Here is a 69,495-nt window from a genome sequence, read left to right as displayed (position 1 = left end):
ACATAAAACTATGTACAAATAATGGGAAGACTATTCTCCCAACTCATCACCCTATAAGCCTACAGTCCTGGATATCTTCCTTTCGGTCAACCTTGCTAACCTTCTGGATCTTATCTCCTCCCTCTGCTCCCATTATACCTGCTTTCCAATCCTGCCTGGTCTCCATACTTTTGCTCACTCTTGCTCCTCCCATCATCACTCAAACTCTAGCTTCAGACCTTTTCCTTTCCAGCCAATATCTATGGTGTATTCTTCAACCCCCTCAAGCCATCACCAATACTCTCATCTTCTTACCCTCCTACCATACTGGTCAACAAAATTGCTGAGATAAGTCATCCCATGGTTAAAAGTGCAATTCTATCTAAAGTTTATATTAATAAATAGGGTTTATGACTTTTGTGTTAGAACAGGACATTTTAAATGGAATAACTGCTATTAAAGTTTCATTCTCTTCCACAAGTTTTATTTCCTCAGCAGCTGAAGTCTTACATGATATAGTAGATTGATAGGATCAAAGAACCACGAATATTGACTCCTCTATGAATCTCTAGTATTCAGTTTTGACTGTGGGATCATTCTACTTTGCTGTCTTAGTACAAGCCATAAGCAGCCACCTCTTTTGGGTTGCTCAATCTTATACCTAATCCCATATCCAGCCCTGCCAACCCTCAGTCCCACACCATTCTTTACTTCCTTCCCCGTTTGGAGAAACAGGTTCTGAGCCATGAACTAATACCTTGAACGCCAGTTGCCTTTCCACACACTTATCTGTCCCCCAGTTTGAAAGAAAGAGTTACTCTTTCTTCTCTACAAAAGTTTCTCTTTCTAGGCTGGGGCTGTAGCTCAGTGGCAAAGTGTTTGCTTAGCATGTGTGTGGCACTGGGTTCCATCCTTAGCACCACATAAAAATAAAATAAAGGCAACTCTGTCCATCTACAAGTATATATAAAAAGTTTCTCTTTCTTCTCTACAAGGTTAATTTCTTGATCAATGCTCTGGATCCCTTATACCCCCTCTATGATATATTTTAAAGTTCCTCTTCTTATTAAAGAAGCACTTAAAGGTTATAAACTCTCTTCTTTTTCGAAAGGAATCCTATGTAGACACCAAAATTCTTTCAAGTTGCTGTTCTACTATCTCATTCTTCAAGAATTTTTTCATGAAAAAATACTAAATCAAGATTTCCACTTCTTCATCTTCCATTCATTCCCAAAATGTACTACAATCTGCCTTCCTCCCCACAAAACTCCATTGAGACTTTTCTCACTAACATATTCCTATTATTAACTCAATATTTTTCAGATTCTTACTCTTGCCTCCATAGAATTTATTACTACTGACTGCTGCCTCTTTGAAATGTTGTTTCACTTCCTAACCTGCAAGATATTTTGCTAAGCTAATCTATTTTGTTAACCAAATTCCTCTGAGTTGCTTTCCCCAAACTGTGTATACAAACACACATCCCAGAGAAGCCACATGAAAGTAGTGGGTTTTTTGTTTTATATTTATAATTTTTAGTTATAGTTTATTTGTATTAAAGTGTCTATATGTATAACACTGGGCATAGTGGCACACAGCTGTAATCCCAGGGACTCGAGGCTACAGCTGAAGGATCTAAAGTTCGAGGCCAATCTCAGCAATATAGCGAAACCCTCAGCAACTTAGTGAAACCCTGTCTTAAAATTAAAAGGTCTGGGGATGTAGCTCAGTGGCACCCAGCTCCTGGGTTCAATCCCCAGTATCAAATATAAAAATTTAAAAAAGATATCTATATCTATCTCCCTAAATAAACTGTAAGACTCCAAGGGAAAGTCTTGTTCACTTCTTATGTGCCCAGCAACCTAGCAGTTTCTGACATATATATATAGGTGTCCAATAATACTTATAAAATGAATGAATGAATGGGAAGCCAGCCCTGCAAAACTTAATGTAAATTAAGCTGTATTAGCTAGACAGAGGTTTACCACCAGGTTCCAAGAGAAGGAGAAGAACCTGATCACGTCTCAACATCTTAGACTACTGCCATTTCAGTTAAGGTCCCTAAGGAAAGAAAACTCATATTTAGGGCACAGGAAAGCTCTTTGAAAAAGCAAAAGAGCCTACTGGGGCTATTGAAGGTATAAATTATTGTCACTGGCTATCTTGCATTAGGGTTCCAGGAGCCAGCCTATCTGTCCACCATTAGGGCTCTGAGACTTCAGGAAAAACTTGACCTAGCCATAAACTTAAAAGACAAAAATTGAAGAATCCAAGCTTGATTAAAGATTAAACTAGGGAAGGAGAATATGGAAAAGGCAATAGGTGCCAGGTCTGGCCATGAAGGTGGCAAAAAGACATCTCTGAAACAGCCAAGAAGCAGGCCAAAGAGATGGATGTAAAAAGCTTTCAAGCAGAAACATAAATGAGAAGCAAACGAAATTTGAGGAGCTAAAGTTGAAGGCTGCGGGGAAGAGTCCCCTAGCCATACGTTGAATTATGAAATCTGGCAAAAAGTAAGCTGTTCCTTATGCCTGAGATGATGGTGATACTAATTCCATTCCTTTCTAATGACTATGACTCCCTTGCCATAACATCTTTTGTCACTTATTGCTAGATGAGTGTTGTCTGGGAATCTGTTGTTAAATTTTAAAATAAACTTATGTAAAAAACAAAAAATCATAGTGTTCATTTAGCCATTCCTCAGCAACTCTAAATTTAAAGTAAACCCAGCCTAGAACCCTGCAAGAGTCTGCTCTTTGGTCTTTGTTCTACTCTGAATTCTGTATCACTTAAAATTAACTCATTTACCAGACGAATTCACAGCTGATTTCTATAAGACCTACAAAGAAGAATTAATACCAATACTTCTCAAATTATTCCATGAAATAGAAAAGGAGAGAACTCTTCCAAATTCATTCTACAAAGCTAGTATCATCTCGATACTAAAACCAGACAGAGACACATCAAGGAAAGAAAATTTCAGACCAATATCCCTGATGAATATAGATGCAAAAATTCTCAATAAAATTCTGGCAAAAACATATTTTAAAAAAACATTTTATACATATGTTATTTCTGACAAAAACATATTTTAAAAAACAGTGCACCATGATTGAGTGGGGTTCATTTCAGGGATGCAAGGATGGTTCAACATATGCAAATCAATAAATTCAATTCATCACATCAATAAACTTAGAAGTAAGAATCATATGATTATATCAATTGATGCAGAGAAAGCATTTGACAAAGTACAGCACTCTTTCATGTTCAAAACACTAGAAAAACTAGGTATAGTAGGAACATACCTCAACATTGTAAAAGCTATCTTGTTAAATCCAAGGCCAACATTATTCTAAATGGAGAAAAACTGGAAGCATTCCCTCTAAAAACTGGAACAAGACAAGGATGCCCTCTTTCAACACTTCTATTCACATAGTCCTTAAAACTCCAGCCAGAGTAATTAGACAGATGAAAGTAATTAAAGGGATAAAAATAGGAAAAGAATAACTCAACTAACATTATTTGCTGATGACATGATTCTGTACTCAGAGGATCCAAAAAAACTCCATCAGAAAACTTCTAGAATTAATAAATGAATTCAGCAAATTAACAGGATATAAAATCAATACCGATAAATCAAATGCATTTTTATACATTGGTGGTGAATCCTCTGAAAGAGAAACTAGGAAAACTACCCCATTCACATTAGCCACAAATAAATAAATAAATAAAATACTTGGGAATCAATTTAACAAAAGAGGTGAAAGACCTCTATAATGAAAACTACAGAACACTAAAGAAAGAAATTGGAGAACATCTTAGAAGATGGTAAGATCTCCCAAGCTCTTGGATAGGCAAAATTAATATTGTCAAAATGGCCACACTACCCAAAGCACTATACAGATTCAATGTGATTCCAATTAAAATCCCAATGTCATTCTTTATATAAATATAAAAAGCAATCATGAAAATCATTTGGAAAAATAAGAGACCCAGAATAGCTAAAACAATCCTTAACAAGAAGAGTGAAGCAGGAGGTATTATAATACCAGACCTTAAACTATACTACAAGGCTATAGTAACAAAAATGGCATAGTATTGGCACCAAAAGAGGCATGTAGACCAATGGTACAGATTAGAAGACACAGAGAAAAACCCACATAAATACAGTTATCTCATACTAGACAAAGGCATCAAAAACATACATTGGAGAAAAGATAGCCTCTTCAACAAATGTTATTGGGAAATATGGAAAGCCATATGCAGCAAAATGATACTAAGCCCCTATCTCTCACCATGCACAAAACTCAACTCAAAGTGGATCAAGGACCTAGGAATTAGACCAGAGACCTGCACCTAATAGAGGAAAAAGTAGGCCCAAATTTCCTTCATGTCAGATTAGGCCCCGACTTCCTTAACAAGACTCCTAAAGCTCAAGAAATAAAATCAAGAATCAATAAATAGGATAGATTCAAACTAAAAAGCTTCTTCTCAGCAAAAGAAACAATGAGGTGAAGAAAAAGCCTGCATTTTGGGAGCAAATTTTTGCCACATGCACATCAGATAGAGCACTAATCTCTATGATATATAAAGAACTCAAAAAACTTAACACCAAAAAGCAAACATCCCAATCAATAAATGGGTTAAAGAGCTGAACAGACACTTCTCAGAAGAAGATATACAATCAATCAACAAATATATGAAAAAATGTTCAGCATCTCTAGTAATTAGAGAAATGCAAATCAAAACTACTCTAAGGTTTCGTCCCATGCCAGTTATCAAGAATGGCAGTTATCAAGAATACAGACAACAATAAGTGTTAGTGAGGATGTAGGGGGAAAAGGCACACTCATACATTGCCGTTAAGACTGAAAATAGGTGCAACTAATCTGGAAAGTTGTATGGAGATTCCTTAGAAAACTTAGAATGTAACCACCATTTGACTCAGCTGTCCCATTCCTCCGTCTGTACCCAAAGGACTTAAAACAGCATATTTTAGTAACACAGCCACATCAATGTCTATAGCAGCTCAATTCACAGTAGCTAAATTGTGGAACCAACCTAGATGCTCTTCAATAAATGAATGGTACATATGAACATAATAATGAACTTTGGTACATAATGTACTTTGGTACATATACCCAGTAGAATATTGCTCAGCATTAAAAGAGAATAAAATTATGGCATTTGCAGGTAAATGGATGGAGTTGGAGAATATCATCTAAGCGAAGTAAGCCAATCCCCAAAAAGCAAAGGCTGAATGTTCTCTCTGATAAGTGGATGCTGATCCATAATGGGGGAAGGCATGGAAAAAATAGAGAAACTTTGATTGGGCAAAGGGGAGGGAGGGGAAAGGAGGGGGTATGGTGGCAGGAAAGATGGTGGAATGTGATGGATATTATTACCCTAGGTACATGTATGACTACACATGTGGTGCAATGCTACATCATGTGCAATCAGAGAAATGAAAAGTTGTGCTGCAATTGTGTACAATGAATCAAAATGCATTCTTCTGTCATATATACCTAATTAAAATAAATAAAATTAAAAACAAACAAACCAAAAGCTGAATGTTCTCTCTGATAACTGGATGCTAATCCATAATGGGTGGGGGGAATGGAGAAAAAGTGACAAGCCAAAGTGGGGGAAGAGGCATGGGAGCAGGAAAGATGGTGAGATGAGATGGACATCATTACCCTAGGTACATGTGTAACTGCACATATGATGCAATGCTACATTGTGTGAAACCAGAGAAATGAAAAGTTGTGCTGCAATTGTGTACAATGATTCAAAATGCATTCTGCTGTTATATATATACCTAATTAGAATAAATAAATTATTTTAAAAAAGAAATTAACTCATTTGAAGAAAAAAACGCAGGTAAAAACTAGCCTTTTCCTAGATAGTGAAGGTGTCATAGACAAGCTACAAAACACCTAGAAAATTAAGCCAGAGGACCGAGAGAAATTCCAAGACTAAGTAAAGAACTCTCAGAAGAGGTCTTTGTAGATATTCTGAAATCCTAAAGAGAGCTCTCATAGTCAGATTTTGGTGGGAAAAATCATTCTAGGGGCTAGAAAATCCAGATTGGAAGGGCAGGAGGAAGACTCTGGAAGAGTTGGCATGAAATCCCCTCCAGTGGCCTCCCTTCCACCCTCTGCCTTGTAGTGCATTTAGCTCACACAGATCTGTGGGGAAGGCCACTCCCACAAGCACTCCCTAGGAGTATCCTAAGGATCCTAAACCTACGGTCTAGAACCCAACACAAGGTATGCCCAGAAGCAAGGCTCAGTGATTATTAATGAATGAGAACAAGAACTAAGGATGTTTCTGGCACCATCTGAGAAATAAAAGTCTGGAAACTGGAAGGTCAAACTGTTTTCTTAACCTTTGGCTTCCAAATGGCAGACTTCTGATTTTAATTTCTACATTTCCCTGTGAGGATTAACATTGAGACACTGAGTTTATTCTACTATCAAAAAGGAAAAAGGAAGAACCCTCACACTAGCTTGGGGTCAGGCTAATCCTTAAAATTGATAACAAGCTGACTATAGACATTAGGTGGACCAGATGGGTGTGGTGACAAATGTCTGTAATCCCAGTGATGTGGAAGGCTGAGGCGGGAGCACTGCAAGTTGAAGGCCAGCCTCAGCAATTTAGCAAGACCCTGAGCAACTTACTGAGACCTGGTCTCAAAAATTAAAAAAAAAAAAAAATGTTTAAGTGCTGAGGATATGGCTCAGTGGTTAAGCCCCCCACCCCCGGGGTTCAATCCTCAGTATCAAGAAAAAAAAAAAGTATAACATTGACTGGACTTAGTGGTACCCATAAATTAAGTTCTTTTCCTCCTCTGCCCAAAGCCCTGCTTGGTGATTAACTTACTCAGTCTCTCTTCTTCCATCAGGCTCTTCCTCTGAGATGTCAGCATCACAGGTTTCATACTGTACAGGAATGTCTGTTGCCAGTGCCAAAGGCAGAAGACTAAGACCATCCAGCCAGTTGGCCTCTTCTAGGGCCACTTCAGTACCAACAATACCTAGACAGCGCTGTAACTCAGGCAGTGTCACTGGTCGCAGCCATGTGGCCAATTGCTCCTTTACTTGCTGCCCACCCCATCGGGCCAGCACAAAAGGACAGGCTGAGCATGGAAGCCTTTGATGGATCTTCTTCTGGGGATGGCAGTCAACATGGGAGGCACTATCTAACAGAGAACTGTCTGGGGGAAAAGCCTTTGTTATGGCATCTAACAGGTCCAGGTGGAGTTGGGCTTTCACCCAGGGTGCCCAGCAGTAGAGCTGCTCCAAGAAGGGTAACAAATCAAGGTGACCAACTAGCAACTCACGATATGGAGGCAGCAGTTCCAGTACCCCATGCAGGTAGCACCAAGCTGCAGGGCTACAGTCCTGCAACACAGCTGAGAAGAGACCTTGGAGCTCAGCTAGCAGGAGCTTCAGCACCGTAGGCTGCTCTGAATCCGTCACTGCCTTCGAGAATTGCCTCTGTTTCTTCTGACCAGCCCAGTGCTGTCCTTTGCTGGTAAGGCCACATACATAGTGCCAAGACTCTTGGGAATCTGATATTACCTCATCAGGAGAGACACCTACCTTCTTCTCTTCCAGGACCAAGAGGAGTTGTGCATTCAACTGCTGTCGAAGTGATCGTGCCCACAGCTCCGGTGGCAACTGCCAGTTCCAGGCTCTCTGCTGTTGACCCTTACCTGAATAGCCCAGCCAGGAGAGGGGCAGGAAAAGGGACCTGAGGCTCTTGGCAGAATCAATGGAGCTGGGGGCAAAGGGAGGAAGGGACCTAGGACCCTAAGATGGAGCTGCAGAAGGTCATTCCTAAGCCTCAGTCCCTCCATACAGCTTCCCCAAAGACTGGTAAGAAGCAAACCCAGGTCAGAGGTGGGAGCCCTCCCTGTACAAGTTTCTCCCCACCTCCAAGTGCCTTGTCCCCCTCACCTGGTATAGGAGGTGAAGGAAAGGAAGAGTGCCAAATCTGCTGATGAGGTTTCATTGGGGAGCACCTGCTGCAGAAATGGATGATCTTAGACTTGGGTCCCTGGCATGGGATCACCCTAACCACAGCCACTCCCACACAGATTGGCGCACACACGTGCAATCCCTTGAAGAGGCAAACTGATGATAGAGCTTTCAGAGAACTTCAATCACAGCAAGGAACCTTCTTGCAGAGTGAAGGCTGGTAATCTCCTGAAAGGAGGAAATAGTCCTCACTTTGAGGCATCAAAGCCCTAATTCACCAGATATCTTTGCCCACAGGCTGAGAATATGCTGAGGACGGAAAGCCAAGGAGCAGTGAACTGCTCCGTCAGGATGCGGTAGGGAAACCCATAGGAAGAAGGAGCAAGAAGTGGGCTAAAAGACCAAGGCGGAGGAAGTCGGACTCCTGGGAATGTGTGGGAGGGGGTCCTACTGGGTACAGGGGCAACAGCTCTGTTCTTGGAGAACCAAGATAAACGGTTCCCACAGCCAGGGTCCCACCCGCAGCTCTTTCCGCTCGCAGCTGTTAGAACCGTTAGAGGACCGCGAGAGGCCAGAGCCAGAAGGAAGAACCTGGGAGAAGGTGGACTGAGCCCAGGGGCTGAACCAGGGCGGCACCTGGGCCAAACCTGCCCGTGGCTGCTTGCCTGAGGACCTGCTTGGCTTTGAAATAGAATGACTCGATTGATTGGGGGACTAAAATTCCTGAGTGTGTGGAGCGCAGGTGTAATCCATGTGGCCATTTTATTGAACATCTAAATTAGTGTCAGGTCCCAGTAAGGTATGCCTTGGGACTTCCTCCCTTCATCCCCTCAACTACATAACATCTGCTCTATCCCACCTCCCAAAGAGAAACACTACTAAGCAAAACCTTTGATCTTAAAGTGCTCCAAATTTAGTTGGGGGCTGGGAATATAGCAGTGGCTGATTTTAAAAATTCAACTAAATGATTAAAAAAAAATTCCTGGTTCTCTGGCTAGTGGACAATACATTGTAGGACTTCTCAGCCTGTGGTTCTTTTTCTCTGGAGAACCTTCACTAATATACAAGTTTTCTGTGGCTATGTATCAAATTATCACAAAACAAGCAGCTTAATAAAATATCGCTGGCTGTGGTGGTGCAGGCCTGTAATCTCAGCAATTTAGAGCCTGGGCTCAAGAATTCAAATTCAAAGCCAGCCTCAGGAATTTAGGGAGACCCTGTCTCAAAGTTTTAAAAAATAATAAAAAGGACTAGGGATGTAGCTCAGTGGTAGAGTTTTCCTAGGCTCAATCTCCAGTACCACAAACAAGACAAAACATAAAAACAAAAACAAGACCCATGTAGTATCTCACAGATCTCTAGCATGACTTGACTGGGTTCTCTGATTTATCATAAATCTGAAATCAAGATACTGACTGGGCTGAGTTTTCACATGGATGATCTGAGGAAAGAATCCACTTCCAAGCTCATTCTTCTTAATTTGGACTCATTTTTTTACAGTTCTAAGACTAAAGTCCCTGTGTCTTTATTGGCTATTAGCCAGGGGAAGCTCTCAGGTCCCAGACGCCACCTTCCTTCCTACTACACAGTCCCTCCATCTTCAAGACAGCAACGGAGCCTCAAAAACCTTTTGATGTTTCACATTTTTCTGATATCCTTTTCTACAGTCAGTCAAGGAACCTGCTATTAAAAGGCTGGTATGCTTAGGTCAGCACACTCAGAAAATCTCCCTTCTTATAGTCAACTATACCATAAAATGTAACCTAATCACAGGAGTAAAATATGTCATATTCACAGTTCCAGGGAACATGCAGGGTGTGTACACTGGAGGCAAGAAATTTGAGGGACCATCTTAAAATTCTATACATATGCTATAATAAAAAGATCCAAAATACATCAGCTTAAATATGATGCTTACTTTTTTTCTATCATGTAACTGTTCAAGGGTAAGTACTCCAGGGCTATTATTTGTTCTGCCTTCTCCAAGAAAATAGTCCTTGTCTTCAAGGTCCAAGAGAATATACCACTATGTCTGCTGGGGCCCATCCCAACCAGTGAGATGAAGGGAAAGAGAAAAAAGGCATATTCTTTTCTAAAAGGGCTTAGCCAGGCAATTGCACCCATCACTCAATCACATGGCCATACTTAGCTGCAAGTAAAGCTACCAAATCTAATCTTTGTTTTCAGTGGTATATGCCCAAGTAAAATTTGGTGCTTCTATTAGTAAAGAAAGAAGGGGGAAGTGGATACTGGGAAATAACCATTAGCTTTTATGCCACTAGTAGAACAGTAAAAGCATGAATACTCTTCCTTCTACATGTTCTCAGGGCTTACTTCCTCAAGTCTCTGCTTAAATACTACCATATTAATGAGTTCTTCACTTACAACCCAGTGGAAACACTTTTCTCTATATCCTTATCTCCTTATCCTGAATTGTTTTTCCCCAGAGCACCTATTATCATCACATATAAATACTTATTTGCCTTCTGTCTATTTGCTCTGACTAGAAGCATAAGCTCTATAGTGGCAGAGATTGATTGCTCCTTGTTCTCTCCCCAATATCTAGTGCTAGGCACCATAAGTAGGCAATAAAAATATTTATGGAAAAATGCATAAATGCATAACAATCTTCATTAGTGATTAAGATAGACTATGGGGTCAGATTGCCTGAATTAAAATCCTATTTTCATACAGATAACCAATAAATATATGAAAAAATATCCCACATCTTTAGCCATCAGGAAAATGCAAATCAAAACTACACTGCAGTTCTATTTCACCCCAGTTAGAATAACTATCATTAAGAAACAAAAAACAAATACATAAACACATGTATGCTGGCAGGAATGTGGGAGGAAAAGCAACTCTATTGGTGAGAATGTAAATTAGCAGATCTACTATGGAAAATCATATGAAGGTTCCTAAAAGACTAAAAATAGAGCTACCATAAATCCAGTTATACTATTTGTTGGTATATACCTGAAGGAATTGGACTCAGCATACAAAAGAGATGCCTGTACACCCATGTTTATCACTGCACTATTCACAATAGCCAACTTATAGAATCTGCCTAGATAACTGTCAGTGGGTGAATGGATATGAAAATGTGTATATACACAATGGAATATTATTCAGTCATAAAGAGGAACAAAATCATGTCACATGCAGGGAAAAAGATGGAACTTGTGTTAGTAAGCTTTTCATCACATTGACCAAAATACCCGACAAAAACAACATAGAGGGCTAGGGGCTATAGCTCAGTGGTAGAGCACTTCCCTAGCATATGTGAGGCACTGGGTTCGATCCTCAGCACCACATAAGAATAAATAAAGGTATTGTGTCCATCTACAACTAAAAAATTACTTTTAAAAAAAACAACTTAGAGGAGGAAAAGTTTATTTTGGTCTTATGGTTTCAGAGATTCAGCTGGCCAAGTCCATTGCTCTGGGCCCAAGATAAGGCAGAACAGCATGGAAGTAGGTATGATGGAGAAGTTTCTCAGCTCATGGCAGCCAGGAAGCAAAGCAAATGGGAAGCCAGAGGACAAGATGTAACCCAGGACACACCCCCAGTGACCTATTTCCTCTAGTTATGCTATACCTACCTACAGTAATCACCGAGTAGTTCATTAAGATTATTAATGGGTTAATTCACAGATGAGGTTAGAGCTCTCATAATCTAATCATTTCACCTCTGAACATTCCTGCATTAAGGATCATGCTTTCAAAACATGAGCTTTTCAGGGGACATTTCTAGATCTAAACCATAACAGAACTAGAGATGATCATATTAAGCAAAATAAGTCAATCTCAGACAAGTATCACAGTTTTTCTCGTACACGGACTCTTACAAACAAAAACACATGAAAGTGAAAGAGGTATTTTTAGGGAAGGGAAAGAGGACTGAAGTAGGAGGAGAAGGATGGTAGTAGGGAGGGTGGTTATAATTAAAGCAAATGTATGTGTGAAATGTCACAAGGAAACACATTAATTTATTTAATATGTGCTAATAATTTTTAAAAATTATTATAGAAAACTGAAAAATTCTCATGCAGTTTTATGTCTTGGAAATGAAGATAATAGTAGTGTCTATCTTAAAGTTTCACTGTAAGAATTATATGTTTTAATGTATATAAAATGCTTAGAATAGGCCTTGGTTGATAGACATTGATATTTTTTATATGTTTGGTTGTTGTTCATTTTGACAAAATGCTAAACAAGACAAAATAGGAGGGTTCAATTAGGGGATGAATGAGAGCACAGATAAGCCTCCTTAGGAAGGGCAAGGAAGAACCAAATCACAATAAGCCATAAAACTTAAGGCCTTAAACAATAGATGCTTTCCAGACAGACAAGGACAGAAGGGAACTCTTAGTAACCTTTGCTGAACCCAAGACTACCTAAATTTCTAATTGTTTCTTTTTTCTTTTGTCAATTCATTTTTCTATTCTGTGCAGACTATTTCAAATCTCCATTCTCTCATTTTCCATTTTCTTCTGCTTTATTCTCAGATGATAACTTTACCTCTTATAATAAAAATGATGCTGTATCAGTCAGGGTTCTACAGAGAAATAAGGTATTTGTATATATACAGAGATTTATTTAAGGAACTGGCTCACATGACTATGGGGGCTAGTGAACTCAAATTTGGTTGGGAAGGTCAGCATCCTGGACACTCAGAAGATAATTCTGCAGTTTTTAGGCAAAACTTCTTTTCTAGAAAACTTGAGTTTTGCTCTTAAGGCCTCAATGAGAATGGATAAGGCCAAACCACATCAAGGGTAATCTTTATTTAAATCAATTAATTGTAGAAACTGTAGATGTTAGCCACATCTATAAATAATTGCAAAGCAACACCTAGATTAATGCCAAATAACTATAGCCTAGCCAAGTTTCCACATAAAACTAGCCATCAAACAAGCTATTTAAAAGGAACTCTCAATCTTTCAATACCAAATCAAAAAACTACTTAAATTTGCTCTTAATTATTCCTTCCTCCTTCCTGTCACGAACTAGAGGTACTTCTATGTAAAACCAAATTATATGCCTATGCCTCTATTCACTCAACATATATTTACTAAGCATCAATTAGGTCAGGCACTATTAGGTGTTTGGTGATATCAGTGTAAAAAATAATAATGACAAATATTCCTAACTTACAGAGTTTATGTTCTAGTATGGAAGGCAGGTAATAAACAACAAACAAAATGAGTAACTATATAGTCTGTGAGAAGTGATAAATGCAATAGAAAAAAATACAGACCAGTTTAAGGAGGTCAGGAATGTCTGAGGGGAGTGTGGATTTCAATTTTAAATAGAAACATCAGAGCAAACTTTAACAAAAAGGTGACATCTGAACAAAGAAATGAAAAAAGGACAGCCTTTCCCCTTTTATCTGATTAATTTATCCTTTGGATCTCAGCTTCAAAATTGCCTCCTGAGAAAAGCTCTCCCTCATCCCACAAACAACACAAGTTTGTAATATCATGTTTCCATTACAATATACATTTCTTCTTAACATTTATCATGGTTATGACTACTATGCTAAGTTTCAAGAGAACAACCACGTCATTTATGTCATTCACTTATCTGCAGGGTTTACCTAGTAAATGCAGTCATTCAATACGTGAAATATTTGAATATATGGATATGAGACACATCCAGAAAAAGAGAATCATGAAGTAGTATGATGTATAAGCACCAAATGAAGTGATCCTTTTATAACCAAGGATAAGAGAATCAAAAACTGAGGAAAAAGGGTTGAAGATGAGGCCAGAGACATCACCTACGAACAGATCAGAGAAAGCCTCAGTTGTGATGCTAAGGAGTATGAATGTCACAAAAGTCATCAAGTAGATCAGTATGATGATAACTTACATTTTAAATAATCACTCTTTGCTAGTGTTGAAAATTAATTGGTAGGTATCTACTGATAGCAATCATCTTCTTCATTAGAAACAAAATCCCCAGTTTTTAGCTGGGCAAATGACTGATAAGAATAAAGATTACATTTCCCAGCCTCTCATATAAACAAGAGATGACTACATGACAAATTTATGATGTACTACTTCCAAGTATATGCCTTTAAAAGGAGGGGGACATGCCTCTTTACCACCATTCCCTACCCCATTCTGTTCCTTGGAATGCTTATGTGATAAAATTCCATCTTGGGTCCCAAGGATAAGGGTCATACATCACACACAACCATCAGAAAGCTGTTAAGTAGCCTTATTCTCAGGTGATTGCAAAGTCATCATTTCAGCTTTGGACAACATTTTCATTTGAAAGAGAAAGTTTTGTCAGTCACTGTTATTTGAGTCTTTGTTACATTTAACTGAGATAAATCCTAACTAGTCAAAAGGTATCCAGACTCAAAGCAAAAAGTTATTAGAAGACTACTGCTATAATCTGTAATAAGAGCTGATGAATGTTTAAGGCATGATAATTGGGTTGGAAAGAAAGAAAAGTGTTCAAGAAACAATTAAGCAGAATTCTAGGATATAGAAATCAAGTAGAAACTAGAACAAATGAATCGCTTTAGATGGAGCTGTGCAGGTGTTGGCTTGACTGTGCAAGAATAAAAGATACCATTCAAAGAGTTTTTTTCATGAAAAACATCTGTTAAGTTAAATTTGCAGGTCCACTTCTGTCTCTTCTGATAAAGTCTTTTTCTTGATTTTGTTAATAGTAAATGAGCTAGAAGAAGACTGAGAAATGTTCATTCAACATGAATTTATTGAGCACAAATTATGTGCCAGGCTCTCTGATGAAGATATAATGTGACTAATATAGACATGGATTCCGTCCACATGAAGGATATAAACTGCTAAAAGTGCTACACACCCAAAGCATAAGAATTATGGAAGCTGAAGTCTGGGAAGAGTTCATTCAATAAAGAGGATTTGAACCAAGTTCTCAAGAATGAGTAGTACTTAAGTAGATCAAGGGGAAAAAATATTGCAAACCAGGAAACAATAAGTACAAAGCCTCTGAGATGCTATAATACAGGACAGGCTAGATGAACTGAAGGCCAGCATGACTAGAATAAACAGGGAGAAAGTAAAATGTGATTCAAGTCAATTCAACAAGTAGGATTGATAATCCAATATTTGATAGTCACTGATAAACTTGGTGGCAAGCAGGGGCTGGATCATGCAAGGACTTCTGTGTCATAACTAGAATCCCAGTTTTTATTTTAATAATGGTTTTAAGCATCATTTTGTGCTCTGGTTGATGAGCACAGAATAGGTTGAAGAAGCACAAAAGCAGGCATGGGGACAAGCAACAACAGCCACAATCCCAGTGGGAGATTATGGTGAAGATGCAGAGAAACAGGCAGAATCAAGGGATTTTTACAAATGTAAACTGAAAGGAGTTGGCAGTTGAGTGATGGGATAAGAAAGAAGGATGTGCTTAAGTTTCTAGCTTCTAAAACTGGATGAGTACCAGGCACTGAAGGAAAGTTTATAAGGAAACATGTTGAATTTGGGATGTTTCTGAGACACTTAAGTAGAGATGTCAAGTAGCCTGAAGATCTGAGGGTCATCAGTAACTAAAGGTCAGAGTGGGGATGAAACTATCCTAAAAAAAATTAGACTGAGAAAGAATAGAATCTACAGAAAATTTTAGGTTTAAATGCTAGAACAATGGTGAGCCTTCTAAGGAGGCTAAGAAGCTATGGTCAAAGAGGTAGTAGTAAAATCATCAAAGTGGAAACACAGGCACCAATGGAAGTACGAATGATAATGAACTAGCACAGCACTAAACTGCCAGACCCGGTAACACATGCCTGAAATTCCAGTTACTCAGGAGCCTAAAACAATAAGGTGGCAAGTTCAAGGCTAGCTGGAACAAATTAGTGAGACTCTCAAAATAAAAAAATAAAAAAGGGCTGGTGATGATGCAGTCCAGTGATAGCCCCTGAGTTCAATCCCCAGTATAGAAAGAAAGAAAGAAAGAAAGAAAGAAAGAAAGAAAGAAAGAAAGAAAGAAAGAAAAAAAAGAAAGAAAGAGGCACTAAAATACCACTGAGAAGAAAGCTGAGGACTAGGAAATAACTACTGATCCAGGTCATCACCAAGGTGACCTTAATAAGAACTATTTCAATAGAGTAAGAGTTGTAGAATTCAAAATGAACTGAGTTGAGGAATGGGAATGACAGTGACCTTAAGATGAAAAGTGAATGTATTCAACAGTTTTTGAGAGGTTTAGGTTTAAAAGTAGAAAGATAAGACGGTGAGTGGAGAGAAAACGAAGTAGGATGGTTTAACAGGGGAGTTTCAGCAGATTTAAACACTGATAAAAATATGGGATATAGTTCAGTTGGTAGAGTGCTTGCCTCAAGTGCATAAAGCTCTGGGTTCAATCCTCAGCACCCCCCCCCAAAAAAATAGAATATAGTAAAGGAGGAAGTTAGAGACCCTCAAAAAAGAAAAGACCAGCATTCAGAGCACAAGAATAGGCACTGACATTAGATGAAAGGAATTCTTGCTCTGTTTAGACAGAAGGGTAAGAGACTGGTGCAGATATATATGGGCTAATAAATGGTGGAATGTTGAGGAAGTTACCAACAGACAGCTTCTAATTTTCTGAAGTAATAGGGTGAAGAGCAGAAAGAGAAAAGAATGATGGGGCACTGTCTAAAAATATTGGTTGAAATAGTCATTGCAGGCAGCAAGAAGCAGCAGAAAAATCTAGTGGGATTATAGGAGCTGAGATGAAAAGCAAAGAAATTCAACCAAAATGCAAGAAAACCACTCGAGTTTAAGCTGGCTGGAAATCTAAAGGAAAGTAATAATGGAAAAAAACAATGGCCTAAATGCTACAGAGAAATCAAACAATGAGAGTAGAGGCAATGTTTCAATAAACAAAGTAGAAGGAATATGGTCAATGAATAAGATGCAATAGTGTTCTGAAGATGTAGTAATCAAGATACAACTAAGGGAGGCATGGCTTAGAGTGGAAATCATTAAATTGGATCAAGGAATTAAAAGACCTAAATACCAAATGGATTGCCTATGTAAACATTAAAGTATCACGGAGTGGATAGGAAGATCAAAGACTAGCAATTTAGAAGAAAATAGCAGGAGTAGTAGATAATGAGTGGTAGAACAAGCAATAACAAAGAGTATTGTAAGAATGAACACCTTCAAAGATAAGAGTAAGATTTTTGCCAAGGAGGGGGCAGTTAAGTTCTGAAGACAATGACAGGAACACTAACTCTGTCTCTGACGTTTGGGATAATGTAAAATATAGGTCAAAGTTTATTCCTGTATATTGTGCTTGAAACATTACATTGTTCTCACTCTGCCAATGGCTATCACTTTATGGCAAGACCCAAGGAAGATCAGTTGACTATGGAAGATGGAGTCACAGAAAAAAGGTTTTTCTCCTAATGTATTTATAAACAGAGAGGAAAAAGCCAAGATAGAAAAAACTGAAAATTTAAGTAAGGGATTGATGGGTCAGGTTGAGGCACACCTGTTTTTCCATATCTTGAGACAAACTAGGTTCAAATGAGATTGCAGATAAAAGCTCTGGCAGTTCAAAAACACAGGGAGAAACAGATTTGTTTTCCTAGTCTTTCTTCAGCAATTACTAATTATGTCACATGGAAAGGAAACATAATTCACAATGGAGGTTCACTATAACAATACACACAAATGTTGATGTGGAATTCTCCCACCGGCAACACAGTATCCTGTCTCCATTCTGATACTGGGAGTTGAGAGCTTCACAAGCTGTTTTCCCTACATTTATGCTTCCCAAGGACAGAATTTTATTGGGTAGACATGAAATCACTTGGCAATGAATTTCCTGATCAGCAACTTTTACCTTCCGAATTAACTTTTCTATATAAAAAATAGCTCAAAAGGGCAAAAGAAAAAGCTAAAAAAGCCTCTTTCTCAAGTAACTGTGTATAAGATGAACTTCTGATACATTCCGAATTCTTGCTTCTCCTGTATTAAATGGAGATACCTTCTGCAGTTTTCTTGTTAAAATTAAACATCATGTCTACTAACTTCAGAACCAGTACAAATAGGTATGCAATAGATATGATTTTTGAGAGGCAGCCTAATGTAGTAAAAAAAAAAAAAAAATGGACTTTTAAAAATCACATCTGCATTTTAATATAGGGTCTGCTTCTTCAAAATTTCAGCTTTCTGATCTGTGGATGTAAAAGAACATCTGCTTTGTAGGTGACTGAAAGTTTTTTTAATTGTGAGAACCAATGTCTAGGAGCTTTAATTCCTGTTTTTTTTTTAAAAAAAAGGAAAGAAAAATGAAACACTAATCACTTTGTAGGGATAGTTAAGAGAGTAGTGTGCAATTAAAGAGAGCAGTGAAATTATAATATAACTGTCATGGTGATTAGAGGAGGGAATGGACCAGTATCCCATGAAGGGTTGCATGTTAGTAGTGACAGCTTTGTTGAGGTTGGAAACCTTAACTGTTCGTTAGCATTTATTATATAACTGTTTTTCTCTAGCAGTTTGAATGCAGAAATAGAAAACAGAATCACACAAAAAGGAGGTTCAGGGTGCCAAGAAACAGGGGTGGAGTAATAAGACCCTCAGACTGCTAAATATAGTAGTACACTACACAAAGAAAAGGACAATAATGGAAAGGCTGAAATTAAAAGTTATAGAATAGGTACAGGGAGAACAATATAGGTTAGAAGTGGAAAGCTGGATTTAGGATATTTTAAGCAAGCAGTGAAACATTAAGGTATCATTAATTAGATCCCACAGATTTCACTTTGTCCTTTTTCACAATTTATTTCTCCTGTTTCTCTTCCTAAATTTTGTACTGTAGTTTTCCACTTCCAAATGCCCCTGAAGATAAAAACTCAGACCTTTCTTTACCTAAAAGTTTTACTAGTAATCCTGGGAAGATATACTATGAAAGTAACAAGCAGGGGAAATGGTTGAAATTATAGAATGTCCCCAAATTCCTACAGGTTTCAGCTCTGTTCTATGGCCACTGACTTCCTAGGAAGCTGAACCTAAAAGCCTCTTTTTTTTTTTTTTTGGAACACTGTTGTTCTTAGATACTGTCTTTCTCTAGATCCAAAAGAATTCTTTTTTATAAAACAAAGTCCAGGAAAAAGTTATAAGCCAATATATACTCAGCCATTTAAGTTAGACTCAAGAACAGACAAAAAAAGAGCGATCATATGAGTAGGAACCAACTTTCTATTGCTATTACTAACCTTAAAATTGTGTCCACATACCCTATTTTACCCAAATGCCTGAGAATGCGGATATTTTCCTCCTACATATAGAAGGCAATTTCTCAGCTGCCAGGGCTAAAGCCAGCAGATATACACTAAATGAACAAAGATGGTACTAATACAGTGGACTAAGGTTCCCTGCCCAGAATATAAACCAAACAAAATAAAGAACAGGTTTATTGGCCCCAGAAGGAAAAACAAACACACAAACAAAAAACAGTACCCAACTTTCAGATAAACCCCTCAATCTCTCTGTACAAGCTTCATCAAGCCCAAAGTCTATTGAGTCCTTCAATCTGAGGATCCATCCAGCACCTTCTCTACTGGGGTTGGAGATGGCTAGCTGCCTGATGACGAGACTCTGGGCTGTTCTGCAGTAACACCCGGCACAGCTGAGGAAGCCTCGTAGTCTGCGATGCGGCGCTGTACCAGAGCAGGCATGAGCTGCACGTAAGCAGCCATGAGGCGGTGGTTGGAATGGATCAGCTTCCCAGCGCAGCTATGCAGGCAAGCCTCCTGGAAAGACAAGATGCAAATAGAAGCCAGAGATGTCCCATCAAGCCCTCCTCCTCCTTCCCCATCTCCAATCTCGGGGTGAGGTCACGGAAAAGCCATGGTCAGAGGAAGGGTAATGGGGAGAGGTGCGGCGAGCACTCCATCGTTAACTGTGAGACTCGAGGGAAACCTCTCTACAGTTCCCCACCTCCTCAGCGTCCAGAGCTCGGTGGTGCAGGCTGGGCACACAGCGCTGAAAGCAGAGTTCTGTCATCCGATTGTAAACCAACAGGAAGTCTCGCAACTGGGAGAAAAGGGGGCCAAGAAGTCAGCGAGAAGGGCCTCCACCGCAACTCAAAGCCCCGCCGCCCAGGTTTCCCAGGACCGCGCACCACGGCCGGCTATTCCAGCCCTCAAATCCCTGGCTCTTTGGGGTTCTTGAGATGCAGACAGGGAAATGAATGAACGTCCGGTCCCGAAGCAACTTAAGTCTCACTCACGTTCCTCAGTTGTTGCTGCTGCTGCTGCTGCTCCATCACGCCTCCGGAGCTAGCTACGCCACTTCCGTTACAGCGTCCCGGTTCCGCCCCGGAAGTAATCTCTCGCCTCTCCCCAAGGACTTGGCCCCAGGTTCGCCCCGCCTATGGCTTCAACGTCATTTCCGCCCTTATAATCTGCGACGTGGCCGGCTTCTTCTGCCCAGAGAGGACGTCACTTCCTTCGAGTCCCTGACCTGCTGCTAGAATCGCGACGGGAACTGGAACCTGAGGTCCCCGCACGGCCCGGGCCTGGCGCCCTGAGGGGAAAAGCGTCCCGGCCCAGGTGAGAGGGACATACTTTGGAGAAGGGAAATTGAACGCACAAACCTGTCCTGAAGGCAAGATGCTCATAAGCCCTGGGCAATGATGAGGACACACCTGATGCCCAGGTGTATGGGGTGGGGGGGAAGCAGGGACTCGCACACCTGGAAGACATAACTGACTTTGAAAGGGATTGCGTGTGTCTTGGGAAAGAGAGGCTTTTAGCAGACACCAGGAACATACATCAACTGAATCAATTAAGGCCTTGGGGGGAGGGCCCGAGGAAGAGGAGGTGCATGAGATGGAGGAGGGGGAGACCACCTGAAGGAAGGGGAAAAGAACACCAAGAGATGTGAAGGGCCACGCATTGGAGAACATACCAGAATAGGGATGAGCACCCGAGGCCCAGAAAGGGGTTGTCTCCTGATGGGAGCAAACACACCTGTGTGGGGATAAGTTCCAAGAGAGCACAGACTTTCTCTTGTTCACTGCTGTATTTCCCATTGCCTCAGTACCTGACACGTCCTGGTCTCTCAGTACACATCTGTTGAATGAGCGAATGCATGAATAATTACTAAAAGTGAGGTTGAATGTTGTGAGAAGACACCTGAGGCTTGGGCATGCATGTATAACAGTTTATAAACTTTGGAGGGGAAAAGTACATGTCCCTGACAAAAGAAGTGGTAGCTCAACCCCAGGAACATTCAATTCCTGGGACAACTTCTGAAACCTCAGAAATGGCAAGGGAGGCTCTGTCTTCTGAAGTGCTGGCCAGTTTCCACAATTGTCTGTGTTGGGCTTTGCAGGGTGCTGGGGTGGAAACTCCAGTCCCTTCCCTAGCCATGACGGACGGGATCCTAGGGAAGGCAGCCACAATGGAGATCCCCATCCATGGGAATGGTGAAGCTGGGCAGCTTCCTGAAGATGACGGGCTGGAGCAGGTGCTTCTGTTTGATTATTCCAATTGTTTCAATTTAGGGGTCCCAATTTATAAATTCTGAGTTCTCACTCCCATTCCTGTAGCTTTCCCCTAACTTATCTTACTCCATTCTTTTTACAAATCTTCATTCTGATTCTGTGCAGAATATCCTTGTGTACTCTCTCTGATGCTTCAGTCTAAGCTTGTTCCCACCCCCAAAATGTTTCAGCTGCCCCTATGTTCCTGAAGCCCACCTCTTCTCTGGCCTATAGGACCTCCAGCAGGTGATGGTGTCAGGACCCAACCTCAATGAAACTAGCATTGTGTCTGGTGGCTATGGGGGCTCTGGTGATGGACTCATCCCCACAGGTATGAATGATTAGAGATAGGAAGCTTCAGTGGAGAGGGGAAACTGGAATGGTTTGGAGCAGCATAGGATTAATTTAGTAAAGTTTGAGATTTGGGGAATTTCTGCTTATATAAACCCCATGAACTCTCCTCAGCCCAAGGCCAGCTTCTGTGGTTAACCATTTGCTTCCCACTTACCATTTAGTCCCTAAGATGGCTCATTTTTCCTTTTATCACCACTACCACGACCACCTGAGCCAGGTTAATACCTCTACTTCCCAGGAATTCCCCTCTGGAGCTTGAGACTGAATCAAAACTTTGTGAGACTTCTCAAGAGTTTTACTTTGGAATTTAAAGTTTAAAGGAACAGACAACCCTGATTCTCACAGGTTTCCTGTTATTGGGACCCACCATCCTTGACCCCACTCCATCCCCAAATTCAGCATATTTTATTTCCTCTGCCCCTGTGTACCATTACCCCCAACCCCACCTCAAAGAGGCCAAGTATATATTGGGATTTGATTTTAGAGCACAAAGTTTCTTTCTTCTAGTTATCAAGAGACTCCAATTGTCTCCCTTCAGGAAAGTCATTTTCATATGGTGGGAGGGAAGTATAAGTGGGCCACAGAGGAGTCTGCTTTTATCTGAGAGAGGCTGGTGTCAGAGAACTTGGTCCTTTAGGGTCTGGCCGCCATCCATCTCACAGTACCACGCCTGCTGGCCCTGGAGATGAGGTGGCTCGGGGCATCGCTGGAGAGAAGTTTGACATTGTCAAGAAATGGGGCATCAACACATATAAGGTGGGAATGAAGCACCTCACCCTTCTCCCCCGGGTACCTTTTTTCCTTTCCCCCAGGTCCTAATATCCCATCTATGGCTGAGACTAAGAGATGGGAGGTGCTGGAGTAGGTACCTATTGGGGGCAGGATCTATGGTCTCTGACCCATTACCCCATCTCCCCATTTTCCAATCAGTGCACAAAACAGCTGTTATCAGAGCGATTTGGCCGGGGCTCCCGGACTGTGGACCTGGAGCTAGAGCTGCAGATTGAGTTGCTGCGTGAGACGAAGCGCAAGTATGAAAGTGTCCTGCAATTGGGTCGGGCACTGACAGCCCACCTCTACAGTCTGCTGCAGACTCAGCATGCACTAGGTGACGCCTTTGCTGACCTCAGCCAGAAGTCCCCAGAGCTTCAGGTGCCTCAGCCAGAGGGAAGAGGTTGTTGGGGAGGGGAAAAAGGCCCGGGCCCTTCCAGGCAGTCACTTCTCAGCCTCCCTCCCTCCCTCCTACAGCCCACAGGGAGAACCCCTCCAGGGTGGTCCCAGCCCTGCCCCCAGCAGCACTCACCTGTGGAGGCAGCCTAAGGGTTTGTACAGAGATCCAGAAGTTGGAGGGAGTGGTGACAAGGGAGGGGGCACACTAGGTGTCTCATAAATAACCTCTTACGTTGTCAAGAATACATTTAGTATTTGACCTAATCACAGCCCCTCCCCTGCCTGCTGCACTGGCTCTCCCTGTTTCAGTCTTGTGAATGTATCTGAGAACCCCCACACCCCACATTTCTACCCCAGGCATCCCAAGGGTTGCCTTACTAATTTTCTAGCTAAGAGAGCCTTACTAGAGGCAGTTCTTGATTGCTAACAATTTTGATGGCTGTTTCCTCTGCGGGAAGGAGGGAAAAAGGGGTTTATAGTTTCAGTCTAGTAGGGACTGTTACTGAAGTTCTGTCCCTCCCTTCTGCCCTCAGGAGGAATTTGGATACAATGCAGAGACTCAGAAGCTGCTGTGCAAGAATGGGGAGACACTTCTAGGGGCTGTGAACTTCTTTGTTTCTAGCATCAACACTTTGGTCACCAAGACCATGGAAGACACACTCATGACTGTCAAACAGTATGAGGCTGCCAGGTGTGGGCACTGGCAGGGCCTAAGGTTTGGGTAGTTGGCTGGCATGGGTGGAAGTTTGGGCACTAGGGGCATAAGAATTCAGGAAGGAAAGGCAAGCAGTGTTTAAAACAACAGGGTGGAGATCAGCCTTTATCACCCCCTCCCCAGGCTGGAATATGATGCCTACCGAACAGACTTAGAGGAGCTGAGCCTAGGTCCCCGGGATGCAGGGACACGTGGTCGACTTGAGAGCGCCCAGGCCACTTTCCAGGCCCATCGGGACAAGTATGAGAAGCTTCGGGGAGATGTGGCTATCAAGCTCAAGTTCCTGGAAGAAAACAAGGTGCCAACCCCATTCCCTTGATCCTAGACCACCTTCCCATCTGACAGTAACCTTCCCCTCTGACCCTCCCTGTTGTTGGATGGGGAGATGCACCCTGGCTAAGGGAGAGGGATGATTCCCCAGCCCCTCAACTCTTGAGCCTTTTCAGGTCACCCTCCTTCTAATTGCTGGCCTTCTTCTGTTGGAGGATTTGGCTGCTTGTCCCAAGAACATAACTAGGAAAAAAATCACCCCCTGAGCTGGGATACCAGGACCTTAAACCTAACAAATCAAGTCAGGTTTCTTCCATCAGATTGACCCTTCTCCTTTGACTCCCTGGGTGGAGTTCACTCCCCATCCCAAAAGCACCATCAGAGCAGAGTCCATGTGCCCCTGGTCTCTAGCCAGGCTCAGGCTCATAGCCCCTCAAGAAGGGCGCCTGAGTCCAGCCTTAGCTGAACCTGCTGGACCCCCAGATCAAGGTGATGCACAAGCAGCTGCTGCTCTTCCACAATGCTGTGTCCGCCTACTTTGCTGGGAACCAGAAACAACTGGAGCAGACCCTGCAGCAGTTCAACATCAAGCTGCGGCCTCCAGGAGCTGAGAAGCCCTCCTGGCTAGAGGAGCAGTGAGCTGCTCCCAGCCCGACTTGGCTATCAAGAAGGACATTGGGAGGGGCAGCCCAGGGTGGAGGAGTTGGACATGGGACATCCTTTGCCACTTGCTCTCTGGCTTGGGCTCCCTTTCCCTGGCTGGGATTTGACATCAGTTTTGCCCATCCTGCTGTGGTATGAAGAGGGCCTGTAGGCCTAGAAGCTGCTGCCCAGTCCTTTATCTTCCTGGTCACTGGGTTTCATTCCCAGATCTTTTCCTTCCACTCCACAGCCAAAGGCTATGACAAAACCACTCCCTGGCCAATGGCATCACTCCTCAGGCCTATCCCCAGCTCTCGGGGTGTGCCCCTTGACCAATGACAGAGCCTAATAAGGCCCTGTCAGCCAATGGCAGCTCTTCTTGGGCTCCCCTGGGCCAATAATGTTGCCTCCAATACCCTTTGTCCCTTCTCTATGCGTGTCCATTGCAGAGAAGGGGACTGGGACCAAAGGAGTGGGGATAGTGGGGAGCCCCACTTCTGGCTCTGTGTCCGAATGGGCCTCCCCTCACCCACCCACCCAGTTTAATTGTGCTTAGAGCCCAGGAAGATTGGGATCTAGCACTAGGAATAAACCTTTCATAAAAGCAGGCCCAGTGAGGTCAATTTGTGGTGGTGGTGGTGGGGGACTGTAGGAGGGTGGGCTGGGTGGAGAAATGTTCAGTCTAATCATATACCTACGTCCTATGAATCCAAAAGAGTTATGGCCAGAAAGTAAAGTCACAGGTTTCAGAAACAGTCTGAAGATTCTGATCTCCCTCAGCCCCAACTGGAGCCACAGCTTTATTTTGCCCTTCAGGTCAGCACCAAAACAGCTATGCTCCTCTGGAACATAGGGTCCAGAGGAGTTTGGGCTTGCTGATCTACAGGATGCATTCAATAACAAAGCAAACATTTACTGAGTGCTTTTATTTGCCAGGCATTGCATTAGGCCCTGGGGAAATACCAGTGAATAAAACATGGTCCCTACTCACAGTGCTTACAGCCTAATGAAGAATAGAGACAAGTAACTAGGCAACTGCAAAAGAATGAGAAGTACTAGGATACAGAAATACAGGGCTTGCTTGGGAGTGAAGGGGCATCTAACTTAGACTGGGGCAGAGATAGGCAAGTCCACTTGAAAAGCTAAGACCTGAAGAGTTGACTAGATGACAGGCAGAGAGGCCAATATATATGAAGGCTGAGTAGGGTTCTAATTCCGGAATGAAAAGTGGAAGAGGGCATGGAGAAAGGGATCTGTGAAACCTAAGTAGAGGTTTGACAATTTGGGGGACGTTTAGGGTTGAGAAAATAGTCCAAGGGGGGCCTAAAATAGTGTGGTACAGTCTTCAATTTCTTCATCTTGGATTGCTGGGGACCCTATTCCCGAACTCCAAACATGAACAACCCCTTAGGCTCTTCACAAGAACTGGAGCACTCCTGTGCTGGTTGCTGGAACTCAAAACTTGAAAGACTGAGGCAGTTTCCATGGTCCTTGCTGCACTCAGGTGTTGAGCCCAAATTTGAGCCTTAAGTCACAAGAAAGCTTCCCAACAGCACTAGTTTAGTTGGGGTCTAGGTGTCACTACTTCTATTGCCCCTTGGCCAAAGAAAGCTCCAGAATTTTCAACATTCCCCCGCTATGGAGGGTTGGAGAAAGGGGACAACCCAGTCAGCAGATTCTTATAGTGCTGGGCTTCACAGGAGCCTAATTGTCATGGATACTGCAGTTCCCAGGCAGACTTCCTGGGGTTTGGTTGGTCTAAAGTTATCTGACTGGAGCTTGATTATTGAGGCAGTGGGCATTTTGGGGGCTACTGAGGTTCTTTCAGTATAAGGGCACTGAATTTCAAATGACTCGCCGTAGTGCCCAAATCCTTGTTCCACCAGTTTCTGAGTGATTAGAGTTAATGCCTTGGGGAGCCACAGTCCTGTTCCTTCGGTTGTAAACCGGGCCAAATAAAAGAAGCTATCTATTACGGTTATGAGTATTAAATGAGGTAATGTATGTAAAGTGATTAGTTCTGTGTCTAGTACATAATAAGCACTAAATCCCTGTTTTAATTTTTTATTATTTCCCATCTGGGCTGCTTTTCTATAATGCAATGACTGTGAGAACAATTCTGGGTCTTTGGTGTGAGGAAGGGAGTCGCTGGATGGTCTGAACCATAATTTCCTTACGAGGGGGCTCCTGAGGCAACTAGTCTCACCTATCTATACTGTGAATCCCTTTTCCCAGGGCTTTGAGTATTGCCTTTCTCCGCCCAGAGTTCGTGCAGAGGTACAGAAGATCCCTGCTCTCAGCAGAAACCAAACTAGCAAATTCATAGGCACCCCCCAACCTCCAAGAAATCCAGGAGACAGCCAGGGCGGGTTCCCAGAGTTCGAAATCCCTGCTAATCCAGCAGCTTTTTCCTGAAGGAGCCTCATCCCAGTACCTGAGATTGACCACACCGCCCTTCCCAGAGCCTTCGGGAGCGGGAGGCAGGTGGCGGAGATCCGGGATATGAGATCCAAGATCCGGCTTGCCGGCTCCCCAGCCGCACCTCTGAAGGCAGAGCTGGCTAGAGCCGCAGGGGCGTTAGGGAGGCGGTGCGGGCGGGTTGGGGGCGGACGGGCAGGGTGTGGGCGGGGCCTCCGTGGCGTCGGGAGGGGCGTGGGTGGGTCTTCGGGACTGGAGTCGCCCCCTCCCCCGGCCGGTCTGCAGCCCCGCCCCAGCCCCTCCCTCCGGCCTGTGCGGCTGGTCCGGCGGCGGCGCCGGCGCGGGGACAGGCGGAGGCGCGGGACGTGGGGCGGCGCCGCGGGCAGGGCCGGGCGGACGGGCGCTGGCAGCGGGGGCAGCGCCGCGGGCCCCTCCGAGTGGCCTCAGTCCGGGCCTTGCCCTCTCATCCTGCTCCAACACCGTGAGTGCGACTGGGGGCCCCAAGGGTGCGTTGGCTATCCCGATGTGCCTGGGTGTGGGTCAGGGTCTGAGCGACCGTGTGTCCGTCCGAGCGTCTGTGGGTGGGGGCGCAGATGCTTTTCAAAAGCTGTTCCTGTCTCCGTCCACGTGAGGCGTGTCCATGACCAAGAGAGCAGCGGGGGGATTCTTCGGGCTGTGACTGCTCACGTGAGGTCCATGTTTGCGGGGCGAAGGGGGGTGCGGGCGAGGCGGGTTAGCGCGGGTGGATGGGTGATGGTGCCTTTTAGGAGCGAGGGGTTTGGGAGCTTGTGTGTGTTGGTGGAGGGTGGCGAATGCTGCGGCCGAGGGTGGTTGAGGGTGGGTGGGGTTGCTGAGTGGGACTCTGGAATCTTACGGTTCAGCTTGTCCGAAGGTTTCCTTTCTCCATGGTGCAGGCACCTCCACCCCTCATCTCCCCCACCTCCATCCTCCTTGGGCACTCAGAGGCCCACTAGCCAGGATGGAGGACATCCTTTTCTCCTCTGGCACTGCTTGCTGGACAAGAAGCTTCGCAAGGAGCCTGTTTCTTGTAGGAAAAGACCCTGCTGGCTCCTTTGCAGTATGGGCTCCGTCTGGAGGACCCTTGGCCCCTCCCTGGTTCTGACCTCCTCCTTACTGGACTTGGCTTAAAATACTGGACTGCAAACCTGCAGGGACAGATGGTTGCAGGTTGGAAGGGCAGGCTGCACCCCAGGGAGATCAGTCAGACTAAAGGCAGGCCCTGAGCATGTTTCTGATGTGGGGGTCTGACGTGCACTGCAGAAATCCAGGATTGGCCCCACCAGGGAAATACATCTGGGATGTTAGGGCAGGTACAGAGGTCTTCTTCACAGGTCTCTCCGTGCCAGTCTGTCCATCTCACAAGTGCCCATTCATCCTGTAATCAGGGCTCTGGTTTGCTGCAGAATTGGAATCAGAACTGCAGGCCAGACAGGTGCCCTGCCTATCTTGGCTTGCATACCTCCAGTGACAGAGCACTTACTACCCTTTGCTGTGGGAAATCTTTCTTATGTTAAGTGGAGCTCTCTCTCCTAGAACTTCATTCACAATCTTGTTATTGCCTTAGGTTTTTGCCTTTCTGTTGAAAGGGAACTGCAGAGATTTAAACATGGCTCTTCTGTCATCAACATATATTGAATATCTTCTATGTGCCAGGTACTGCTTCAGCCACCTAGGGGACAATGGCATTCTTGCTGAGAAAAGATCTTGAGGAAAGGGGATCATAGTTGAGATAGCATAGCTTGCCTTCAGAAAAACAGAAAAGCTGTATGGCTGGTGAAGGTGCTGAGAAGGAATGTCATGGGTGACTGAAACTCAGCAAACATTTATTTTGTAAGGAGGGTCATCCTTTAACACACCTAACCTTATGGGGGAAACTAAAAAATCAAATAATCAAGGTAGTATAAACCGAGATTTTATCATGGACATGTATTAAAATTTGTAGAGACCTTTGGCTTGAAACAGAGCCTTAGGATTCTCAGATTTTGAAAACAAAAAGACCACCTCCCTCCCAATTTACAAGTAAGTGGATGGGGAAGAACTTATCTTGTATTAGTGGAGTGACAGTGAGGGCTAAATCCTAGGTCTCCTGACTTTTTAAATCTAGATACATTTTAGAGGCAGCATCAAGGATATAGTCATAGCTTGTATCTGAAAGGTCAAAGAAAAGTCAGAATAGAGATTACCAGGGTTCTAGCTGATGTGGTTGGGCGAATGTTGGTGCCTTCTATGGAAATGAGAAACACAGCAAGCAGAGTATGTCAGAGGAAAATGAATTGGAATAGCCCTGTGCATTTTCCTGGTAGAGATGTCCAAGATGCAGTTAAGTCTTGCTCTCTTGCCCAACTAGTCTGTGTTTGTTAATTTTTTGTTTCTCTTTCTTTACTCACTGGTTTTCCAATGTACCTATCAATCTCCTACTTGTCCCTCAAGACCCAGCCCAAATATCCCTTCCTCTGGAAACCTTTTATATTCTCTACCAAGTTAAATTCTTTCTGCCATAGAAGTTTGGAAATGTCAGTGTCACAGTACTTATCATATTGTAGTTGATTTATGTCTATTTCCCACAGTAGTCTGAACACTTGTGAAAGATAGGAAGCACATTTGATTCAGTTTTATGCCTCCAATCCCCACTCAAAGGGCCTGGCCCAGAGAAGTTTGATTGGAGGATTCATTCCACTACTAAGACAGTAGTGCTGAGATTGCTACTGTGAATTTCGTCTCTTTCCTTATCTACCAGTCTTTATTGAAAGGGTTCCCTGGATTTGAGGACTTTACTTCATCCAAGGTTTCTTTTGTTCCAGAGAAAGCACCAAAGCTATATCCTGTAGTCATTTGTTGTTTTGCTGAGGTCTCAAATGATCAAATACACATGGAGGCTAGTAAGTGGGAGTGAGTCATTTTTAGCAAGAGAGCCTAGCTGACCTCTTAAATGCACTTTTCAACAGTGCCTTGGGTACCTCCACCCATCACTGTGTAAGTCATGTATAACTGGGAATCTTATGAGATTGTAGGAAGAAGTAGTAGGGAAAATTAGATGCTGTTTGGGAATTTGGAGAAACTGAAGAGCCTACAAACATTTTTTGTAGATATCAAGTATCTAGTAGAGACAGCACTAGATGTCTTCATTTGTTCAAAATCAAGTTCTTGCTTTACTCCCTTGATCTGACTTCCTCTTGTCCAGCTCCCAGAAACTACACTCTTTGAGGTTAATGTCTGCTTCTTTTGGACTTAAAATCATGGGCCCTCGCTGTGGTATTTCACAATGAAGATCACTCCCTTGTTTATGAAGCTGTTTTCTCTTTTGGCCTTCACATTTGTCTTTTCTGCTTTTCCTTCTCCTGTGGCTATACCTTCTCAATCTTCTTTGCAGGCTTTGCTTCCTGGGCCTGTATTAAATATTGGCATTCCTTGGATTCATTGTATTAAACACTGAACTCATCACCCTCTCGTGCAAATTAATCTTCTTCCAGTTTCCAAGCTAGAAAACTAGGAATCATTAAAATTCCTTTTTTCCCCCTAGATTTTCATATAAAACTAACCAGTTTCCAGGCCTGGTGGTGCACATCTGTAATTCCAGCTGCTTGGTAGGCTGAGACAGGAGGGTTACAAGTTCAAAGCCAGCTTGGGCAACTTAGTGAGACATTGTCTCAAAATAAAAAGGGCTGGGGGATATAGTTCAGTGGTAAAGCATCCCTGGGTTTAATCCTCAGTATAGCAACAATAGCAATAACAACAAAAAACCAACCAACAAATTACTAAGTTCAGTGGATTCTTCCTTATGAAATCCATTTCAACTGTCTCTCTCCTGTTACCCTAATCAAGGCAGTCTTAACTTTCCACTCTTGACCCTCTAAGCTATTTCCCCCATAGCAGTAAAAAATATACTTTGATGACCTCTATGCTTAAACTTCCTTTCCCCCAGCTACCACCAAACTTTTCCTTTGTTCTTTGGATAAAAACTAAATACCTCAGCAGGGAAGGATAAAGTCTAAACTCCTTAATAGGGCCAAGGAAGCATTGTGTGATGTAGATCCTACTTACCTCTGCCTCTCATTTCTTAGCCTTCTCTTGTGACTGATGCAGCCTCCTGAAGCAGAAGGCACCATGTTCTCTGTAACTTACTCATCTTGTAGTTCTCAGCTAGAATGTCACTTTCTTTCAAACTCCCTTGACCTGCAATCTCTGGACCCACCCCTGCTCCGGATCTGAGTTAGGTAATTTTTTTGTGAGTTCCTAGAACAATCTGTTTGCCCATGTGATCCTCACATTGCAGTGATCTGTTTATTAGATTGTGGAATCCATGAAGCTGAGTTGTGACAATTTATCTTTGTATCCCCAGCAGAGGTATTGAGTGAATGCTGAATAAGGGAATGAGATGCCTTTAGAACTGAGCCATAAAGGATGGGTGGGATTAAGGATGTAGGGGTGGCAGAAAGCAGCAGCTCAAGGAAGGAGGGTAAAATCCAGCTCTGAGTCTAAGACCCTCTTAAGTGTCTGTTATGATAAATTGCCCACTTGAACCACTGCCTGTTGGGGGGCTGATCTCTAGAGTACAGTGGGATGGGAAAGGTAGGTCTAGAAGCCCAGGAAAGGAAGAGAATCTTAGATTCAGACTGGGGTATGGCCTCATCAGTAAGTCTGGGTGGGGAACTGAAGCAGGAAGGGGAAGGGAGGGAGGAGCTATTGGTCTTGGCTATAGCCCAGTCCCCGCCCCTGAGTGACAGCCTAGGAGAGCCCCTGGGGCTTGGAGAGAGGTGGAGTCTGACATTCAGCTGCCCCAGCAGGGCTCTGCAGACCACTCCTACTCTTCCTCCTTTCTCTAGACTAGAGCTTCAGTTAGCTTCCAGCAGCTCCCCTTTCATTCTGCCACCCCTCACTCTGCCTTCCCCTTTGCTATATTAAGTCTCCAGATTCTGAATCTGTCACATCTGGAGAGAAACTCAGGAACCCAGTGCCCATGTCAGGAGAGGATTTTCTCTGACATGACCTTATAAACCTGCCCATGCCCACTCTCACACAAACATAAGGCATGTACAGATCAGCCCTTCTCCTCTCCCTCCCACACTTGAAGAGGGCTCTGAACTGGCCCCTTGCATGCATTCATTCGTTCATTCATTCTCTGTCTTTAGAGAGACCCATGATACATCTAAATGGGGAAAGCATTGGTGACCTGGTCCTAGTCACAACCTGTTTTGAAATAGTGTGGCTAGTTTTCTGCCTTCCTTCATGGCCAGATTTCTGTCATGAATTGTCTACATCTGCTATGTATGTTAACTTCACCTCCCATGCATTCTTCAATCACTCTGTCCTGGCTTCTGCCCTTACCACTCCCTCCACAACCAAATCTGGTAAACACTTCTCAGTCCTTATCTTATGCCAGACCTATCTCCCCTCCCACACTGTTTTTGTTTTTTTTTTCTTTTCTTTTTTTTAACAGAATTGGGAATTCAACTCAGGGGTGCTCTACCACATACCTAACCCTTTCCAGCCCTTTTCACTTTTTATTTTGAGATAAGGTCTTGCTAAGTTGGCCAGGCTGACCTTGAACTTGTGGTCCTCCTGCCTCTGCTTTCTTAGTAGCTAGGATTGCAGACATGCATCACTATGCCCAGCAACCCCATCTTTTTCTTGAAGCTGTCTCCCCAGATCTCTTTGATTCTACACTCTCTTGAGTCTCCTTCCATTCCACCTTACTTGCCTTTGCTAGCTCTGCATCTTTGGGTGCAGCCCTTTTCTTACTCCACTCTATATCCCAAGACAGCCATTCTCATTGCTTTAAGTGCCATCGATATGCCAATGATTCCAAATCGATAACCAGCCCAGACTTCTCTTTTGAACTCCTATGTTCTGTTCCTTACTTGACAACTGTATCTGAACATCACAGAGACACCTTAAACAGCATTCCTGGAACAAAATGCCCCAGACAACTTCTTCTTAGCTTCTGCTGTCTGTTAAAGGCCCACCATTTGCTCAAGTGAGAAATCTGGAAGTCATTATTGACATTCCTTTTTCCTTTGTATGTCCAATTCATCACGATATCCTTTTGATTCTACTCCATGACTGTTTCTCTTATCAGTCCACCTTTCTGCCTGTAGCTCTGCTAATATCCAACATCATTTTACCTGAAGACTGGGGTAGCTTCCTAATTGGTCTCCCTGATTCCACCCTTGCTTCTTTCTCTTTTCAATTCTAATAGTTACCAGAATAACTTTCTTTGGGGGGGGGGTGGAATGGGGTGGTAATACAGAATTGAATTCAGGGGCACTTGACCACTGAGCCACATCCCCAAAACCCTATTTTGTATTTTATTTAGAGACAAGGTCTCACTGAGCTGCTTAGCACCTCACTTTTGCTGAGGTTGGCTTTGAAGGAAATCCTTTTGCCTCAGCCTCTTGAGCTCCTGGGCTTACAGACATGAGCCACTACATCCGGCCCAGAGTAACTTTCTAATTTATTTTTATTTACTTGTAAATTATATCACCTCCTTCCCCGCTTTAGGATAAAATCATATTCTTAACCTGGCCTATAAATCCTTTATAATCTCATCTCAAATCTATTTCTCAAATCCACCTCTTAACGACATGGTTCATTCAGTTCTCAATGAGCTTTCTGCCTGAGAATCTTCGTATGCTTTTTCTTCAATCTAGAATGATTTTCTCCCTAATTCCTTGTTTCCCACCCTCATCCCTACCAATTTTCTCTCATCTTCAGATTTGCTTAGGTTCACTGCTTGGAGAGCCCTTCCTTGATCTCCAGTCAGAAGTGTTCTTTTTCATCATATCCTCTTGGTTTTTATAGTTCTCCCCCAATACTGATGTGACACCTTGTGTAATTTTATATTTACTTGTTACTTTGTTAAATTGTATAATTTTGTATTTACTTGTTACTTTGTTAATTGCCCTGCTCCTTTTTTTGTGTGGTACTGGGCATGAAACTTGGCCCCTCTCCTGTTAGGTAAGCTCTCTACCACTGAGCTACACACCCAGTGCTTTTTGTTTTTTATTTCAAGATAGGACCTCACTAATTTGCTCAGGCTGGCCTCAAACTTGTGATCCTGCTGCCTCAACCTCCAGAGTAGCTGGGATTCTAGGCATGTGCCACCATGCCCAGTTTGGAAGGCTCTTGGAGGAGGGTTTGGGAGAGGCAGAAGAGATGAAAAGTGGGTGTGTCAGTGAAGATGGACATCCCTGTACCATGCACTTGATGTGTACTATTTCAGATTCTGAAAACAACCATTTGTGGTAGGGAATTATTATTTGCTCAATTGCGTATTAGGAAACTGAGGCTTAAAGAAGGCTTGTTCAAAGTCACACAGATGGTAAGCAAGAGACTGAGCCAGGTTAACCCAAGTCTGCCGTGAAACAGATCATCATGCTCAGGGGTCATTCATCACATCCACTTTACCTGCTCCTAGTCACTTCCCTGTCCTGTTTCTGTCAGGGAAGAGAGGGGTGAATTTCTCTGCAGGGGATTTGAATGGTGGGGATCAGATGGAAAGAGGGAGTGCTGGCCTCTCTGCTGCTGACCATCTCTCTGTACACAGGCTGTTATAAGTGGCAGGAGCCATCTGTGGTCACCATGGCAAAGAGGGAGGACAGCCCTGGCCCAGAAGTGCAGCCAATGGACAAGCAGTTCCTTGTGTGCAGCATCTGCCTGGATCGGTACCGGTGCCCCAAAGTTCTGCCTTGCCTGCATACCTTCTGTGAGAGGTGAGGGGTTGTATACTGGTGAGGGGAACATTCACTCATGGGAGGGGAAGCAGGTGATCCCCAACCTGCTGGAGAAAAGGGTTTGGTTATAAGAACCTGTGAGTTCCAAAATCTGCTAATACTAGGCCAGGGTTCCTTCCCAGAAAATGTTTTTGTTTTGCTTCTTCCCAGATCCCAAGGCGGCTTTCAATATCACAGAGAAATCAGACAGTGCTGAGTTTCTCAATCGGCTCTGGCACTGTGGATTTTGTGACTAATAGGAGGATTATTGAAGCCAGGTCTGTCCTTTCCTGCCTATCCTCATTGTCATACTCAAGCATTGATTGAAAGGCAATTATTCCCAGCCTCTAGACTTCTAATCATCATTCATTCATTGAATATTTATTTATTCAGCAACTAGTACATATCAGACCCTGTCCCAGACATTGAGTATATGGTGATGAGCAAAAACAGATATGATCTTTTCTCTTTAGGAGCCTGAATTATAGTAGATGGGCATGGTGGCACATACCTGTAATCCCAGCAACTTAGGAGGCTAAGATAGGAGGATCTGGAGTTTGAGGCCAGCCTGAGCAACTTAATGAGACCCCTTCTCAAAATACAAACAAAAAGAGCTGAGCATGTAGCTCTATGTAGAGCGTTCCATCCCCAGTACCACAAACAAAACAAAACAAACCCCTAAAAACAAAAGACCATAGAATAGTGAAGGAAATAGTAATCAAATAATTATATAGCCAGATTATGGATAAATGTAATATTGCACCCTTAATTAGTGCTGCAGATAAAGTGTCAGCTATGAGAACTTGGCAGATAGGATCTGTTATAGTCCAGAGAATCAGGGAAGCTTCCCTAAGGTGCAATTCTGAGGATGAACAGGTGTTAGTTAACTAGGTAAAGGAAATTGGAAGAGCATTCTAGGCAGGAAAGAGGACATGAAAGAAGCCACTCTCTCCAGCTCTGCTGAAGCAGAGCAAGTGTGATTGAGGATGCCTGGGACGAAGCTAGAGAAGGAACTGGAGGCCAGACCATGTGTGCTTGGTATATCTGTTAGAGAATGTGTGCCTTTCCTTGAAAGCCACAGAAAGCCTTTGCAAGGTTTTATGCATGATCACATCTGTATTTTGACCATATTCTCTCTTTGGCCCTCACTCCTCCTGAGTTTTTCTTGGATGTCCTGGTCCCTGGGTCCTTCTCACCATCACCTTCATCTAAACCTTCCATCTGTTCCATCTTCACTGAAACTTGGCTCTGCCCAAGACATTGCTTCCCTTCCAGATCTGCTCTTTTGAAATTCTAGCTCCACTGCCTTTCCCCTCATCAATAGGAAATGGTCTCAGCCTTACCACTCACAAGTTCTTATATCAACGTGGTGACTTCATTAACCACTTATGCTTCTTAGTTCTTCATTGTTTCTTCTCTACTCCATCTCAGTGATACTCTCTCCCAGCAGTGGTCTCAGTCTGGTCATGATCTGGAATAATACCAATTTTGTGGTCATAAACTTCAGTATTCTACTCGTGTCTTTTATTACCCCACTGCCACTATGCTATCTTTGACTCCCTAAAAAAGTCTAGCCCCCTCAACTGCTCACTTTTCTCCCAGTCACTGACTCTTCCCTGACCTTCTTTTCTTTCCTGCCCATCCTAGATCCTATGGATGATCATCTGACTAGCCCCTACATAGTTCCCTCATAACTTGGGCATTTGCTAAATCCATGACAGCTCAGTGCTGGATCAGAGCTGTAATTGGACATCTCTGCACTTTCTCCTGTACCCAGATCACTGAGTACTCCTGAAGAAAATAGGTGCCTAGGAAATTATAATAATGATAATAACAATAGCTACAATGTATTGATTGCTGTTTGTCAGGGACTTTCACTGATTTTTTTTTTTTTTTTTTTTTTTTTTGGTATCAGGGGATTGAGCACTTGGCCACTGAGCCACATCCCCAGCTCTATTTTGTATTTTATTTAGAGACAGGGTCTCACTGAGTTGCTTATCACCTCACCATTGCTGAGACTAGCTTTGAACTCGTGATCCTCCTGTCTCAGCCTCCCAAGCTGCTGGGATTACAGGCATGTGCCACTGTGCCTGGCTTGCCAGGGACTTTCTAAGTGATTTACATGTATTGATTTATTTAATCCTCACAATAGATACGTTATTACCCCCATTTTAGAGAGGAGGGAACTAAGATTTGGGGTCATTAAGTAAGAAATATGGCCAAGGCTACACAGCATGTAAATAGCTGAGATCTGAATCCAGATTTGACTGTAGAGCCTTCATTCTTCACTAGAACCCACTCATTTATCCTTTGGTCCCTGCTCTCAAAGAGCTTACGTTCTAGTAGTCATTGGATAGTAAATAAGTGAATAATCAAAAGACTTGCAGCTTCTACTAAGTATTTTGTAGTAAACAAACTGTAAGTGATGAGCTGGAGGATATTCTGTGTGGTTACCAGGGATAGCTATGAGAAGGTTACATTTGACCTGAGTTCTGAGGATGAGAATAGGTAGACATGTAGATTATTGTAGGCAACAGAAAATCTGGGTAGAGACCTTAAGGAAGAAGTCATCAGGGCATATTCAGAGACCAAAAAAGAAGCTAGTATGTATAACTGAGTAAGGAGGAAACTGAGAGGAGGTGAAATCAGTCATGGCAATTCATGGGGGCCCTTGCAGGTTTTAGGAGAGTATTTGGATTTTATTCTAAGCAGAGAGGGAAAGTATGGAGGTCCTTTCTATTTTTTTTTTTCTTTCACAAAGTAATGTGATATAAATGAGATTTTTTTTTGGGGGGGGGGCAGGTGTAGTGGTGCATGCCTGTGATCCTATCAACTTGTGAGGGCTAAAGCTGGAGGATCATTAAGGCTTGCCTAGACAACTTACTGAGACCCTGACTCAAAATAAAAATTTTTAAAAATTTTTTTTAAATCCCTAGCACCGCTAAATAAATAAATATAGAGATAGATTGTTTTTTTAATAAATTATCTTAATTTTAAAAAATATTTTTTTAAAGCTCACTTTGGTTGTATGGAAAATGGAGTAAAGAAGAGTGGAATTGAAACCAGTTAGGAAACTGATGGTTATTGAAGTCAGGTACACGCAACAGATAGGAAGGAGGAATTGGTAAGTTAGAAGGTATTTTGCAGGAGTAATGCTAGAATCAGTGAGCTGGGAGAAGAGATTTCAGAGTTGGCGCTGTGGCCGTTGATAAGATATGGTTGGTGGTGGGAACATGGATAGACAGCTGGGGTGAAATGGAAGAAAAGATCATTGGGGTGAGGAGGTTAAGGAATCAAGAAATCACAATGATAACAGGTCATTTTGTGTCTATCAGAGGCACCAACAATGATGGCAGAATGTGAGGGAGACAGAATGTAATAGAAGAGAGTGAGTCAGGAAAAAGACTTCAGCAATGCGGGGAGCGACTATTAGGTCAGAGGAGACAGTGACAAAGAGGGGTGGTACAGACAGAGGCATGAGTTTCAAAAGAGCTGAAGACAAATAGAATGTTCCAGTTGGGAAGAGGGGGGTTCCACCCTACCTCTGGCCCTACGGAATGTGAAGCATGAGACAAAAACCACCCTCTACTTGAGAAGACTTCAGGGAAAAGTAGGTCACGATTAAATAAGCTAATATTTGTAAAGCATTTAAAATTGTGCCTGGAACGTAGTATGTGTTAAATTTTATTTCATTAGTGGAAAAGGTATAGAGAACATTAAGAGAAGAGGTTAAGGATATGGAGAGTTTGGGTAATACAGGTCTTCCCTCCACAAATTTTCAGTCTTCAAATACAGCTGCTTGCAGTCCCGAGGTCTGTTTCTAGTAAGTATCATATACCCCCTGCCCCCATGGCAGTGACTAATCCCAGCCACCACAGTCTCTGACTCCTCCCTCCTTCCTCTCTTGTGCCCTTACTGCTGCTGATCTTGCCTGAGGCAAGTTAGGCATCCTCTCTGGGACTTTGCCCCTGTGCTCCTCTATATCCACTTCTATTTTTCCTCTTTCTTCCATCAGAGGATGGTGTCCACTCCTCCCTTTCAGGACAACCCAAGCCATTCCCTCCATCCCCAAGACTTTGTACTGTTGGTTTGCTAATTCCTTCCATCTCTCCCTTTCTACTGGCTCCTTCTTAAATTATAAACATGCTCAAAACTCCCAGCACAAACACAGAAAAACTCTCTGTCCTCTTTCCCCCCTCCAGTGCCATCCAGTCCCTCAATCCCATTCCCATTCAATTGCCTGACCTCCCCTTTACTCTTCAACTTTTATCAGTCAAACTTTTCTTCTCTCACAACTCCTTTACTCTTTTTGTTTTCCTCTCATGAAGAGAAGTACCCTCACATTTGTCACGTTCAGTGGGCATTTCAGTCCTCACCCTATCGGATACCTCAGCTGCATTCCACCCTGGTTAATATTCATTCCTGTTTGGACTCATCTTGTTGCCCTAACACTGTTGCACCTCTGGCCTTTCTGCTGTCCTTGTTCCATATATGCTGAATGATCCGTCCTTCTCTCCTATCACTATTTATCCCTTCTTGACTGATTTCATCCTGTTCCTTGGATATAAAGGCTATCTAAATATTGATGGCAGCCCCATTTCTATTTCTAACCTGTCTTCTCTCCAACTGTCTACTGGTACCCTCTACCTGGATATTCCACTGTTTCACTAAGCCAAACTGGAAAATGCCAAACTTCCTATAAGTTACTCCTCTCTGTTTCTCATCCTCTTGAATATCACTACTATCCACTCAGGTACCTAAGCTAAGAACCCAGGATCCAGCCAACATTCATCTCATTTCACATTACAATCAACACTTTTCACTTGTTAAACTTAAATACTTCTCAAATTTGTTCCCACCTCATAGTCCCAAACAGTGTTGCCACTGCCTAAATCCAGGTCTCCCTCACCTCTTTCCTAGACTACTGTAAGAGTATACTGCTTAAGTACATGCTTTTCTTTGCTTTGCATTTAAATCCAGACTCCAGAGCTCACTAGTTTTGTTACCTTGGACCACTTGCCCTTTCTGAGCCTGATAACATAAAGTGAAAAGTATAGCACCTGATATACATGTACTTATTAATAAATGATAACTAGAAGATGTCTCCTTCCCTTCAGATTTACCCTTTACGCAGGTTGGTGCCAAGGAGTTTAAAAAAATGCAAACCTGACTATCCCATGTTCTTGTAGCTCCCTCTTGCTGCTGGAATTAACATCACGTTCCTTGACTTCTCTTAACATTCCTTGGATTGAACTTTGTCTCCAGTCAGTTCAAACTGCTTCTAGATCCCCATAGACTGTGCTGATTCTTGATTTCTTCTATATCTGGACCACCCTTCCTCCTCCTCTTGTATCTTTCTCTGCTCTGGCTAATAATTATTTACCCATGAAGATTTTGGTTACATTACTTCCTCTATAGCCGTTCCTGGGCCATCTTCTCCACTCACCTAAGCCAGATATATTTCCTCATGACTACATCTACTATGTTCCTTGTATTAATGATAAGTAATATTAGTAGCCTACCTTATGTAGCACTTTGGTAAGTCAGGCATTTAGTCCTCTTTAAATGTAAGCAAGTCCTTTACATTTACTCCTCTGACAGACCCTGTGAAGTCTTCACTGTCTCCATTCTACAAAGGAAGAGTCCTTGGCTCATAAAAGTTAAGTAACTTGTCAGGGGTCACACTATATAATCAGTCATTGACCTAAGAGTTAAACCCAGGCAGCCTAGCTCCAGGACTCATGCCCTTAATCATTACACTATTAAATGCTTTAAATTCTGTATTTCTGTGATTTTGTTTTTCTCTGAAGCCTAGAACTATTTTAAGGGCAAGCACTGTGCTTTAGCTTTTTATCCCCAGAGCTTGGCTCAAATTAGGCAAGAGTGGGAAGCCAGTAAATGTTTAATGAGTTAAAGGAGGGTGGGGAGGCTAGTTGTACATTTTCTTGAGGTTTTATAAACACCTGTGAAAGGTAAAACTGTGTTTGTGCATACTGTGGGGAATGCAGCTATGTCTGCTATTCTGAGAGCACCCAGGGATATATTTCAATTCAGTCATGAGAGGCCTTTTATACCTGCTGGCAGATGAAGTATATGTGTGTCAATCACAGAGGTTTCAAAATGAAGTGTAATTATGGCACACCTGTAAGGAGGGGGGTTCACACCTATGGGGGGAGGAAGTAGAGGCTGCCCCACCCCCTTCCTTTAACTGCCCCTTCTTCCTGGCCAGATGTCTCCAGAACTACATCCCTGCCCAGAGCCTGACGCTGTCCTGCCCGGTGTGTCGGCAGACGTCCATCCTCCCCGAGCAGGGTGTCTCAGCACTGCAGAACAACTTCTTCATCAGCAGCCTCATGGAGGCCATGCAGCAAGCACCCGATGGGGCCCACGACCCCGAGGACCCCCACCCCCTCAGCGCTGTGGCTGGCCGCCCTCTCTCCTGCCCCAACCATGAAGGCAAGGTGGGCCCAAGCGAGGCCCAGTGAGGCCAGGACTTGGGGTGGGAGGAGGAGGAAAGGCAATGGCAGGGAGCCAAGTGACTGTGGGTGAGAGGTGTTTCTCTAGATGAGTGTCCAGGTAGGGGGTGCACTTGGAAGGTGAAGGGCATGGAGGGCATATGGGAAGGGGAGAGGGCAAAAGAGTTGTAGAGTTTGGCTATTGCCTCACCAGAGTCCTTGTACCGCCAGACGATGGAATTTTACTGTGAGGCCTGTGAGACAGCCATGTGCGGAGAGTGCCGTGCAGGAGAGCATCGGGAGCATGGCACGGTGCTGCTGCGGGACGTGGTGGAGCAGCACAAGGCAGCCCTGCAGCGCCAGCTTGAGGCTGTGCGTGGCCGGTAGGCACTGGGTGGGGCCCAAGGCTGATGAGGCTGTGGTGATAGTATCTCAATAGTGGCAGGGTAGGTGTCCTGGGGAGGGGAGAGAAAGGGTCTGGGAGGGCAGAAATAGAAGTCTCAAGAAGTTATCAATTAAGGATCTCCCAGAGGGTAGCAATTAGAGTCCTCAGGGAAAAGGGATGGTCTGTTTTATGAGATGTTTCCATTCCCCAGCTTGCCCCAGTTGTCTACAGCTATTGCCTTAGTCGGGGGCATCAGCCAGCAGTTGCAAGAGCGCAAGGCAGAAGCCCTGGCCCAGATCAGTGCAGCCTTCGAGGACCTGGAGCAAGCGCTACAGCAGCGCAAGCAGGCTCTGGTCAGCGACTTGGAGACTATTTGTGGGGCCAAGCAGAAGGTGTGTCTGCTTACCCTTTCCAATCATTGTCTATTGTGAGATGTCTACTTGCCTCCATTGCCCTCCCCCTCCACATCTTCCACAGCAGCCTTCCCTTTACCCAACCTCTGTTTTCTGTCTCCTAACATGGCCTTATAGATGCTGTCAGCATCTCCCTTATCCACATACATCTCTTTGTATTTCTTTCATGCCATGGTACTATTTAAGTTCATCAGTAGTTGCAGAGTTTCCCTTGGTGCCAGTCTGCACAGCCATTCCTCCCCTCTCGCCTCCTCAGGTGTTGCAAACCCAGTTAGACACACTGCGCCAGGGTCAGGAGCACATCGGCAGTAGCTGCAGCTTTGCGGAGCAGGCACTGCGTCTGGGCTCTGCCCCGGAGGTGTTACTGGTGCGCAAGCACATGCGAGAGAGGCTGGCAGCTCTGGCAGCTCAGGCCTTCCCGGAACGGCCACATGAGAATGCACAGCTAGAACTGGTCCTTGAGGTTGATGGGCTGCGAAGATCGGTGCTTAATCTGGGCGCATTGCTCACCACCAGTGCCACTGCACACGAGACAGTGGCCACAGGCGAGGGCCTGCGCCAGGCACTAGTGGGCCAACCCGCCTCGCTCACTGTCACTACCAAAGACAAAGATGGGCGGCTGGTGCGCACAGGCAGCGCTGAGCTGCGAGCAGAGATCACAGGCCCGGATGGCACGCGCCTTCCTGTGCCAGTGGTGGACCACAAGAACGGCACTTATGAGCTAGTGTACACTGCACGCACCGAAGGCGAGCTGCTCCTCTCAGTGCTGCTCTACGGGCAGCCAGTGCGTGGCAGCCCCTTCCGTGTGCGTGCCCTGCGTCCTGGGGACCTGCCACCTTCCCCTGACGATGTGAAGCGCCGTGTCAAGTCACCTGGTGGACCAGGCAGCCATGTGCGCCAGAAGGCGGTGCGTAGGCCCAGCTCTATGTACAGCACAGGTGGCAAACGGAAGGAGAACCCAATTGAGGACGAGCTCGTCTTCCGTGTTGGTACAGATGGCCGAGGGTAGAGCCAGATGGGGGAGGGCTCAGGCAGGGGGCGGGGCAAGGAGGAGAGGAGGTTCAAAATGATATCCTTTCCTCTCTCATCCCTCCCCCAGGCAGTCGTGGAAGAGAGAAGGGTGAATTCACTAATTTACAAGGCGTGTCTGCAGCTAGCAGTGGTCGCATTGTGGTAGCAGACAGCAACAATCAGTGTATCCAGGTAAGTACCCTAGTAAGTGCCTCTACCTCTCACCAAAAAGGGTTTCTCAAACTACCACCTTTTGAAAAAATGGAGGGTACAGGTCACCTCTTGAAAGATGAAACCCTGCATATAGTACCATTCACCTGTCTCCACAGGCCACTACAGCAACCAGTACCTTCAGTCAGACACCAGGGTTTCCTGTGCTTGCAGCCACTGCCTCCCAGGCCATGGCTCACGTTAGATCAGATCCTAGACCTCAATGATCTAGTCATTACCCTTCCCCTCTGCCTCTTGAGCTGCCAGCTGGCAGGCTTACTTTCTCCCTTTTGTCCTAGTGGTCAGAATGTAGCTTGCCCTGTCATGCTATCTTCCCACATATCAGCCTGGCTCCAGGGGGAATACTGCCTGCCTGGAGTCTCTTAAATCATTTAGTTAGCTAGACAGTTAAATGGGGGGGACTAACTTGACCAAAGAAGATACCTTCCAGTGGCTAGAAGATGTAGTGCAACCCTACAGGTGGTCCTGTTCCTGCCTACTTAGTACCTCACACAGTTGATTAAGGCATCTGCCACCTTGAATGGACATGGTCGCTGATGCATTGTGAGCTTTTTAAAACCAGGAAACATGTCTTTTTTTCTCTACTCCTTGTAATATGTCTAGAGCCCAGTATAGGGGTCAGTAGTGGAATAAACAGTTAAAAGCTCAGGCTTTGAAACCAGAAACCTGGGCTTGAATCCCAGCTCTGCCACGTACTAACAAGTCACGTGACCTCTTTGAGCTGTAGTTAACTCATGTATAAAGTTAGGAAAAGCATCTTTCACGGTTGCTGGCAATATTAAGTGATGTAATGTACTGTATCTGACACCTAGTGAACCTTCTAATATTAGCTGTTGTTAAAAATATCATTGTCCAGGTGAAGGCTGTAAACAAAGGCAAGGACGTAGGAAAGTGCTAGAAGGGACTGTTCAGAGAACTGGAAGGATACCAACAGGGCTGCAAGTAGATTACTATTAGGAACTGGGGGTAGCTGAGGTCAGATTGTAAGTGGTTTGGAGATGATGCTGTGGAATTTTGATTTTATACCACAGGGAATTATTTCTAACTACCACGTGCTTCAGTTATTAGAAATATGTTATTGGGTAGCAAAATTTTCCTGAAGATCCCTACCTCATAATAGCTATACTTTTAAATTTCCTGATCCAGCTCTGCTAAAGTCTTTTATTTCAGTGACAGCTCCTCTCTGGCCCCTGCTTTCCACTTAGCAGACTAAAGGTACCAAGAACGCTTCTGTGGCCAGATTCTCAGTCCTAACCAGCTCCCTTTATTCCTACCCTATTCCTAAGAGCAGAGGATCTGAGAAGCCCATTGCAGCACAGGGAGGCATTTGGGCTAACCCTGGATGGTGAGGTAGGGCTGGAGAGCAGGTGGTAGGAGGACAGGTGCTGAGTCTTTACTTGGGTAGACCTTCCACCTTCCAATTCCTTGTATCACCTTATGGCACAAAAGTTGAGATTTGGGACACTTCTTTCCTGGTGTGAAACAAATGGTGCTCACATGGTCACATACACAGAAAAATGGGTGTTGCTTTGTATTCCATAGAGAGGAGATATGGCTGTCCATTATTTAAGGGTGAAGAATTGAGAGCGAAGGCCTCAAACATCTGATACAGCTGATGCAGCCTTCCTTTGATTTCTATTCCCACCTCTGCCCCAATATCATATCTCAGATGCCAAAGATGAGATTTTGCTTCTCTTACTCTAGGGTCCTCAGAACTAGTTTGGACTGGGATCCCAGATAGGGTGCAAGACCTCACTTTGTTCATAAGGTTTGGGATCCTTGTGAATTTTTTTTCTTTTGATTCTTCAGGGGTATAGGGTGAAGCAAAGCCCATCACTGGAACCACACTGACAGAGCAGAAAAAGCTCTGTGATTTTGAAGGAAGAATTTAATTTGTGTATATTATGTCATTGTCTTAATCCAAACATTTTGTCAGCTCTTCATGAAAAATCCTCTTTCCCTTCAGTCAGAATGTTGGTCAGTTTCCTTCTCTGACCTCCCTTAGCATCTTGCTATAGCAGTTTTCATAGTTTGCTAGAAGCATTAGTTTGTTCTATTGTCATTTTAGTTCTTTTGATTTTTGTCTGGTTTTATTTTATTTTGTTTCTTTCACTTAGATTACTAAAGTCAGGGATCTACTTACTACTCCTAGGGCATAGGAGAAACATTAAGGACCAAACTAGGACACCAGCAGATTCTAAACATATCAGGGAAGCAAATATGATGAGTTATCAGATGTTGAGGAAGAAGGAGGGATCAAGAATAGCAGGACTAGCTGGGTGCAGTGGCACATGCCTGTAATTCCCACAGCTCAGGAGGCTGAGGCAGGAGGATGACAAGGTCAAAGCCAGCCGAAGCAACTAGTAAGGCCCTCAGCAACTTAACGAGACTCTGTTTCAGAATAAAAAATAAAAATGTCTGGGAATGTGGCTAAGTGGTTAAGCACCCCGGGTTCAATTCCCAGTACTAATAAATAAATAAATAAATAAATAAATAAATAAATGGCAGGACTTTGCCAGGCAAGGTGGCACATGCCTATAATCCCAGTAGCTCAGGAGACTGAGACAGGAGGATTGTAAGCTTGAGGCCATCCTTAGCAACTTAGAGAGATCCTCAACAACTTAGTGAGACCATATCTCAAAAAATAAAAAGGACTAGGAATGTGACTCATTGGTAAACTGCCCTGATTTCAATTTCCAGTTCCAAAAAGAAAGAAGATGATAGTACTTGATGGACTAGGTGCATGGTTGTCATTCAGGAGCAGGCCCAGGTATATGTTGATGGGTTCACTTTCTCACATTAAGTTTGTGGTAGCTATACAGCATCTGAGTGGAGATATCCAGTTTAGGTCCAAGATTTACCTGGGGACTTCATTTGTTTGGTGAATGTCCTTTCAATGCTGAAAGCCATATCTGTGCTGAAAATTCAGCAGCAAGCAAAACAGAGGCAGTCCCTTTCCTTTGTGGGCCTTAAATCCTTAGAAAGGGATGCAGATATTTAACAGGTAATTAATCACAAAGTGACAGCTGAATATAAAGAGCACCGTAAAGCATGCATCAAGGAGACCTAACTTTACATGTATATATTGATTTGTGGAGGGCAGGGGCTGGTCATTAAAGGTTCTCAGAAGAAATGACCTGGAAATTCTAAGAATCCAAAGATGAGTAGAAGTTTTCCAAGTGTAAGAGCTGGTATGAGATAGGATGGGAAGAACATGGCCTTGCAAAGCCTCATCAGTCTACCGAGCTGTGTAGACTATAGGAGGCACTGACCCGATGGTACCTTTTAGTCCCCCTCACTTCTGGTCTTTAGCTTGTGATACTTCCCTTCTCATGCTGTCAAGTGATGTCCTGATGCAGAGGAACAGTACAGAACCCATGTGCTGTGCTGGCTGGCCAGATAAAGGCTTGCTGGAAGGTCTGCATCAGGAGGAGGTGATGTCTGTTGATGGCACCAGTTAAAACAGCCCCAGAGATCTAAGACATGGGGGTGGGGCTGAGTGGGGAACCCCGCCCATCAAGGAGGGAGCAGGTCTGGATCAAAGAGCAAGGCCAAAGTTCAGAACTTGGGTTCTTAAAGGCCACTCCTTCCTGACTCTGTTAATTCATCTTGTATCCCCAGAGCCTGTAACAAAGCAGAGTATAGGAGAATTATGCAGTGAATAATGTTTTGGCTGTGAAGGAGAAGCCGGAAGGCTTAGTTTAAAAGGGAAGGAGGATTAAATGAGGTGCTTCTAGGATGGAGAGACCTAAGCATGCAGGGCAGCTGAGGTGGAGGAGGTAGAAGAGGAAAAGTTGAAAGGTTCATTCTATCTAGGAGGAGGGTTACCTTGTCAGCCCTACAGCCTGAATGGAGTAATCTTTGTACACTTTTTCCTGCTTCACCTACTCCTTTCCAGTCTGCTATGAAGTCCTGTTGAGTCTTCCTCCTATCTACTTCCCTTCAGCCTATATCCTTGATCCAAGCCTTCATCATTTCTCACTTAGACTCCTTTAGCAGCCTCTGACTGGTTGACTAGCTTCCAGCCCTGTAACCAGAGTGCTCTTTCTTAAAAAATAAATTTGATCTTGTCACTTCCATACCCAGATATTTTCATTGACTCCTCGTTACACCTAGGATAAAACATAACTCCTCTTGGTCACCAGAGTGTTCCCCTCAATCCAGCCACACAGGACATGTCCTTGAGCAGTGCCCATACTCAACTCTGTGCTTTCACACACTGTTCACTCCATTTCCTATTACTTTTTTTTTTTTGGCTGATTTTGGTTCATCATTTGGCATCCTTTTTAGACTATTAGCTCCAATATCCCCTTCTCTTGGTGTCTTTCCTCACCGTTCCTCCCAACCCCTTTCATCTCACAATCCCCTTCACACCTCTGCTGCATGTTCCCTGAGGTGTGCTTTCACATTTGATTCCTCTGTATCCCTAGCATGGTGTCAGTGAGTGCTTGTTGAATGACTGAATAAATGGGGGGTTTCCTCCCTCAGAATCCTGCTTTCTTCCCTCTGTGCCTACAGTGTTTCCCCTCCTCCCTGCTCCCTCCCTTGCTCCTCTGCTCTAGGTTTTCTCCAATGAGGGCCAGTTCAAGTTCCGTTTTGGGGTCCGAGGGCGCTCACCTGGGCAGCTGCAGCGCCCCACAGGTGTGGCAGTGGACACCAATGGAGACATTATCGTGGCAGACTATGACAACCGTTGGGTCAGCATCTTCTCCCCTGAGGGCAAATTCAAGGTGAGAGGCCCACACTTGCTGCACTTGGTACCCTTGGTGTCCAACTCAGCTGACCATGCTCGTGCCTCTTGCTGGTCAGGGCCTGAAATGGTCCAATCCTGCCTCTTGTTGCTCTCTGGTCCAACCTCAGCCCAAGGTTCTGGTCTGATGTAGGACCTGGAATGCTTTCCCCATTAGTCGGGATAAAGCCCCTTATGGTACCTCCTATCTCTAGACCAAGATTGGAGCCGGCCGCCTCATGGGGCCCAAAGGAGTGGCTGTAGACCGGAATGGACATATCATTGTGGTTGACAACAAATCTTGCTGTGTCTTCACCTTCCAACCGAATGGCAAGCTGGTTGGACGTTTTGGGGGCCGTGGGGCTACTGACCGCCACTTTGCAGGTATGGGAGGACAACTGTAAGATCTATCCCAATATGTCCCAGAAAACTCCTCTGGATACCCTAACTCTATAAAGACCCATTCTCCTCTATCTTGGACCCTTTAGCATACCCTAATGTCATCATCCCGGAGACGGTTTATCTCAGCCCTAGATACTGTGTCATTCCAGATACTCTTTCTTGTCCCACTCAGTACCTGAGCTTAATGCCCTAACAACCATTTTCTATTTCAGGGCCCCATTTTGTGGCTGTGAACAACAAGAACGAGATTGTAGTAACGGATTTCCATAACCATTCGGTGAAGGTCAGTGTCTTCCCTCACTCCATGACTACTGTCCCAGTGTCCTTTCCTCTTCCACAAGACTCCTTTCTCTCTCATCTCCTTTTTTCCCTCTTGAAATAATTCACTGAACCAATAAGCATTTATGACATGGCTACTTTGTCCTACACACTATGCTAGAAGCTGGGGTTACAGTAATGAACAAAGCAAACATATTCTCTATCTTCTTGGTTTGTCAGGTAGGAAAGAGAAGATGGTAACTAGGAAATTACAATATGATACGATAGGTTCTGTAATAGGGAGGTGCAGGGAACTGTGGATGAGTATTTGATTCAGAGGAGACTGTTTGGGGAAGACCTAAAGCACAAATGAGAATTAACCAGAGGTAGAGAAAGAAGAGAGTGTTTGAGGCAGAGGGCAAGGAGGAGCCAGGAATGGGAAATGGACACCCTTAGGGGTGTTCAAGAAACCAGATGTATTTCAGAGTGAATTTGAGGAGGGCACTGCTCCAAGGTGAGGGTGAGGCCCATGTGCCCTGTTAAGGGGCTTACTCTCTTCTCAGTAGCTCTAGAGTGTCCTTGAAGGATTGCAGGCAGAAGAGTGATGCAATCCTATGTGTCTCAGAAAGATCACTGTGGCTCTCAAATCCCCATTTCTGCATCTGTGAAAATAGGATAGTCTTTTGCCTATCTCCTCTGGGGCAGGAAGATTAGTCTCACAGTGGTCCAGATGAGAACTTGGGTCATGATAAAGTATGTACATAAAGTATAATACAGATTTGAGAGGGATTTGAGATAGAGTCAAGGGTTGTGTGAACTGTTTGGCTGTCAAGCAGAGAATATGATAGAGTTGAGAGCGACGCATGCCATTGGGTGGTACCAGTCATTGAGTTTGAGAACTCTGACAGCTGCTTTCTCAGGGAAGATGTGCTGCTTAATTTGATATGTTTAGTGGACATCTGCTGAGCCATCCAAGAGGTGGTAGGCTATGTGGATTTGAAACCTGGGAAGAAGATCTGAGCTACTACTATAGATCTGGGGATCCTCAACCCTAGTGCTTCACCCCATCCTTCTCCACGGACCCTCCCTGTGCCTGAGGCCAGGTCTTCAGTCCCTAGCCCCTTCCCCCGCCAGGTATACAGTGCCGATGGAGAGTTCCTCTTCAAGTTTGGCTCCCATGGTGAGGGCAACGGGCAGTTCAACGCTCCCACAGGAGTAGCTGTGGATTCCAATGGGAACATCATTGTGGCAGACTGGGGCAACAGCCGTATCCAGGTGAGTGAGGCCTAGGGATAGCATGAGAGTGAAGTTTCCTGCTTTGCCCTTGTGCCCCTCCCCCAAGCAGCCTCTTACCTGTCTGACCTTACCTTTCCCTTCATTTTCCACTCCTTCCCCAGGTGTTCGACAGCTCTGGCTCCTTCCTGTCCTATATCAACACTTCTGCAGAGCCACTGTATGGCCCACAGGGCTTGGCACTGACCTCGGATGGCCACGTGGTGGTGGCTGATGCTGGCAACCACTGCTTTAAGGCTTATCGCTACCTCCAGTAGCTGAACAGGGGCCCTGCCTGGCTCATGGAGGGACGGACAAAGGGGTGATTGGACAAGAGGGTCTGGCTGGGAGGTGGGCCAGATCTGGCAGCACTGAATGTGGGCTGTGGGCGTGGGTGCGCCCATACCTTCCCTTTCCTCCCCAAACCCCATGGTTGCACTTTATTTATTCGGTTCTTGCTTTGGTGACTGGGTGGGCCTGGACTGTGGTCCTAAGGATGTGTGCAGAGCTTCACCTTATCCCCTTTACACACCTCCCCTGACCCCTCAGTCTGCTCTCTGCCCCACTGCCTGGGGCCAGAACAGCCTCTTACTCCAGGACAGAAGTCCCTCTGGTTGTCTCCCTACCACCCTTTACACACTGACAGAGACAGCAATACCCCACCCCCCATATTAAATAAATGTCTTCACCAAGATGTTTTTGCTGGGTTCTTGTGGGGTGGGACTGTGAAGGATGGGATGTCGGGACCAGCTCTGAACTAAAAGGTGGACAAACAGGTAGGCAGGGTATCCACCTTCCCCATGGGCCCCGTGTTTTGAAACTTCAGGAGAGGAAAGCAAGAGAGGGTAAATCCCTGGGACTCTCAGACACCTCCAAATCACCATTTCTGCATTTATGATAATACGACAGTCTTTTGCCTATCTACTATGGGGCTGAGAAGAGCAGGGGAAGACCCTTGCCCAGAACACAGCCAGCAGCTCCAGGGAAAGCAGTTTCACGAAATGAAAGCAATGCTTGAAGCCCAAGTGGAAAATGAGTGTGGAGGACCCCTTTTTCTCCATTCCAAGGTTTCCCTTTCCCCACAGTGGAATGAGGATCTTCTTACCCATTCCTGAGCTCTAGTCTACCAAAGTTTGACTGCCAATTCCAGAGATAATTGAGATATAAACAGCATTCAGTGACGTAGGAAACAGAGACTATGATTTTCACTTTTGTTCAAAAGACTAAAGCTCAGAGAAACAGGTCATAATGCTGATGAAGTGCAGAGAACAGTATTGAATCTGTAGCTGTGAAACTCATAACTGGTAAGTTATAGCATCTTACTTATCCTCATGCCTCTGGCACCTAGCTTGATGACTACCAGAGAAGGCACCCAACAATTTGGGAAATGATTGGGAAGGTTGATCATAACAGGTCATGGAAAATATTAAGACTTCATCCTAAATAGCATAATTTCTGGGATGAGGATAGGAGTATCTGTCCATGGACCTGTGGAAGACTGTGGAGGCTTTGCAAAAGTCAGGAGGCACTCTTAGATCATCCATATGAAAGCCTTGATTATATTTATCTCTCTGGTCTTTTCTGTCCCCTCTGGTTGAGACATGGGAGGCAGGTTAAGGGACAGATAAGTTCCTTGAAAGTTCTAAGGCACGTGTTTTTATAGGGCCTATACTTCTGATTCTGATAATGTACAAAATTGCCTGAGCCACATGCCCTGGCCAGCAGAGGTAATGTTCTTATTTATCAACCACTCTTACCAGTAGAGCCTTCTTGAGAGCTCTCATGTGATGGTCTATTACTCCCCTGCACCCCTATTTTGAGCAAAGTACTAGCAGTAATACTAGTACTTACATACTAGTATTAAGCTCAAAGTTCCCAGTCCTTAACCTTTCACCTGTGAGTACCTAAAGGTAGGAGAGGAATAAAATAGCAATAAGATGCCCTTCCTTGGGTGGGAATCCCTAAATGACTCCACTACCAGCCTAAGAACAGACTGCTTGGGCTGATTTCCATAGATAACAAATTAGTGGTCTTCCTAGGTCATGCAAAAGGTCCTCAAAGTGAGGTCACTTCATTCCTCCTAGATCCAACCATGGTGGGCATTTTCCTTCCAGTTCAGGCCTTGGACCAAGTATGTGTGCCTGACAATGGAAGCGATGCCTTGATTTGGCTGGTATGTGTCTTAAATGATCTTCACAGATTTGTGGGTCACTGCAAAACCTCTACTGAGACGTGTCAGAAAGTTATATAGTGGTCCTACATGGGCTCACAACTTGCTCATATAGGTCTGTCCAGTGTGATCAACTCTGTGGCCACATGTGACCTATGAGTTCGTTGATTTTTCAACAAGTATTTACTGCTCAGTACTATTGGTAAGACAAAGTGATGGACCCTGGGAATAGACAGAAATGGTCTCTGTCCTTATGGAAATTATAGTTTAGTGGGGAAGGGAAACAAATATGCAACACGAGGAGCTAAATATGCAGTGGTGGTTCAAGTTCAAGCTGTAAAGGAAATCAATAGAATACAATGGTGGAGGACAGAGTGTTTAAAAAGGGTGGGCAAGGAAGGTCCCTTTTTATCATCAATCTACAGGTTTGGAGTAGGGTGGATAAGGAACTAGCTATGTCAAAAGGAGGCAGAGGATTCCAGACAAGGGAAGAACAGATAGAAAGGTGCTGAGAGTGGAGGTCTTGGTTTATTTGATGATCTGACAGGAGGCCAGGCTGGCTGCAGGCAGGAGGATGCCAGGAAGGCAGAAAGGAATGAGTTGGGTGGATATGAGTTGGATCTTTTAACTCAGGTATAATTTGGATTGGATTTATAGTATAACAATAAACCACTGAGAAGTTTAAGCAGTAGGGATGAACTGGATGCCATATGAAACAAACTAACAATTGGATAGTGATTCTGTGGAGTAAGAAGAGAAACTAGAATGCAAAACAAAGCAGTTCAAAACCTCTAAACATTTCTTAAAGACTGAATACTTTAGAATCATCTATAGTCCTCCAATTTTAGGAATATATTCAAAGAAGATAATTTGGAAATGCACAAAGAGATGTGTGCACCAATGTTCATTACAGCTTTATTTATAAATTGAAAAAATCCCAGAAAAACCTAACTTTTCATCAGTAGGAAACAGTTATTTGAAGTTTTGCTTAAATGTATAGAGAAACCATATGCACATCTTTAAAAATGCTGATGTTTGAGATACACAGTTAAGAAGAATTTTATAAATCACATCTTTCTATTAAGAATGTTATAAGAGTAGAAAAAGCTGGAATCAAAAATAAAGGGATCATAGTGGTGTTCTTTGGCTAGTAGAATTAGAACTGATTTTATTTTTAAGAAAAAAGTTTTAAGTGGGAGCAGAAAGTGATCTGAGATATAGTTTTGGAGATCACTGTGGTTATTGTGAAAAAGGCATTGTAGCCTGTGCTGCTATAACAAAATCCCTGAGACTGGGTGATTTATAAAGTACAGAAATTTATTTCTCACAAATTTGGAGGCTGGGAAGTCCAAGATAGAGATATCAGTAGATTTGGTGTCTGGAGGAACAGAAGAGTGCAATAGAACCCATATCACCAAGCCCTTTTTATAGTGCCATTAACACTCAACACCTCTTATTATGCCCTACCTCCCAACACTGTTACATCGGAGATTAAGCTTCCAGCACATGAATTTGGAGGTGGAAGTACCATAGCAAGTACTATATATATTTATTGAAATGAAATAATCCATATAAATTGCTTAGCACAGTGCCAGACACACACAGGTGCCCAATAGATATGAGCAAATCATTATTATTTATTCACAGAGAAACAACAATAGGCTATTCAGAAGAATCATTATAAACAAAGCAAGAGAAAGATATTGGGAGGGATCATTTGGGAGCAGCAAATTCTTTTAGGCTGCCTGAAGCTTTAACTCTGAGACTTCAATCTGGGGGAGGTGGGAGAACCCATACTCTGCTCTGAAGTACACAGCAACAGGCATCAGGCCCAGAATATCCAGCATTCCATGGGGCTCAGTGAGAAAACTCAGATCCACAGCAGGGCAGGTGGGACATAGCCATTCCAAGGGACAGTGGATCAATGTCCAACTTAAATGTGACCCATTTCAGTGCAGGAGGAAGTTCTGTCCATGAAGATATTTTCAGGCCCACATTTATATCCCCTTGGGGAAAGTCAGAACTCTATTGGTTAGGAGAATTGAAAAGCCTACACACAAAAAAGGAGATAGTTCAATTTCTCTGGACTTGAATTCCCAAGGAAATCAAGCAAGAGATTGAGGTTCCTAAGCCTGCCCTGGGCAGCAGAGGTTCACAGAGAAAGGGAAAGAATCGTAGAAGGGGGCATTCCACTAAGCTCATCCAAGAAGGGCTAAGGAGAGTGAAGAATGAAGACTGTGGAGGCCTAATTTCAGGGAGGAAAAACCCTGGGCTCTAACCTAAATCAAAGCATGGGAGTGCACTGGTTCCTGAGGCCTCCAGGGGGCATCAGTCCTGAATATGGATAAGTTTCTCAGCCCAGGTCAGAGGGCTGAGAGGACTCTGGATGAGCAGAAGCTGTCTCCTCCAGTGAAGGGTCTGGAAGCAAGTCCTGCCATATCATGGGTACCCCGAGGGGTGTTGCCTTGTACCCTGTGACCAGCACCAGGGTGGCCAACATATCCACACAGTTCTCTACCTCTCAGCTTCTATGTGGAATTTGAGCTTTGGTTGGGGCTGCCTGTGTGTAGAAGACTCTGCTGGCCTGCTCCCTGGAGGCCCTGATAAGGTTTCTAAGCCATCCTGGGGTAGACAAATGGATTAGGAAACAACAGTGAAAAGAAGCTATAAAGCACTTTTCTTGGATAGATGGATTCAGGGGTGCTGTGAAGGGCACCAGAGCTATGTGGGGAAAAGGCCAACATGAAAAACTATCATCCAGTACATTTGCTGTTTCTCCTCAAAGAGCCCAGCTAGGTCAGATGATCCTGGACCAGCAAGTCAGTAATAGAACAATTGAAGACTTTTCTGGAGATTTGGGGTGAAAGCTTCTATCAACCCAGGCAGGCTTAGCAAAGCCTGTAGTTGGGCTGTGGCAGCTGAAAACAAATTGTTGAGGAAATTGCTGATGGAGGGTCATTAGGTGCTCAGGCAGGATCCCAGGAAGATTATATAAGGTTCCAGAGATTGTAAGGGAAAGAAAAGGAGAGGGGCCCAGCATTGGGGCTGCAGCAGATCCAACCAGAAATACCCTGCAATAGAGAGAAGGTGGGTGTCAGACATCAGCCGTTGAAGCTGTCATTACCTCTCAGGGAATCCAGCTTTGTCCACTGACCTATAAAGAGATAATGATGTTAATGGCACATTTTCATTTGTAATTCAGGAGAAGACATTGAACCTGACGGCAGAGGACTGGTGGCATGTAGCATAAATTCTGTTTTTCTGTTGGGAGGAAATTTTGCAGAGTAGAAAAAGGATCTCAGAGCTGGGGGTGAAGCTCAATGGCAGAGCATGTGGTCAGCATGTGCAAGCTCTAGGTTCAATCCCCAGCACCAGAAAGGCAAAGGCAGGTTGGGGGGAATCTCAGACTTTTGCTAAGGTTATATAGGGGGTTGTGAGGGGGGTTGGAATCCTCTGAGAAGGATCAGGACCCTTTCAAGCTTAACTAGAAAAGAGGGCCCCAGTAACTCAGCCAGGCTCGTAGTTGATTCCACCCACAATTCTCTCCTGACAGCAGCCAATCTCAGAAGGAAATGAGTAGTGAGGAGAGCAGGTACTGGAGATGGTGGGTGAGATCCCAGGAAGGACTAGGTCATCTGTGATCACTAGATTTCAATATGCCACCTATCATAACGCACCATTACTAATATTCTACCTACCCTAAAAGAAGGAAAACTGTTAGAAATCTGGCTGTAACATTAGCAACACTAATCAGCACTTAAAATGCATTTATTCCATTTGTTTACTGACCAACTATTATGTGCCATTTTAGCTGGCAGGGATTTAATGGTAAATAAGACAGACAAAACAAGCAAAGTCAAAAAACAAAAATAGGGGTGAGGTGTGAATTGGTGTTAGAGTGCTTTTCTAGCATACATGATGCCCTGGGTTCGATCTCCAGCACTACAGATTTAAAACAAAAACAAATAACCAACAAAAAGCAGCCAAATGAGTAGATAAATGAAATAATTTAAAGTTTCAGTAAGCATCATGAAGGAAACAAGCAAGTCTGAAATGTCTGGATAAGGTGATCAAGAAAGACTTTATTGAGAAGGCAGCATTTAAGTAGAAATCAGCTGCAAATATTGTGAAACCCAGTTACAGTTCTGTTTGTTCTATGATGGGTAAATAAAGCATTTCCCCCCAAAGTGGAAACTACCGTGAGACTAATTATTAGTAATGGTAGTGCCCTTTGGAAGCGAGACACCTCCTCTTCCCACCCTGTTACTTTCAGTTCTTCCCTGCCAGGCAACTTTTGCAATGTTTTGCTGGCAGGCATTGAGGCTGGGCATGGGGCTTGGACATTTGGCAATGATGAATCTTTATTGCCCTCTAAATCACTAATCTAGGGATAAAGCCGAGAAGACTTGGGGTACCCAAGGAAAGCCCCTGATAGATCTTGGAAAAAGCTGTAGGTCTGAGTATGTTGTGTGTGGACCTATGTAAGTATCAGTCTCTTCTAATTGCCTTAGGGCTTTAGTTGAGTATAACTTGACACTTTCTACACAAAGCTGTTACTTCCCTCATCTCTCTTCCCCCACCATAGAGATAAAATCAATCATGGGAAGGTGATCCTCAATCTACCTCCTTCCCTGACATACGTACCAAGACCTATGGCCAGTATGATGGAGCCACTGCTGGATATCAATGGCAGGGGCTAGTCTCTGCTGGAAATTTGCTGAAGGGGGATGGGGTATACTGCCGGGAAGAGAGTCTTGGACTGAGATATCTGTCCAGACCCTGACCTTATTTGCAGTGATGTAATCAGCCAATATTAGCATAGTCCTGGGAGACAGCTCATTTCCAGTAGGGTTGGAAGTGGGGGTGGAGCTGCTGCCAACTCTATATAAGGAGTTCAACCCGGAGCCCAGTGCTGTCTTGTGGCCTTTCCAGCTCATCATGAATAGGGTACTAGGAGCACCAGTTGCACTGGGGTTTTTGGGCCTGTGCTGGTCTCTGGTCATTGCCAACCCGCTTCCTTCGTGAGTAAATTAGGGATGGAAAATTGGAATCTGGGCTTGGGTAAGATAAGGCCAGTTTTTAGGCCTGGGTCAAAAGCCAAAGGAGACAAAATGGTTCCACTGGATCCAGACCTCTATCTGTGTTCTCTTTAGGACTAATGCCCATGGGAGTGTTGCTGAAGGTGGGAATGGAACCAAGCCAAACCCAGGTGTGATATGTGAGACACCAACTCCTTGAATCTATCTGTCTGGTTGTATCTCTGCATTTTATCATCTTACTGTTTCTTTTGTTTTTGTTTTGTTTTTTACTTTGCCGTCTCCCTACCTCCACCCCAGAATACTGCCTAGATGGCTGGAGCTTTGACGCTATTACCTTTGATGACAATAGTACCTTGCTGTTTTTTAAAGGTAGGATGGGCTGTAGCTAGAGCATTTGGCACCACAGATTTGGCCCCCCTTTACAGAGACTATTTCTGCCTGTGGGAGGGCTGAGGAATTATCTGAGAGTATCACTAACAACTTCCCGGTAACTGTCTCAGTAGGCCAAATGTTTGTTCTGGGTCCCTCAATTAGTGTGGGTTTTTCAGGGGAATACGTCTGGAAGAGTCACAAATGGGCCCCAGAGTTAATCTCAGAGAGGTGGAAGAATTCTACCACCCCCGTGGATGCTGCATTCCGCCGTGGTCACGACAGTGTCTTTCTGATCAAGGTACTGCTGGGCCAACATGAGGGCTGGGCCAGAAAGAGCTGGAATTGACACAAGAGACCTCCTTCAAGTGGTCCTGGCATGGGGCCTGTCTTAGTCCATTTTCTGCTGCTATAACAGAATATCTGAGACTAGTTCTCTTTGATGAACAGAAATTTATTTGGCTTATGCTTCTGAAGTCTGGGAAATCCAAGACGTTGGTACTGGCATCTGGTGAGGGAATTCCTGCTGTGTCATAGCATGGTAGAAAGGCAGAAGGGCAAGAGAGAGGGCAAGAGGGGTCTGAATTTGCTATTATAACAACCTATATTTGTGATAACTCACTCCCATTATCATGTTAATGTGATGACATTAATTCATTCATGAGGGCAGAACCCTGATGACCTAATCACCTCTTATTAGATCCCACCTCTCAACATTGTTGCACTGGGGATGGGGTTCTGACACCTGAACTTTTGGGGACATATTCAAACTACAGCAAGGCCCATACTAATAGATATGAACTTTTCTTCTTCTGTGTTTTCTTTTCCCCAAGAAAAGCCCAGGCTAAGGGAATATGTATGTACATTGACCTGAAAGGCACAACCTCCAGTTGCTATTTTTTAGTTCTGGTCTTAAGTTCTAGCAGGCTCTGCTACACCTAACAGTGTTGGCTATCCTTTCCTTACTATGATTTCTTTACTTGGTTTTTATGATTCTGTGTCAGCTCATCTTCATATGGCAGGGCAGGTCTTCCCAATGCAATGATATGTGGCTAAGGGAGCAAGTAAAGGATGACATACAGACTACCATGCTTACCAAGTCCTGTGCCCTGGCCAAAACTGTGTGTGCTCAGAGAGTCATCTTCTCCTTACTTACCAAAGGTACCTACAGTTGAGGTGATCCTGGCTGCCTTTTTTCCCTCTATTCTTCAGTGTCCCATCGTCAGCCAATCCCCAGGTATTACATGGGGATCTACTCCAAGCCCTTTCATGAACCCTCCCTGGGTGATCTCAACCATTACATTATTCTCAGGACTCTTCATGCTGTGAATACCAGGTCTGGGATCTTCTCCTAACATGCCTTCAGACATTTCTTAACCAGTTTCCTGGCAAAAATCTCTGACTTTGGCGTTCCACAGGCACCTCAAATTTAGCATCTTCTGGATTTAATATCTTCCATACAAACAAACCTTTCCTTCTGTGTTCCCTGTTTCAGCAAAGGTACCACCATGTACCTGGTTACTACAAGTCAGGTGTACACGGGTCTCATGGACTTGGCCCTTGGTTTCTCCTCCCTTGTCATGTTCACTGCGTGCCAACCACATGAGATTATGTACATAAAGTTTTTGAGTTTCCTCATTATTGGGCTCTGCTTGCTGCTCCCCCTGCTGGTAACAGTCTTTCCTCATTTGTCCATCTGGAAAATTCCTGCTTATTTTTCAACTCAGGCCAAATGCTTCCTCTCTGCTGTGAAGCCTTCCCCAGGAATTTAGTAGACAGACTTAGGCATTTCTTTATATTCCAAATATACTTTGCATGCTTTCAACCTTGGTGGCTACCTGGCCAGAATTGTAGGAATTGTTTCTGCTTTTGTACAGAGAACTTCTTGAATTCAAAGATTGTCATCCCTTGACTCCCAGTGCCTCTCACAATACCTGGCATATAATGGTCATTCAGTAACTGTTTCTTGAATAAATGCATCGATAAATGAACAAATGAATATAGGAGTGGATGGATGAGTTCAGGATGACTATTTGTGGGTATGTTTGCCCAAACTGACAGTGTTATGATTAAGTATGCCACAGGAGTATCTGGTTATACTTAGCAAGGTGTGTGTGTGTGTGATAGTAATAGCAACAGATTTGCACAGAGGGTATGTATTATACAAGGAGCAACATATTGTTTTCCACAGATGGATTGAAAATGTGTGGTTCTGCAGGAGGATCTTATATAAGTGCAATAGATCAAAATATTGTGTGTGAAGGTTAGGGCTATGGCTCAGCGATAGGGCACTTGCCTGGCATATGTGAGGCACTGGGTTCGATTCTTAGCACTGCATACAAATAAATAAAATAAAGGTCTATCAATAACTTAAAAATATTTTTTAAAATGTTGTGTGTGAAAATCAAGTGGCAGTATCTGGGGATGCACAGTTAAAAAGAGAGTGCTTTTGGATGTAGGGGGACAAAGTCTGGGTGTATCCTCCTGAAAAGAAGGAGAAAGGATATCCAAAGCTGCTCCAAGATGAATTTCCTGGAATCCCATCCCCAGTGGATGCAGCTGTGGAATGTCACCGGGGCGAATGCCAAGAAGAAGGGGTCCTCTTCTTTCAAGGTCAGTCCAGGTGGGAATCTAAGGACCTGGTGGGATGATGGTGGTGGTGTAGTGGTACTGATAGTGATGGTGGTGGTAAAGCCACTGTGCGGCGTTATAAGGAAGGAAAATAGAAAAGCCAGTTATGATCTAGAGGTTAAGCGGGGAGGAGAGGAACTCATTCTCTTGAAGATAACTAGACATAATTCTGCTAAAATTCCTTCATTATTCCCCATGCCCACAGAAAAATGCATGCTCTTTAGTCTTATGTCCAAGATTCTCTAAACCCTGTTGATCATCCAGCTTTGACTCTTCTCACACCCTTATCTTGAACAGTAAATTTGAGAAACTCTGTGCTATTTCCTGTACCTTCAGTTTGCTTCACACCTTTGCTTTTACCTCTTTCTGGAGTTCCATCTCCCTGTCTTATCTGTCTTGTAACTCCTACTTCAGATTTCAGTTTCTTGCCTTCCCTGAGATGTTTTTTTTTTTCTTTGACTCTATCACTAAGCTGATTGTGTGTATCTTGCTGTTGAATTGTTGTATCTTTCTCATCTGTCTCCCTGCTGGTACTCTGTGTGGCCAGTACCATATCTGACCCATCTTGGACCCCAGTGTCAGCACAAGCGGGGGCATAACCCAGCCTCACCAAATGCTTGTTGATTTTTTGGAAAAGGAAACCACAAATGGTTCTGGGACTTTGCTACGGGAAACAAAAAGGAGCGTTCCTGGCCAGCTGTGGGGAACTGCACAGCTGCCCTGCGGTGGATTGGACGCTACTACTGCTTCCAGGGTAACAAATTTCTGCGCTTCGACCCTGTCACGGGAGAGGTGCCTGCAGTATACCCTCGGGATGCTCGAGATTACTTCTTATCCTGCCCTGGCAGAGGTGAGAAAGCCCCAGTCCCAGGGGCCTGCTAGAATTCCCAGAACTTGTGGACCACATGTGCCCCAGCTCCCACCTTAACTCTGTGCTGTAACACCTTGGCTCTTACCCCTAACCCCAGTGCCATTCTGACTCTTCCCATTGTCCAACCATCTCTTCCACCTCAGACCCCACTTTGACCTGTGGTCTCCCTCTATGTTCCCCTCACCTATTTTTTCCTCTAGGCCATGGAATGCACAGGAATAGAACTGCCCACAAGAATGGCACCCACCATGGCCCTCAGTACACACGCTGTAGCCCAGATTTAGTCTTATCTGCCTTGGTATCTGACAACCATGGAGCCACCTATGCCTTTAGTGGTAAGAGACTCCCCAACTCTCACATCTCTTTCAGTTATACCTCTCCTCTTTGAGGCTTTTCCTCCATTTTCATCACTATGGTCTCTACTTTGTGCTCTCTGTCACTACCCTAGCATGTCCTTTTCCATCCTCAACCCCTTTGATGCATATTTTTCAACCTTATCTCTCATTACCCAGGCCTCTAATTTCATCTAATTGTTAACCTCTCAGTAAGTAGGCATCTACTCCCAGGCTCTGTGGATCTTTCTGAGCCCCAAGGGCTCCTCATGTCTTCCTTGCCTAACATCCTGCTGAGCCCTCTGGCTTTTTTTTATTTTAGAGATCTTGTGTTTCTGTCTCCCGTGTGTCCCTTTACTTTGGCATATCTTTCTGAGTACACTAGTTCCCCTGGAATTGATCATTAGGAGCCCTATCTTTCCCTAGGTAGCTAGTTCATATGTCAGGCTTCTGAGATTAGCATCACCTGGGGATGAGATGTTACCATTGCTGAGAACCAGTCAAGAAGTTGTGGATATCCTAGGCCTTTATGAGGTGACTTCAAGGAGTTTTCTCCTCTGAGTGTCCCATGGAAACACCTGTGTCTTGACTTGTAACATCAATTGGTAAAAGCCATCTATTGATACCTGGAGATGTTCTGGGATTAGTTAGGCAGGGAGTGATGAGTCATGTTCTGTACTTAGATTATCTCTAAGAGAGGAAATGAACAACCACATTATACTCAACCTGAGATATATGTATGATCAGATATAAAGGGAGAGAAAGTATTGAAAATAGAAAAGTGAAAATTTCTTTTTTTGCTCCAACCTGGACAAATCTGATAATTTATGACTACCGTGTTCTATTGAAAAATGCACAGCCTCAAAGAGAGCATATCCCCTTAGCAAGAATGTACACGATAATGATAACACAGAATTGGAATGAAACACACACATGTGACCATACAGAACTAAATTGAGAATGTATGCCACAGTAAGAACATGAAAGTATCAGGAGAATGTGCAAATATGGAGAGAGTGTGGACCCATTGGAGGACACACAGACAAAGATTGTAGGGGGTAGAGAAGGAGGGCTTGAGAAAAAAGAGCCATAGGAGTCATACAGAAATAGAGGACACTCAGCCATGGAGAGATCATGGCTATGAAGAGAATACAGCTTAACTCCTAAATAAAAAAAATATCATATCTGTTCCATATGTTCCATAGCTGAGAGAGCACATGGCCATGGAGAGAACCCCATTATATTAAAAATATCCAGCTGAGGGCTGGGGTTGTAGCTCAGTGGTAGAGTGCTTGCCTAGCATGTTTGAGGCCCTGGGTTTGATCCTCCGCACCACATTAAAATAAATAAATAAAATAAAGGTATTGTGTCCAACTACAACTAAAAAATAAATATTAAAAAAAATCCAGATGAGGTGAGAGAACACACTGTCTTAGTGAAAACATCTATGTAACTTCTCTACTTAGCATGGGCCTAGTTATCTTCTCTCTCTCTAAATCTTTCTTTTCTCTGCCCCATGGTTTCCTATTCACTCTCTGCTCCTTATAACTTTGGCTTGCACAAGGATCATCATGTCTTCTCCACCATCTCTACTTCATGATCTTTCAGTCCTGGATCCAACTGACAACTTCTTCAATTGTTGTCTTTTCTTGAGAGGGGTTCTGAATGGCCCAGCTCCACATTCTCCTATCAGACCGCATTAAAATGGCTGTAGGTCAACCTACATATTGGCTACAGATGTGTTGGGGACTCATCACTTTTTTCTGCACGAAGAGTAGCATAATTCTCAAAATAGGGCCCCTGAGGGCTGGGGATATAGCTCAGTGATAAAGAGTTTTTGCCTAACATGCACAAGGCCCTGGGTTTTATCCTCAATCTCTGAAAAAAAAAAAGTTCGGGTTCTGAGCAGGGTAATTACAGCAGAAGGGGAAGATAAATATGGCAATCACCACTACAAACTCAGTTCACAGCTACAAAGCAAAGCAAGAATACCACGTATTTACTTAACAAATATTTATTGAGCCCCTGAGAGGCAATGGGCATTGTTTTAGGCCCTGGGGATACAATAGTCAACAAGAAAGACAAGACATCTGCCCTCATAAAGCCACTAGAGGGAGAAGACAATAAGAAAGAAGGAAATAGAATAATTTCACATAGTATTAAGATCTGTGAAAAAAGCCAGGCATGATGGCACATGCCTGTAATCCCAGAGACAGCCTCAGCAACTTAGTGAGATCCTATCTCTAAATAAATGTTAAAAAGGCTGGGGATGTGGCTAAGTGGTTAGCACCACTAAGTTCAATCTCTGATACAAAAAAAAAAAAAAAATCTGTGAAAAAAATAAGAGGATTAATGGGATAGAAGTGAGAAAAATGATGGGACCCTCATTTGAAGAGACAAGTTTTAAGTTTGTCAGTGATGAAAAGGAATTAGCCATGCAAGACCCCTAGAAGGAACACATTTTAGAGAGAGTGAACAGCAAATACTTGGGGCAATCAAGAAAGAATGCTGGCGCAACTGGAACACAGTGAAGGAGCAGGTGGGTGACTCAAAAAAGATGGAGACAGGGACCAGATTACATAGGCCTAGTAAGGATTTTCGACTGTAAAAGGAAGCAAAGAGAAGGTCTTGAACTAGGCTGTGATATGATCCAACTTATTTTTTAAAATACCATCCTGCTTCTTGTGGACCATCAGCAATGCAGATGTGATTATGTAAGCAAGGAATTCAGGTTGTTATTCCTACGGCTGTTCCAGTTGAAGGTGATGAAAGCTTAGACTAGCATGATAGCAGCAAAGGTGGTGAAGGGTCATCATATATTTTAAAGCAGAGTTGACAGAATCAATTGGTAGGTGGGATTGTGGTCAGAGTAGGGGAGGGAAAACAGAGGTTTCAAGAATAACTCAGCTTTGGGGGTCTGGGAAATGGAATGACTGGTGGTTTCTTTTTCTAAAATTGGGAAACACTACAAAGAGAAACTGAGAGAGACAGAGAGTTTTGTGTTTGCACATATTAAGTTCATTAGGCACCAAATAAACATGTCAGGTAGGCAATTGATTTTGAGTCTAAAGTTCAAAGGAGAGGTCAGTCAGAACTGAAGAGAATGGTTTGGAAGCCCTTAGCATGTAATTTAAAGCTTCAGGACTAGGTGGGATCACCAAGAGAGTGAAGAGAAGAGGCCCAAACTAGGGGACTCCAATCTTCAGATATCAGGCTGAAGAGAAGAAGCATCAAAGAGATAAGAGGACCACTGAAAGAGTATGGTATCATAGTCCAAAAAAGATGTTTAAAGAAGGGATTGGTGAGCAGTCAGATGCTGCTGACAGATAGTCAGGTAAAGACAAAGAATTACACTAGATTAACATAACCTTGGCAAGAACAATTTCAACAGAGAAGGCAACACTAGTATAATTGAAGAGGGCTAAGCCAAAAGGGTGAATGGAAGCCTAGATAATTCCTTTAACAAGTTGTTGTAAAAGGTGGAGAAGAAAAATGGATGCTACTCCCTCATTCTCTTGCCACCTCACGGGGATCAGAGAATACAGCCAGGATGAGAACACTCCACAGAAGCTTGTCATGGTCCTTTTCTTTTAACTTCTGGCTCTTATATCTCATTAACTAAAACCATATCTCTGTTCATACCTGAGATGAGCTAAGAGCCCCCACCAAACCCCACAATGTTAGCCTTATGTGGAAACTCGATTGCTTTTCTTTATGCTTGCCTCTTTGTGATATCAGTTGTTTTTTGTTTTTAATGTTCATGTTTTCAGCCCTGAGAATCAAACCCAGGGCTTCATGCATGTGAGGCAAGCACTTTACCATTGAGCTATATCCCAGCCCCATGCTTGCTTCTGTTGACTGCATTTCCAGCTGGGCCACAATTCCCAACATTACAGACGAAGTCTTACTCCATTCTCCTTTCACCTGACCGCTTACTTCTTGCTGATGGAGACATTTGATCCCTCTTGTGACTCATCCCTACATCTGCTACTAGCTTCTTTGCTGTCTGGGCTTTTCCTGCCAACACTGGAACTACTTTTGATACCCCACAGGGTCCCATTACTGGCGTCTGGACACCAGCCGGGATGGGTGGCACAGCTGGCCCATTGTTCATCTGTGGCCCCAGGGTCCTTCAACAGTGGATGCTGCCTTTTCCTGGGAGGATAAACTCTATATGATCCAGGTGTGTGTTGGGAGAGAGATTGAGGTGAAAACTTGGATACAAATATCCAGCTCTATGCTGATTATTGTCCTTTGTCTTCCAGGATTCCCAGGTGTATGTCTTCCTGACAAAGGGAGGCTATCCCCTGGTGAGTGGCTATCCGAAGCGGTTAGAGAAGGAAATTGGAAGCCCTCATGGAATCAGCCTTCAGGCTGTGGATGCAGCCTTTACCTGTCCTGGGTCTTCTCGGCTGTACATCATGGAAGGTGAGGGGCTTCTGATTCTTAAAAGTTGACTCATTCTGCTACCTCTCCATGGCATAGCTTCCCACCAGGGCATGAGAAGAGCTAAGTCAGCATCCCCCATGATATGGAAGCCATGTTATGTTTGATATCTTCTCTCTAGGACGGCGGCTATGGTGGCTGGACCTGAAGTCAGGAGCTCAAGCCACGTGGACAGAGCTTCCATGGCCACATGAGAAGGTTGATGGAGCTCTATGTACAGAAAAGTCCCTTGGCCCCAACTCGTGTTCTGCCAATGGTCCTGGCTTGTACCTCATCCACGGCTCTAATTTGTACTGCTACAGTGATGTGGAGAAACTGAGTGCAGCCAAGGCCCTTCCCCAGCCCCAGAGAGTGAATAGCCTCCTGGGCTGCAGTCACTGAGGAGCTTTCTGACAAAAGTTTGGGCTCAGCCCCATCTCCCCACTTTCCTCCCAATAAAGCCAGATTGCCTCTTCACTTGAATCATGGGGCCTCATTGTAGAACAATCTTCTTTCTTTGAGTTGAAAAATTACGAGCTTCTCTTTTGAGATTTTTAAACTCAAACAAAACTGTGGGAAGCAGAAAGGGAAAAGCTAAGGGATGAACCTGCATAGATGGTTTTTGATTCCAGACTACACACTGGCTTTTTCCAGACTATCTTCACAAAGCAAGAAAAAGAGGACCAGAATGGGAAGAGGAACTGCTGAGTTTGCACAGCAAGAAAGAGGCAGAGCTAGGATTCTGACCCAACCTGCTAAAAACTGACCACAGATTGGCCCCAAGGCATCTGGAACCATGGGAACTGGGGAGCTATAAATGTGCAAAGTGGATTAGTTCACAGCAACCATGTGGGGGGCACCTATCTCAAATTGCAGTTCCAGGTGGTTTAGGCAGAAGACAGAAGATGAGGTTTTGGTTATCATTGAGTTAGGCATAACAAAGGTATGAAGTTGAAGTAGGAAAACAAAGACACTAGCTATGTGTCAGAGAAAGTGAAGAGAGGAGAGAAAGAAAGATTCAGAGACCTGGCACTATGAAACAGATTTGCAGAACACAGCCCCAGGGGATCTTCTGGAGCCTCAGGAACTCTGCTGGCAGAGAGCATCTGACATACCCCTTCAATCTCCTGGGTATTTGCACCATCTAGGCCAGCAACTGTCAATTTCATAGAGATTACAGTGCTTGATTTTTTTCTGGTCATGAACTGACCAAAGCTTTGGTTCTAAACTTCCTGACAACAAGTTGACTGGGGATTGGGCCTAGACTATAGGCAACTGGGTATGAGGTGAGGTTCTTTTCCTTCTTTACCTTTCAAACTCAGCTGTGGTTGGAGGTTAGTTTGTTTTAGGCTTAAATAGCTAACAACTATAATGCACCAATAAAAAAATGTAGAAAGGAAAAAAAATAGCCTGAGACTCTAGCAGAGCACCTTTACCTTGAGCTTCTGTGTCTTAGCCTCAATTACTTTTTCTTTAAAATGCGTATAATAAAACCCACCTTTCAGTGACAAGTTCATTCTTTGGTTTATTCAGGAAAAGAAACCCTGGCAGTAGACCCAGACTGTGGCCCAGGACCTCATCTAGTTTAGGGACAGACAGACCTCTTGACCTGATGGCCCCTTGTTTTGTGAGACTTTGGTGGATAGAATAGTAGACTGACAAGTTCTGATAGCCATGATGTCCTCTCAGATTCATATTCCACAGCTAATAAGCTTTCCTATATCCTTTACATATTCCATGGTTAATAAGCTTCTCTACCTGTTTTTTTTTTTTTTTTGGTGGGGTACTGGGGATTGAACTCGGGGTGCTTGACTGCTGAATCACATCCCAGCTCTGTTTTGTATTTTATTTAGAGACAGGGTCTCACTGAGCTGCTAAGCCCCTCGCTGTTGCTGAGGCTGGCTTATGAATTCACAATCCTCCTGCCTCACAAGCCACTGAGATTACAGGCTTGCACCACTGCGCCCAGTATAGAAAACTGTTGGTTTTTTTGTGTGTGTTGGAGATTGAACCCAGGGTCTTGAGCATGCCAGGCAAACACTCTACCAACTGAGCTATATCCCCAGCCCAGGTTCTCTACCTCTTTACATTCTGCTTTAATTAAGAGCACGCTGTTTCCCTTTCCCTGTAGCTATCCCAGTGGATGGGAAGCTGTTAGCATTGATACAACTTCCATACACAGTTGTACCATTTTTCTTCCACTTTTGATGCTGGTTAAATTTCTTCTCCTTGGACATCATACATTATATCTATCAATCTTTTTGTTCATTTTTTTGGTTTGTTTTTATGTATCAGGAATTGAACCCAGGGGCATTGTACAACTGGGTTACATCCCCAACCCTTTTCACTTTTTATTCTAAGACAGGGTCTTACGAAGTTTCTGAGGGTCTTGCTAAATTGGTGAGGCTGGCCTTGGACTTGGGATCCTCTTGCCTCAGCCTACCGAGTCACTGGGATTATAGATATGCACCACCTCTTTATCATTCTTTGGGCAACCCTTTATCAATGTCTATGTTCTCTTAGTTGCTGAAAATTTTGCAGATTGGAGTACCCTCTTTAGCCTCCCAATTACTATGGACAAATCCTGATTCTTATCACTCACAATAGTTTCACATGTAAACAAATTCCTTATATTCCAACACACCACTGATGAGCACAAACTCCTTATTTTTCTGCTTCATTCCTACCTTTCTGCTCTTGAACTTTGTTACTCTCAGTTTTCCATTCCCCAAAATATATAATTTCCCTACCCAAATTGAACACTGATCATTTGAACAACTTTCTTTCTTTCACATATAAGGTATTCAACTCAGGGGCATTTAACCACTGAGCCACATCCCCAGCCCTATTTTGTATTTTATTCAGAGGTAGGGTCTCATTGAGTTGCTTAGTGTCTTGGTTTTGCTGAGGCTGGCTTTGAACTTGCCATCTTCTTGCCTCAGCTCCTGAGCTGCTGGGATTGCAGGTGTGTGCCACCATGCCTGGCCTGAACAACTTTCTTAATGATGGTCTTTTACTTGTCTTCTCTTCCTGACTTTAACTTTTATTCAGCTATTAAAAAAAAACAACAAAGAAAAAGTAAAAAACAAAAAACAAGAAAAAACAGCAGAGCCACATGGTGCATGTCTATAATTGTAGGCACTGAAGAGGCTGAGACAGGAAGATCCCAAGTTTGAGGTCAGACTCAGCAGTTTAGTAAAAGCCTGTCTCAAAATGTAAAAAGTACTTACTGGAGATGGTAGCTCAGTATAGATCACCCCTGGATTCAATTCTGAGTATCATCACAACAAAACCTAAATTCAACTATAGGTCAGAGAATCAAACATGTCTGACTCATTTTTTTTTTTTTTTTTTTTAGTACTGGGAATTAAACCTAGGGGCACTCAACCACTGAGCCACATTCCAGGCCTTTTTAAATATTTTATTTAGAGACAGGGTCTTGCTGAGTTGCTTAGGGCCTAAGTTACTGAGGCTGCCTTTGAATTCACAATCCTCCTGCCTCAGCATCCCAAGCCACTGGAATTACAGGTGTGTGGCCACTGTGCCTGGCTTCTTTCTTTATTTTTTAACTAATTAATCATTTATTGCAAATTTGTGTCTATTTCAAGAATAGATCTTCTTGGATGTTAGACATAGATTATCCTTTTCTTTTCCTGTTTTGTTCAAAGCATGTCTGATTTCTAATCCCAGCTAAGCCTCTTACTAATTTTGTAGATTTGAGATACTTACTGAACTTCTTGAGCTCTTTGTGTGTATAT

General features: G+C 43.8%; 5 protein-coding genes across 13 annotated transcripts in view; 3 read left to right on the top strand and 2 right to left on the bottom strand.

The window, feature by feature from the left end:
- Dnhd1 (dynein heavy chain domain 1) overlaps window positions 1-10,987 on the bottom strand; it is a 96,533-nt gene extending 85,546 nt beyond the window's left edge. The window contains exons 1-2 of the mRNA XM_048787911.1: window positions 10,941-10,987; window positions 6,862-7,761 (exon numbers count right to left, since the gene is read on the bottom strand). Of these exons, the coding sequence (XP_048643868.1) occupies window positions 6,862-7,761; window positions 10,941-10,987 (947 nt within the window). The remainder of the gene's footprint in view (window positions 1-6,861; window positions 7,762-10,940) is intronic.
- An 8,368-nt stretch (window positions 10,988-19,355) lies between these two features.
- Timm10b (translocase of inner mitochondrial membrane 10B) lies at window positions 19,356-20,341 on the bottom strand. Of its 2 annotated transcripts, XM_015477569.2 has the most exons (3): window positions 20,189-20,341; window positions 19,897-19,992; window positions 19,356-19,709 (listed from the first exon to the last, which is right to left on the bottom strand). In XM_015477569.2, exons 1-3 carry the CDS (start codon window positions 20,222-20,224, stop codon window positions 19,533-19,535), a joined length of 309 nt encoding a protein of 102 aa, XP_015333055.1. In that variant the 5' UTR covers window positions 20,225-20,341; the 3' UTR covers window positions 19,356-19,532. The 2 variants fall into 2 exon arrangements, with proteins under 2 accessions (XP_015333055.1, XP_048644217.1); XM_048788260.1 differs by lacking the exon at window positions 19,897-19,992 and having other exon boundaries at window positions 20,189-20,300.
- Window positions 20,342-20,369: 28 nt separating this feature from the next.
- Window positions 20,370-25,203, top strand: Arfip2 (ADP ribosylation factor interacting protein 2). Of its 4 annotated transcripts, XM_015477567.2 has the most exons (8): window positions 20,370-20,510; window positions 21,295-21,429; window positions 21,680-21,776; window positions 22,437-22,555; window positions 22,730-22,951; window positions 23,503-23,660; window positions 23,808-23,982; window positions 24,438-25,203. In XM_015477567.2, exons 2-8 carry the CDS (start codon window positions 21,331-21,333, stop codon window positions 24,591-24,593), a joined length of 1,026 nt encoding a protein of 341 aa, XP_015333053.1. In that variant the 5' UTR covers window positions 20,370-20,510; window positions 21,295-21,330; the 3' UTR covers window positions 24,594-25,203. The 4 variants fall into 4 exon arrangements, with proteins under 4 accessions (XP_015333053.1, XP_048644215.1, XP_048644214.1 ...); XM_048788257.1 differs by lacking the exon at window positions 20,370-20,510 and having other exon boundaries at window positions 21,292-21,429; window positions 21,637-21,776; XM_048788259.1 differs by lacking the exons at window positions 20,370-20,510; window positions 21,295-21,429 and adding an exon at window position 22,091 and having other exon boundaries at window positions 21,717-21,776; window positions 22,386-22,555.
- A 2,125-nt stretch (window positions 25,204-27,328) lies between these two features.
- Window positions 27,329-50,594, top strand: Trim3 (tripartite motif containing 3). Of its 5 annotated transcripts, none has more exons than XM_015477565.2 (12): window positions 27,329-27,495; window positions 34,579-34,744; window positions 40,974-41,205; window positions 41,431-41,582; window positions 41,796-41,976; window positions 42,254-42,986; window positions 43,097-43,200; window positions 47,802-47,969; window positions 48,184-48,352; window positions 48,583-48,653; window positions 49,763-49,903; window positions 50,026-50,594. In XM_015477565.2, the coding sequence occupies exons 2-12, from the start codon at window positions 34,614-34,616 to the stop codon at window positions 50,176-50,178; spliced, it is 2,235 nt and encodes a 744-aa protein (XP_015333051.1). In that variant the 5' UTR covers window positions 27,329-27,495; window positions 34,579-34,613; the 3' UTR covers window positions 50,179-50,594. The 5 variants fall into 5 exon arrangements, with proteins under 5 accessions (XP_015333051.1, XP_048644211.1, XP_048644213.1 ...); XM_048788254.1 differs by having other exon boundaries at window positions 27,330-27,520; XM_048788255.1 differs by lacking the exon at window positions 27,329-27,495 and adding an exon at window positions 27,688-27,706.
- A 6,366-nt stretch (window positions 50,595-56,960) lies between these two features.
- Window positions 56,961-66,220, top strand: Hpx (hemopexin). Its single transcript, XM_015477564.2, has 10 exons — window positions 56,961-57,091; window positions 57,224-57,279; window positions 57,407-57,478; window positions 57,658-57,779; window positions 59,938-60,091; window positions 60,747-60,959; window positions 61,181-61,315; window positions 65,365-65,495; window positions 65,578-65,740; window positions 65,880-66,220. Exons 1-10 carry the CDS (start codon window positions 57,009-57,011, stop codon window positions 66,137-66,139), a joined length of 1,389 nt encoding a protein of 462 aa, XP_015333050.1. The 5' UTR covers window positions 56,961-57,008; the 3' UTR covers window positions 66,140-66,220.
- The last annotated feature ends 3,275 nt before the right edge of the window (window positions 66,221-69,495 follow it).

Source organism: Marmota marmota, unplaced genomic scaffold, assembly GCF_001458135.2.
Source record: "Marmota marmota marmota unplaced genomic scaffold, marMar, whole genome shotgun sequence".
In the NCBI taxonomy this organism is placed as follows: Eukaryota; Metazoa; Chordata; class Mammalia; order Rodentia; family Sciuridae; genus Marmota; species Marmota marmota.
This window is presented reverse-complemented; position numbering and strand designations above follow the sequence as displayed.

Coding starts and splice junctions, on each gene's coding strand:
- Timm10b (XM_015477569.2), bottom strand. CDS start 20,224: ATGGAGCAGCAGCAGCAGCAGCAACAACTGAGGAAC. Junction 19,993..20,188: donor AGCAGCAACAACTGAGGAAC/GTGAGTGAGACT, acceptor CTTTTCTCCCAG/TTGCGAGACTTCCTGTTGGT. Junction 19,710..19,896: donor GAGCTCTGGACGCTGAGGAG/GTGGGGAACTGT, acceptor TTGTCTTTCCAG/GAGGCTTGCCTGCATAGCTG.
- Arfip2 (XM_015477567.2), top strand. CDS start 21,331: ATGACGGACGGGATCCTAGGGAAGGCAGCCACAATGGAGATCCCCATC. Junction 21,430..21,679: donor AAGATGACGGGCTGGAGCAG/GTGCTTCTGTTT, acceptor TCTGGCCTATAG/GACCTCCAGCAGGTGATGGT. Junction 22,952..23,502: donor AGAAGTCCCCAGAGCTTCAG/GTGCCTCAGCCA, acceptor TTCTGCCCTCAG/GAGGAATTTGGATACAATGC.
- Trim3 (XM_015477565.2), top strand. CDS start 34,614: ATGGCAAAGAGGGAGGACAGCCCTGGCCCAGAAGTGCAGCCAATGGAC. Junction 34,745..40,973: donor CTGCATACCTTCTGTGAGAG/GTGAGGGGTTGT, acceptor CTTCCTGGCCAG/ATGTCTCCAGAACTACATCC. Junction 41,977..42,253: donor TTTGTGGGGCCAAGCAGAAG/GTGTGTCTGCTT, acceptor TCGCCTCCTCAG/GTGTTGCAAACCCAGTTAGA.
- Hpx (XM_015477564.2), top strand. CDS start 57,009: ATGAATAGGGTACTAGGAGCACCAGTTGCACTGGGGTTTTTGGGCCTG. Junction 57,280..57,406: donor TGGAACCAAGCCAAACCCAG/GTGTGATATGTG, acceptor CCTCCACCCCAG/AATACTGCCTAGATGGCTGG. Junction 65,496..65,577: donor ATAAACTCTATATGATCCAG/GTGTGTGTTGGG, acceptor TTTGTCTTCCAG/GATTCCCAGGTGTATGTCTT.